Genomic DNA, 72,089 nt, shown 5'->3' on the forward strand with positions numbered 1-72,089 from the left:
CACAATCTCTGCAACCAAACTGCTTCCTTTCTTGCATGAGTGGCTGCCAGGTATTCTGTCTCTGTAGTTGATAGTGCCACTGTAGATTGTTTCTTACTCATCCAACTAACTGCACCTCCAAATAGGTTAAACACATACCCACTTATAGATCTTCTCTGATCCAGATCTCCAGCCCAGTCTGCATCAACAAAGCCACGAATATCCAACACTTTGTCCAATCCTGGTCTTCCTTGGTAGCATAAACCATAATCACTAGTGCCACACAAATACCTGAAAGCTCGCTTCACTATTTTCCAATGCTCCTTTCCTGGTTTTGACATAAACCTGTTCAATACTACTACTACATGTGCAATGTCTGGTCTAGTATAGACCATTTCATACATCAGGCTATTGACCACACTTGCATATGGAACATAGAACATGTCCTCTTCCTCTTCCTGTGTCTTGGGACACTGTTCGACAGATAACTTTACACCTACAGGAATAGGAACCTTCACCGGTTTATTATCCTATATATTAAACCTCTGCAGTATTGCCTCAACATACTTCCTCTGGTTTAACCAGAGCTTCCTCTTTGCCCGATCTCTTTTAATTTCCATGCCCAAAATATAGTTTGCAGCACCAAGATCTTTCATGTCGAATTTGGAGGACAATTGGGTCTTCAAATCATGGATAATTTCTTTGTCATTTCCAACCAGTAACATATCATCCACATACAAGACCAGATAAATAACATGGTCACCAATCAATTTAAAATACACACAGTGATCTACTTTGCTTCTGGTGAAGCCAAGTCCCCGTATAAATGTATCAAATTTCTGATACCACATCCTTGGTGACTGTTTTAACCCATACAGAGACTTGTTTAACTTGCATACTAGTTGTTTCTTTCCCTTCACTGTAAAGCCTCTAGGTTGCTTCATGTACATCTCCTCTTCTATATCCCTGTGAAGAAATGTTGTCTTCACATCTATCTGTTCTACCTCAAAATCAAAAGTAACAACAACTGATAAAAGTAATCTAATAGAAGCTACCTTGGCAACAAGAGAAAAAATATCACCAAAATCAATTCCTGGCACCTAGGATTAACCTTTTGCTACCAACCGAGCTTTGAATTTCTCCACCTTTCCTTCTGCATATGTCTCCTTCTTGAACACCCATTTGTTGACAATGGGTTTCCTTCCATCTAGAAACTCCACCAGATCCCATGCCTCATTTTTGTGCAAAGATGCCATTTCATCAACGATGGCCTCTTTCTAGAGTTTTCGATCCTCTGAATCTACTACTTCCTTCACAGTTTTGGGATGATCATCAGTAATATAGAGGGTTTCTTACCAGTCCATACCTCTTGTGGAGTCTTATCCTCCAACGTTGATGAAGGCAGTTTGTTGACCAGGTAACATGCTGTCTCCATTGCCTCTGCCCAAAATTCCTGTCCTAACACGACACCACTGAGCATGCTTCTTGCCCTTTCCATCAATGTCTTGTTCATTCTTTCTACAACTCCATTTTGCTCAAGTGTGTATGGAGTAGTATTTTGCCGTGCTATATGAAATTTCTTACATAATTTTTCAAATTCCTTACTGCAAAACTCTCCACCGTAATCTGAGCTCAACACCTTTATCTTCTTCTCCTTTAAACCTATCAAAGACTTCAGATTTTTTTCGTAAGGAAATATATCCATGTATTCCTTGAGAAGTCACCTATAAATGATACATAGTACATAGACTTACCCAGTGATGGAACCTTCACAGGTCCAAACACATCACTGTGCACAAGCTCTAATATCTGTTTCACCCTCTTACCACAAAAGGGGAAACTCACCCAATTCTTCTTCCCATATACACAATTTTCATATAAATCAAAATCCAGAGAGCTATTACTCATACCTTCTACCATACCTTTATCATGAAGTATTCGAAGGCCCTTATCTCCAATATTTCCAAGCCTTTGATGCCACAACATGGTCTTCTCTCCACTAGATTTTTCGTTCCACTTTCAGGAACAATAGAACTGTTGCACCCATAAAAAATAGTGCTACCTTGCAACTTGTACAGAGTTCCAATCCAAACTCCCTGCATCAATATTAGTGTTCCCCAAACCATCTTGCAGGTATCCTTCTCGAACACTATTTTTACACCTGCATCATCCAACTTGCTTACAGAAATCATATTTCTTGCCAATGTCGGAATATGCAGAACACATGGAAGTGTTCTAACCCTTTCACCTTGCAGCTTCAAATTTAATTTTCCACGACAAATGATTCTAGCATTCCTATCATCCCTTAAGAAGACATCACCACCATCGTATTTATCATAGTCGCAGAACCACTCTCTATGGGGAGTGAAGTGAAAGGATGCACCTGAGTCAATCAACCATGCCTCATGATCTACATGTGTACTTGAAGAAGCTAAGTACACATCCCCACCTTCATCTGGGGTGGTTTTCACCTCTTAGAAGGAGCATCATCAAATCCCTTTCCTTTGTTGGGAGCTTTAGATTTACAGTCCCTTTTGTAGTTCCATTCCTTTCCGCATTTCTAGCAAACCACCTTTACAGGTTTTCCTGGAGATTTAGATCTCCCACTTGATGAGTTATTTTTGTTTCTGTTCTGGGTCCGTCCTCGTATAGAAAAGGCATCGCCATTATGGCTCTCAATATTTTTCTGTCTCATCTCATCCATCAGCAAGGATGAGACTATTTCATCAAACTGAAAGGCATTTGCATTGCTACCTATTGCAATAACCAGACTATCCACGAATTTGGTAGAGAACACAACAAACTGATGCACTTATCTTCATCTGAAATTTTAAAATCAACAGATAATAACCGACTTACCATAGTATTAAATGAGTTCAGATGCTCTGTCATCGAGTCTCCATCTTTCATCCTTAGGTTATACAACTTTTTCTGTAGGAACAATTTATTCACCAGAGACGTAGATTGGTACAAAATCCCTAATTTGTCCCAAAAAGCCTTAGTCATGGCTTCCCCTAATACATTCAGCAATACTAAATCTGAGACACAATTGTATTGTGCTCTTTGCCTTCCTATTCAACTTCTTTCATTCTTCATCGGACACTCCTGTTGGTTTAGTATCTAGATCTACCGTGATCCAATGATCTTTATCCACCAACAGATCCTCCATCTTGAGTTTCCACAACTCTAAACTTTGACCATTAAATTTCTCGATATCTATCTTTCCACTGCTCGTCATCCTCTTTCACCACCAGAATTGATCCTGCAGATCTCCCACAGAACGGGGTCTACCACAGGCCCGAGCGAAACCCCTCAGCAACAAAGGTGACCCCTTGAAGCCAAAAATAGCTCTGATACCAAATGTAGGTTTTAACCCCACACAGAAATAACATGCATACGAATTATAAAACACAAAATAAACAATGCGAGAGCATAACACATAAAACACATATACACAAAGATTTTCCCCTGGATCACAAAACCAGGACTACCAGCTTGATTTTTCATTATGTTCCTTTCAATGTTACAATACATATTTATACATGCCGAAGCATCCAATACCATGGAACGAAAACCATCGCGTCCAAAACCATGGACCGAAAACCATCGCGTCCAAAACCATGTGCGAAAACCATGCACAAAACCATAGGTAGGTTGACCCAACCTAATATAGGGTCCAAAAAAAATTTCCCCAGGGTGCTGCCCTGGACCCCATAGAGGGGATACCCGCCCCCCTCAAACCCCACAGACAGGGCAGCTGTGACCCCCCCACCACGCAATTAGTTCAACGAAGGGGGGGCTCCACCCCCCCTCTAACTCCCGGTTAGCTACGTGGGCTAGTTGTGGAAAGAATATAAGCCAACTCAACAGGTTTAGTCAAACTATCAATTGTCTTGTCTGTTTTGATGGTTGATGATTATAGTTTGTTGATGCTATTTAGAAGTGCTTTTTGCCCTCATAAGTTGTTGATGCCTTGATGTATAACTGATTGAAGATGATGCCTTGATGATTCTTACTGTTATATGAAATGATCAGATCTGATAGTGAACTATTTTCACATGCTCAAGGGGAGCATAATCAAAGAATTCAACACGTGCTCAAGGGGAGCATGGTCAATATTCATATTCATTAGTTTAGATATGGAAATCTTCATTCAACATTGGTCAGCCCTTTGCCCTTGATTTCAAAGGGGGAGAGTAGCTTGGTTTTTGGAGAGTAGCTTGATGTTTTGAAAATCTTGGTGCTTGGCTTGATGTATTTACAGGTTGTGGTGACCAAACACCAAAGTGTTTGCCATCAATTTCAAAGGGGGAGATTGTTGGCATTATGAATTAGGTATTGTCCATGATGGAAACCTACCTGATGAGTTGTCTCTTGATGAAAATGTACTTATTGAAGGTATAAACAAGATGTGTTTATAAATGTGACAAAGTGTTTTGAAAAATGCATGGCAGTTTAGAGGCAGGGGAATGATAAAGTTGGAATTTCAATAAGTATACGCGAGTTCTATTAAGCCAAGTTGCGTATACACGTGATTTTAAAGAAGTGAAGGTGCGTATGGTTTCTACAACATATATTCTAAATACCAAGGGTCTTTACCATGGTATTGGCCCATAGTAATGAGCGCGACAATGGATATTGATCCCGTCAGAGGTTACCACCGACACTAGTGTAGTTTTGACCCGTGGTATTGAAAAAGACTAAACAATATAAGGTGATGAAGATTAAAGTGTGCAAGTGTACAAGTGATGGAAATATTATGAATAGTTAGATCTAAAGAAAATATGCATGTTATGGGCTTTTGATGCCTTTCTTGATCTAAACTAAGTATGCACCTGAGAGTTTGATGATGGATAAGATCCAATAGATCTGAAATATCTATGCACCGATGAATACAATGATGGATGAGGATCATGATACCTAAAATGAATTTCCATTGTATGATCTGCTCATGGATTGGCTAGATCTACGTATTGAGGCATGTTTTTATCTCTGAATATTATGATCTGGGTATTTCTAAAGTTCTAAAGAGTTGCACAGATTTAGGTCAAAATTTGCAGATCTATACGTAAGTTGGTTTCGGTGAGGTCGTGTATACACGTGATTCACTTCTTCAAAGTCGCGTATATAAAGGAAGGGATTTATGTTTATAAATGATTGATCAACCTAATTAGTGTTGTTTTATCTTTGTTGATTGTCAATGATGTCCTAATGTTGATCTGCATTGAATGTTTGAAGTAGAACTGATTGAATGGTGAAGTTGAATTTGGTTACATGTTGATTGATTGAAAGATTATTCATGCTGCTGACTGTATGAGGGTTCTGCAAACTAATAGAATATTTCAAAAGATCTCTGGTCAACTCTGTGTTTGATTCATAATTACAAGTTTTCTGTTTTAAGTATATTAAGATCTATACACAGGTTTCTCTATAGAATAGTGTGTATACATGCGGGTTTCCTTAAGTGAAGTAGCTTGTTGGGAACGGGATCCCCCAAGGACAGTTTTGGGGCTAAAAGCCCATGCTTTGGATCGAATTTTGTAATAAACTTGTAAAGACTCCACATTTTGTGGTTGCAAAGCGCGAAGGTGTCATGAGTCATAAAGGGTTGTTCGTCCTTATTTTTGTAAAGAAAAGTCGGTTGTAAAAGATCTACCCATGGTCCATGGACCATGGGACTGTATAAAAAGAGCTAAGTAAGTAAGCTCTAGGGAAAAATAGAAAATTATAGAGTCATAGCTCTGAAGTAAGAAGTCTAAGTTTCGGTCATAGTGTAGGTAGAGGCTCTGCAACTGAGTGCGCAGAGGCCTAGGGTGGAAGTCCATAGCTGAGTGTGCAGACCCCTACCGCTGTGTGCGCAGGGCGGATAGAGTCTGTAATCACTTGAAAATATCAATAAAGAGAAGTATTCTACAAATTGTATGTCTTTGTTCTGATTAATTCATCTTGTCATGTTGTGTATGAATTTCATTTATAATGCTTATGTGATGCGTGAATGTATGTAATTACGTTGCATAACTGAACACAAGTAAGGATATCTGTATACGTGGTGCTAATTGTGATTATCTAATAAGATAAGTAAGATTCTTAAGATAACTTGACAATCTGTGCAATATGCTGCCTTAGCAACATGAAAGTATTTGAATCGAAGGTTAGGGCTGTGCGGAGGTCAATCGTACGTTTTCGCGGAGGTACTGAAGGGCGGAATAGAAGGCTAGTCTAGCAAGCTCTAGAACTAAGTGACTTGCACGAAGGCAGGAGCAAAAGGAATAAACTGACATCAAAACCATCTCAGAGTGTGGAAACTTGGTTCCATCATCCCCCCATACTGCTTCGGGTGAGACTTCGGTCCGTGCTCCGTGGGCTGATGCCAAAAGGGCCAGTAGTGTAGGGATTTGTTTGGCTAACTAACGCTGAACCTGGGTCAAGCCCCAACAAGCCAACAAATGGTTCTGTTGTTAGTACCAGAATTTGCATAAGAGATGTGTGATGTCATATCATTGGAATCCAACTAAGAAAGAGATCAGGGACTGGTTGGATAGGAAGATACATGAATTTGTGGCACAGAACAACAGAAGTCTATGACTAACAAAGGAATAGTGACTGGACAGGTACCTATATACAGAAATACACGATATCTTTTTCTGCTCCTTTCCTGTTGAGCTATACAAGTGGATTGTGAAGCTAGAAGATATCCAGGGAAGGTGGAAACTTGATGGTCCTATTGTTTGGACCCTGGAGCTGGCACAAAGATTGGAAGCATCTGAGGATAAGATCACCCGCATTATCGATCATTGGCTTGATTGCATCATAGGAGGATTTCTAATTGAATTCGTGGTCGACACCTCAGTCAGCTACAGAAAGGTGGAGTGGTGCTTTTTCAAAGGTTTGCGAGGTAAGTACTTGAAATATTTGAATACTTGGATTAAAATGTTATTGTGTGAAAAATAGGTTATGTAGCTACCTTGATGTTTGGGGCTATGCGAAGTGGAAAAACTTACAAGAACGAAGGAAGAAAGGGTCCTGAATATAGTCCATTGATTTCACCTAAGTGAGGTGATGAAGAGGGGGATAGCTAGGCTTCTCTATGAAGTGATATTCAATTAATAAGACAAGGATTCCCGCGACTACCACCTCCACCCACACCACCTCCAACTTCACCACCATCGCCTACGACTTCACCCGTACCACCTCCACCTCCACTGCAGTTCAGTATGAGAAATTTTAATGAAGCTACCTTTGTTCAAAGGCTTGGGAAATGAGGACCCGACCCGTTTTTGTTCATGGTGAAAGCTGTATGGGAAGCTCAAGGCATTACAGATGATCACATGAAGAAGGCAACACTGGTTAGTGCTCTGCAGGATCGCGTGCTAACCTGGTACATTAAGTACTCTAATGATAACTCGAATGCCGAAGTAGCAGTCATCTAGACAAAACTAAATAAAGAATTCAGTAGGCATAAATCTAAGGAACAACCAATTGTGGGGTTCAAGGAAATCACGATGCATCCAGGCGAGACACCATGGGAATTAGATCAAAGGTTGAAGTGTAAAATCCGCGAAGCTAACATGAACTTAACGAACGGACAACATCGCGAGTGCTTTGTAGCTTCGCTCCTGCCACACCTAAGGGTTGCACTATCAAAATAGAAGATAACAACTCAGGCTGAGGCCTTGGAGATTGCAATGAGACTGCATGACACCCTGATGCAAGATCCAAATCTAGGGGTTCAATAGATCCATCTACAGTTGAAAAATCTTTGCCTTGAGATACAAAGTTTGAAGCAGGATAGAACAGTTGGACTAGAGGTGTGCGGAGAGGTATGGTGCCTAATGCAAGGGTTAGGGGCATGACAAATACCATTTCCCGGCCTTTGCCAACTACATTGCAGGAGGAGGACCAATGCCTTTAAGGCCGGAAGATCAGGCAGGACCAAGCGCAGGGCCTGCATTGTGGTGCACTATATGTTAGGTAGCAGGAAAACATGCTATGATAACTGTCATTTGCTGCAAAAGTTTGTATAAAAATCACAACAACTATTCTGCAACTTCTGTAGGTCGGTAGGGCATGGTGAGCGTAATTGCAAAAGCTATGAACTAATGATGGATAGAATCGGTTACATGAAGTAACTACACTAAGCTGTAACATGATGATCCGGTCCCTACACTGTGTGTCGTCAGAGTAAGAAATATACCCACTTATGATCGCCTGGATGATGTAGATATTATTTTGGATGCATTTGAGAGGGAGGTGCCAGAAAAGCAGCGCTTCCAGGCGTTAGACTGGACACTGCGCACTACGCCTGCAAGATGGTGGGGTATGCACAAGGGAAGGTTTGATGATTGGCACGAATGTAGGAGGATGATGAGAAAACACTTTGGGAAGCCGAAGGTATGAATAATAGAAAAATATGATGGGTAGAATGATCCGCGTGCACACTTGGCCAAATGGGCTCAAGCTTATGGAGAGAAGCCCCAACCTGAATGGGTGCACTTGTTCTGTCACACCCTGAATGTCGTCTCGATGAACTGGTATGTAGAAATAGAGATCCACCATGGTACAGGTGAATGGGATATTCTATGCGAAGTATTCATAATGACATTCAGCTTCGAAGACGGGTTTGACTGTATCGACAAAGCGCTATAAGAAGTAAAATCAACAATCTTTAGGATACCACATGATCCTTTGGACCTGATTCAGCCTGAGTGGGCTACTCAGTTGAGTCACGCACTAAAATACTATAACATAACCACTAAAGAAGAGGATGAGGATCCGCGAAATATTAACAGAAACAGAAGGTCACCGCGAGGTAGAAGGACTGCAGATTGAGAATCCAAATATAACCGCACCACTGAAAATGAAACAAATAAACATTGGTACAGAGGTAGAGCCCAAATTCACAAATATTGGAGATTATTGGGATGACGTGACAGTGGATAACGTCGCTGAATTTCTCCGCAAATACTAGGATTTATTCCCTACCAATTTTACAGACCCAAAAGGGATAATCAGGGACCTAGGTGTTATGAAAATCACATTGAAGCCCGACGCGAAGCTGGTTAAGCAAATACCTTATTGTCTCAATCCAAAGTATAAGGAGAAGGTCTGCTTAGAGATAGACAAGATGCTCACGTAAGGCATCACTGAGCTTGTGGAAGAATCTGAATGGGTAAGCCCAATGGTGGTACAGGAGAAGAAGCACAAGGATGAAATAAGGATATGCGTGTATCTCAGAAAGTTGAATGACGCTTATGTACATGATCCTTTCCCGACTCCGTTAACTGATGAAGTGTTGGATAATGTAGGTGGCCAGGAAGCATATTCCTTCATTGATGGGTTCTCTGGGTACCATCAGATCAAAATTGCATAGGAGGATAGGAGCAAGACAACCTTTGCGACTGAGTGGGGTTGTTTCCAGTACACTGTAATGTCGTTTAGGTTATAGAATGCGTCTGCGATTTTCTCGCGCGTAGTCATTGCAGTGTTCAAGAAATTTATTTATAAGTTCCCGGAAGTATACTTTGATGATTAGACTGTGTTTGGGTTGGTGAAACCCCATGTAGCAAGCTTGCGCCTGATGCTAGATACCTGTCGAAGATACCAGATCGCACTCAATCTAAAGAAATGCATGTTTTGTGGTCCTTTAGGGACCCTGCTGGGACATGTGGTTTGTAGGCAAGGGCTGATGGTAGATCCTGCGAAGATCACGGTGATACTAAATTTGGAAGCACCGAGGAGTATGAAACAGCTGTGCGCTACCCTAGGACATACGGGATATTACAAAAAGTTTATCAAAGGCTATGCCCAAACCACTGCACCTATGTAGAAGTTGTTGAAGAAGGATGCCACATTCTGCTGGAACGAGGACTGTAAGAAGAGCTTGGATGTATTAAAAGAAAAGATGGTCACCACATTGATTCTAGTCTTCCTGGATTGGAAAATGGAGTTTCATGTACATGTCGACGCGTCATGTATAGCGTTAGGAGAATAAATGACATAGGTTGGTGGAGAAGACTTGGACCATCCTATCGCGTTTGCAAGCAAAAGGCTATCCAAGTGGAGAAGAACTATTCCACCACCGAGCGCAAAGGGTTAGCTATGGTATACGCGCTCCAGAAGTTTAGACACTACTTGCTGGGAGGCCATTTTAAGATGTATACGGACCACTCCGTGCTGAAGTACCTGGTCAATCAACCTATGTTGGGGGGGGGAGAATATTCCAGTGGCTGTTATTGTTCTCAGAATATGATTTTGAAGTTCTTGTGAAGCCTGGACAATTGAACGCAGTACCAGGCCATCTGTCACGCATCGAAATAGGGGAAGAGCCCAGTAATTTGGAAGAAGGATTGCCTTACGCACATCTATTTGTAGTGCACGCCACAGATGGTCATTTTGAGGATATCATACACTTCCTAATGACAAGAGTTGCCTTGGAGGGATACACTGTCCAACAGAAGAAGGAGTTAGCGGTGCACATGGTAGATTTTTCTGTCATTGTTGGACATCTGTACAAAATGGGGTCTGATGAGATATTGCAACAACATGTACCGGAGTTTGAAAGAAGCAGCATCCTCGCTGATGCTCATGGGGGCGCTGCAGGATGACATTATGTAGGCAGAGCGACTGCGTAGAAGATTCTACACACAGGGTTGTGGTGGCCAACCCTCAATCAGGACTCAAAAGCATATTGCAAAGCGTGTGATGTGTGTCAAAGGACTAGTAGGCCATCGTGGAGGGATGAGATTCCTCTGAATCCACAGATGACGTTACAACCCTTTGAGAAATGGGCGATAGATTTTGTGGGACCCATCCAGCCCCAAGGAAAGATGGGAGCAAGGTACATTGTCATCGCGAAGGAGTATTTAACTCATTGGGCGGAGGCACAACCTGTGAAGGATTGCATAGGCGTGATTGCCGCAAAGTTCCTCTTTGAGTATGTACTGATGTGATTTGGTTGTCCAAATATTTTGATGAGTGATCGCAGTACACACTTTTTGAATGAGATAATCAGTGAGCTGATAGAGGAATTTTAGGTATATCACCAGAAGAGCACACCTTCTCACCTACAGGCTAACGAGACAGTGGAAGCATTCAATAAAGTGATAGAGAACGTGCTGACCAAGGTTTGCATTGATCAGCGAAGTGATTGGGACCTACCCATACCCACATTACTATGGGCCTATCAAACAACATGCAAGAAGTTGACTGGAAAAACTCCCTTTAGGCTTATATATGGTGTTGAAGCAGTGATGCCCATGGAATACTTTGTGCCTAGTTTGTGCATAGTGGAACTCACGAGTATGACGGATCACGGAGCCCTGGAGGAGAGCCTCGCACAACTAGATGGTCTTGAGGAAGAGATATTTCTAGCTGGATTTCACCAACAAGTCCAAAAGCAACGCGAAAAATCATGGCATGATCGACACATTAAGTTCCACGCCTTTAAGGTAAACAACCTGGTTTTGTTATATGACAAGAAGTTTGATAAATCTCCAGGGAAGTTTAGGATGCATTGGTTAGGGTCCTATGTCATTAAGGGGATTACCGATGGAGGAGCGGTACAACTGGTCAAATTGAATGGGGAACCCTTCCTAGGAAAGGTGAATGGTAGTTGATTGAAGCCATACATTGGCGGTCTGGCCATGTGACTACATGAAGGTAGCACAGTCTTAGTGCTCCAGGTAGCTGAAAGGAGCGGGACTATAAACTACACTACTCGGGTTAGGGAGTTGCGCAATTGGAGGATTGTGCGAAGCAAGGAAGTGTCACAGGGTTTGGCGTAGCACGAAGGAAGTTGCGCTACACATGGATAAATCACGCAGGTCAGCCAGAAAGTGACCGTTAAAGTCACTGTTCATGATCTAATGGTAGAAATGTGGCCAAATGGAGTAGGAAACCAGCATTTAAGACGAAATTTATGGCTCAGATCTTTGAAAATCTGCCGTGAATCCGGCATTAATGAATCGAATTTGGGGGGAATGATCAGATATGAATTCAAAATTCCATATAAATTACAAGTGGCTGTCAACGAAAAACACTTGGAATTTTGAGAATTGAGTTGTTGAGCTCTGAGGCACACATGAACTAAGAATTCTTCGAGGATTTGAAAGTGACTCCAGCATTTGCAAACTTACCAGAGATGTTGCAAGCATTGTTGGAAAGCATTATGTTGGCACCCACAGAAGCTATAGATACCGAAGCAGAGGAGTCGGTGCCGGAAGTTGAGATGGAGGTAGAAGTAGCTACTCCAGAGGTTGCCGAGGTATTATTCAAAGTCCCTAAATCGTCGAGAACGCTGATACCAAATCACACCCCAACCAAGGAGACCACGAAGGATAAAAAGGGCAAGCAACCTGTAATACCTGTGCGCGCATCACTGAGAAGAAACCCACCAAATCTCACCTCACAGGAGAAGGGAAAAACCATAAATTTGGATCTGGAAGAGGAAGAAATCGAAGACATCCCGATGGATGATGAGGATGTGGGAGTTGAAGTGGAGGAGTTGTAGCCTAGGGTGCTGACCCTATCACTCTATTGCCTGAGTATGTCCCTCCGTGCAAGGGAAAGACTAAGGTGCCGGAAGACATCGATGAGAGCTAGACCCCCTTGAAAACCCCTCTACTATTGGATGATATTGTTTTTTAAGGACTGCACTTGGGGATGGTTCCTCTATTGAAACTTGAAGACTGGGACTTGGCCAACCACGAGAAGTTCCCACACCTGGCGACTGAGCAGCTGACGTGCTGCATCTTCGATACAAACACCGGAATGGCTACATTGGAGTTGTGGAGGTGGCTCAAAGAAGTGGATAAGGCAGGGTTGCTCAACCTTCTTTGGGTGCCACACTACAACCACACCCCGGTGACAGTATTGGTCATCAAGCAGCTGCTGTGCTTGGTGCATGATGGGTGTCTATGGCTAGAGGAGCCAATACCCATCATGGATAGATTGATTCACAGGATAACATAATTTCTGTATACCGGAGAGAATCCAACCATGATATTTTGCAGAAAAGGTGGTGAGCAGGCCCTCACGGAATCTATGAAAGAAAAGTTTAAACTGGTGAAGAAGCCACGCGGATATTCCATATCTAGGATCTACGACCCTACTGTAAAGGAAGCCACACATATTCTAGCAGGGAAAGTGATGAGGAAGTGTTGCGCAATGAGGTGTTGGCGCTTGCAGTCATGCTAGCATCCCATTGTATCGAAGGAGTCCAGTTCAACTAGTTAGACTATCTTCATGGAGAGTTCCTAGAAAAATTCCACGAAGTGCAAGAGCTCAACAAGATGTTCCACTACGCGTAGCTCTTACTGTCAATTGTGCTGGTAGCACGGGAGCTGCCAGAGGACATTCAATTCTCTTCAGTCACGCTAAACCTCTGAAAAGCATCGAAGTACGCTTCGCTATGGGTGACCAAGGACGTGCAACAAGTAAAGGATAACAAGATCGTTTGGATCTTGATGGAGATGAACATCCACATGGCTATCAATCACAAACCGTGGTTGTCACCTACGGTGAACGCCAACTTGCAGGGCTATGCAGAATTTAAAGCAGACATTCACTATGTGTCCATCAGGGTGTGGAAGGACCCTATGCAGAAATGGTACGACTTGCCTTACCTGACAATGAATGATGCCATTGATGTGGTAATTAATCAATGGCCGACAAAGTGGTGTGATACAACAGAATTGGCAGTGGGAGGAAGCAAGTTTGTCGTGTAGAAAAGGAAGGAGGAGGCCAAGCTTAAGATGATATAGTTGGTCGAAAAGAGGAAAAAGGAGGCCGCTGACAAGGCCTAGGGGGAGCGTGAGGCCACGCTGCAGATAGCGAAGCAGGCAGGTGGAATAGAGCGAGGCTCTGACAAGGGCGCGAGGTCGCCTTCACCTGAGATAGAGGAGGAGACAGACTAGCAGGCTGAACAGCATGGCGCGAACCCATAGGTGACATTTAGCTGCATCAAGCGCCCACGGGAGGAGGAGAAAGGAGGGTCCAGGAAGAAATCAAAGGCTACCAATACATCACTGGACCCAATCACCCTCACAAAGGGCGATTTGCATGATATTGGTGACACAGTGAGGGATGTCACCACGAAGGCCCTACAACAGTTTGAGCAGTAACAACAGATAATCTTGGGGGCTATACAGATAGGTTTAAAGGAGATATAGACCCACACATCGCAGTATGGTATAGTATCTACCAGCCTGGCTATTGGCACTTCAGAGGCTGTCAAGATGCTACACGCGAAGGACTCTAGTGCGATAGTGCTGCCTGATGGAGCACTGACCACGAAGAACGAAGCTGACAGGCCCACTGTCAGTGCCCTAAAGGGAGTAGGGTTGAATCTGGCAGCGCTCCCAGGAGAAGCGCTCCACCTCTTGCAGGATGGAGTGATTGCAGAGTTGAGGGCCCGTGAGCACCGCGCCCTCCAGGTGATCAGTGAACAATGGATCAACAATGAGCAGATGGCACTACAATGAGACTCTGCCATCACCACTGTGACTGAGGCGACCAATTAGAAAAAGTGCATTATGCAGGTCATCGAGGAGGCATGCCGAATGGTCCCAGAGTTGGCCATTCCTGAGGAGGAGCCAGTTAAGATGCGCATCTGCAAGCTGGCCACAGGGCTATGCGACACTCATACTGAGATGGCGAGGGTTCAGTTGGAGTTGAACCTGCAAATCACGGAATTACAGTTGAAGGCCCAACCTTCAACTCCGCCAGAAGTGAAGGAATAGCGGGCGATTGCTGTCACAGAAGTAGTAGCGGCGGTGGATAGTGTAGTAGCAAACTACACACAACTTTTTGAGCAGTCGTTTGAGGTCCTGACAAGCTTGCAGGAGGACCCCAATGTACAATGACTAGAGACGGAAGCGCATGAGCTACAACAACGCTATGATGAGGTCAAGGGCACAACGCGAACCATCGTGCTGACACAAAGACTAGCATAGTTGCTGGAGGACAAGCAGCTGAAATAACAAGTGGATGCAACACTACACAAGGAAGCAATGATGAAGGTAAGAATGAATCCATGGCTGGATGAGGCTTACATGGTGACATGATCTATTGAAGAAAATCTTGCGATTCTATAAGACACTTAGCAAAAGCTTTAGGCCAATAGTTCAGGAGAAATTTCCGAGTAGATGGTTGAAGACGCGAAGTAGGTAGCTTCACAGTGCATGACTGACGTTGCGATCATATAAGTTGAGCTGGAAGGGCTTAATGCAAAGATCTCCACGCATGTCGAGTGACTCGAGGGCGAGTCACGATGTTTGTGTTGGGGGCATGTTGGGAACGGGATCCCCCAAGGATAGTTTTGGGGCCAAAAGCCCATGGTTTGGGTCGAATTTTATAATAAACTTGTAAATAATCCACATTTTGTGGTCGTGGAGCATGAAGTTGTCATGAGTCATAAAGGGTTGTCCGCACTTATTTTTGTAAAGAAAATTCAGCTGTAAAATATCTACCCATGGTTCGCGGACCATGTGATTGTATAAAAAGAGCTAAGTAAACTCTAGGGAAAAATAGAAAAGAAGAGAGTCATAGCTCTGAAGTAAGAAGTTGATCCGGATTTAAATGGGAATGCAATAGATTACAGAGATAACCATAAATACAGAGATGCAATAACCATAAACACAGAGATGTAGCGGAAATAATGCTTCATTTCATTAATGGAAAATACTGAAATATGCTTACAACCAGAAATGGGAATAAACCAGCTAGGGCGATGGTAGCCTATCTCCGAGAAGAGATGTGTGGCTACATGCCTCTGAACTGTTCTAAACTGTGTTACAATGAGGCTTGAAGGCCTATTTATTGTTGAGAAACAATGGAAAACCCTTTACATCCCGAAACCTAACCCTAGAAGATGAAACGCCAAATTGTGGGCCCCGTTTGGGTAAATTGGTACATCAATTTCCCGAGGTCGTAACTTTGGCATACGATCTCCGTTTGACTCTTACAATAGCTCGTTAGAAATATCTATCCGAGTACTACCACTTTGGGAGGTAACATTAGTCCATGGACCCATGTTGCCCTAGATTCCCAAAAAAACGTCGTTTAGGGCCTCAAAACGGCTCCGGAAGTTCAGGACCCGAAAAACTGCTAAAAATAGTAAACTGTGCTATAATTTAGGAAACTGAAAAAACTGAAAGAGACAGTTGTGGGGGTCCAAATGGGATAGGTGGGTGGCCACCAACATCCACCTGGATCATTCCTCCCCCCTTAGGAAGCAATGGTCCCCATTGCGTTGAGTTCCTCCATCTGCTGAACTTGTCCTGCAATCTCTGATGTGTCCAGTAATGGTGAGAAGCATGGTCGACGATGGTCCATATTGAACACTTGGTGCAGGCGAAGGAATGGAGGAATGTTGTGCTTCAAAGCATTGTTTCCCGTAGCCTTGGTACTGGTGTAAGGACCATGTCGGAGTGGTCTGAGTTTCTGATGGGTTCTGGTAAGGCGTTCTCTTTGGAGATGCAACCAGACTTTGTTGCCCACTTGAAGCTTGTGTGGTACCCCTGTGGGTGAGGAGAAGTTGTTCATGTGTTCTGTCATGACCGTATTCCTTTGCTGCTGTTGCTGTGTAGAGGAACCCTTTGCAGGGGTCATGGATGTAGCAACGATCTTCCCCTTACTTTGGGAGTGAACCAGACAGATGAATTTCCTGGTCTGTGATATGAGCTTGCTGCCTTTCTTGGTAGTGATCAAAGATGTGGCGGTAGGTGGGGCTACCTCCGGTATCCTGTATAATGGTTTATTCAAAGAAATAATGACAGCGCGAGGCCTTGACTCATACACAACATGTCGCCTCCACAAGTATGGCTGGCCTAATAATACATCACAAACATCCAGAGGTGTAACATCACACAATACCTCATCTGTGAAGGGCTTGATGCTGTAGGGAAGGCGGCATTGCTGGTGAGCTTTGAGATCTTGTCCTTCGTGAAGCCACCCGATACTGTACAGCTGTGGGTGCGTTGAAGTTGGTAGGCCCAACCGCTTCACGACCTCTGCTGAAATGAGGTTCTTTTGGCTGCCACTGTCGAGAATGAATTGCAGTGGCGAACCCTTCACCCACATCTGTGAGTGGAAAAGACGCTCCCCTTCCTCTGGATCTGCAGGGTCATTCTTCTGGATCTTGGCAGTGGCAATAGTGGCGCTGGGATTCGCATCAATGATCTGCTTCCCTTTGCCATTCCCCTTGTCGGGTTCTGGCTCAGGGTCGGAACATGCATCTGATTCGGAAGCCTTCAACTCAGCCACCAGCGACTGCTTGGTCCGACACTCACTTGTGTTATGAGTGGGACTCTTGTGGAACTCACACCACTTTCCTGTGTCCTTCTTCGGCTTCGTGGTGTTGTTCTTTTCTTGCGGCTTCGACGGGTTGTCTTGGGTCACCTCGCCTTGGCTTTGTCCTTTGGGCTTCGGATTTGCAGATCCAAAGTCTCGCTTCTTCTGTTTGAACTTTTGCTCGATTTTGACAGCGTATCGGTATGCTGTGCTGAGTGAGGGGATGTTCAAGAACCCCATCTCTTCCTGGATGTATCTGTGTAGGAAGCCATGATATTTGAGTACCAGATGCAGCTTAGTATCTTTGATACCCAACTGTGTGCGAAGGGTATGAAAAATGTTTGTGAACTCCGGCACACCTTGGTCTCGTCCCTGCCGTAGTGTGGTCCATTTGATGTATTTGTCCCCATAGCTTCCGACAGGGTAGTATTGCTCCTTGATGGCATCCCGGAAGTCATTCCAAGTGGGTGCGGCTGAAAATAGTGAGCCTGTGATTTCATCCTTCTGCTCTCAGTAGGTTTCCCACCAGTCCTTGACGTGGGGGGCTGCTTTGAGAAGAGCGAAAACAATCTTTTCCCGACTTGAAAATTCATGAACAGAAAAATACCCATCTAGCAGATTTAACCATTTATCTACAACATCTATGTCTATTTGACCCTCGAAGATGGGGATTTCAAAATTAACTTGTACCTTGAAGGGTGTGGCATTTCCAGAGTCGCTGTTGGAAGCCGATGCGTCGCCTCTGGGTAGCCGCTGAAGAATCTGCGCAAAGCTATCCATCATCGCGTTCCTTTGTCGCTCGAGTGCTTCTTCGAGCAAGATTTTGATAGGATCTCCTGCCCCCTCGTCTTTCTTGTCATCCGCCATGGGAGGCCGTTGGGATTTGCGAGGCTGGTCTTGCAAAGGTTAGACCAGTTCAAGCCCTAACTCCTTATATCTCGACCTCGTTGGGGACATGCAAAGAAAAACAGAGAAAAAGCAGACCGCTTTGATACCACTGATCCGGATTTAAATGGGAACGCAATAGATTACAGTGATAACCATAAATACAGAGATGCAATAACCGTAAACACAGAGATGCAGCTGAAATAATGATTCATTTCATTAATGGAAAATACTGAAATATGCTTACAACCAGAAATGGAAATAAACCAGCTAGGGCGATGGTAGCTTATCTCTGAGAAGAGATGTGTGGCTACATGCCTCTGAACTGTTCTAAACTGTGTTACAATGAGGCTCGAAGGCCTATTTATTGTTGAGAAACAATGGAAAACCCTTCACATCCCGAAACCTAACCCTAGAAGATGAAACGCCAAATTGTGGGCCCCGTTTGGGTAAATTGGTACATCAATTTCCCGGGGTCGTAACTTTGGCATACGATCTCCGTTTGACGCGTACGATAGCTCGTTAGAAAGATCTATCTGAGTACTACCACTTTGGGAGGCAACATCGGTCCATAAACCCATGTTGCCCCAGATTCCCAAAAAAACGTCGTTTAGGGCCTCAAAACGGCTCCGGAAGTTCAGGACCTGAAAAACTGCTAAAAATAGTAAATTGTGCTACAATTTAGGAAACTGAAAAAACTGAAAGAGACAGTTGTGGGGGTCCAAATGGGATAGGTGGGTGGCCACCAACATCCACCTGGATCAGAAGTCTAAGTTTCGGGTCGTAGCATAGGTAGAGGCTCTGCAGCTGAGTGCACAGAGGCCTAGGGTGGAAGTCTGCAACTGAGTGCGCAGACCCCTGCAGCTGTGTGCGTAGGGCGGATAGAGTCTGTAATCACTTGAAAATATCAATAAAGAGAAGTATTCTGCAAATTATGTGTCTTTGTTCCGATTAATGCATCTTATCATGTTCTGTATGAATTTCATTTATAATGCTTATGTGATGCATGAATGTTACGTTGGATAACTAAACGCAAGTAAGGATATCTATTTACGCGGTGCTAACTGTGATTATCTAATAAGATAAGTAAGATTCTTAAGATGACTTGACAATTTGTGTAAGACGCAAAATTCGCAGTGAAAAAGTATCTGAATCGAAGGTTAGGGCTACGCGAAGGTCAATCGTACCTTTTCGTGGAGGTATTGAAGGGCGGAATAGAGGGCTAGTCTGGCAAGCCATAGAACTAAGTGACCTATGCGAGGGTAGGAGTAGAAGAAATAAATCGACATCACGACCATCTCAGGGTGCAGAAACTTGGTTCTAGCATCCCCCCATACTGCTTTGGGTGAGACTTTCATCCCCGCTTCGCGGGCTGATGCCGAAATGACTAGTAGTGTAGGGATTTGTTTGGCTAACTAATGTTGAACATGGGTCAAGACCCAACAAGCCAAAATAGCGTATACATTTTTGCATTTGAATGTAAGGGTTGCAGTTTATTCTGTGCGTTGATGAGGTATTTTGAGTTCAGTTCTATGTTCTGGTTAGAGTGATCGAACTGTTCCATTTGATTGGTTGAGTTTTGATTAAGTGTCAGCTGATTGCATTTGAGTGATTGGTTGATTCAGTTGTGTCAGAGATTGATGATTGTATTACAGTGATGAGTTACAGTTTGATTATTGATATTGAGATGAAGCGTTGATAATGGGTTCAATCTGAAAATTTGACGAAACGTGGCCTAGAATTTATGATGTGTTGTAGCAAGTGGATCCGGTGTGAGAATGTATGAAACGTAGTCAACACATGTTGTTGAGGGTTGGAGCCTTCACGGAGGAAGTTAAAGCTTCCTCCCAGTGGTAGTTGGTAACTAGATCAGGGGGTTGGATCTCCCTTCCAGTAGAAGTTGGAGAACGAGTGAAGGTTGTAGCCTTCTACAAGTTGGTGCATGCGTACTAGTACAAGTTTTCGCCAATACAAGACCTAGGTGGTTGGAGCTCCCTTCCAGTAGGAGCTAGAGAATGAACAAAGGTTGTAGCCTTATTCAGGTGGGTGCCTACGTACTGGTATGAGTCTGAACCAGTACAAGATTGTAAAAATATTTTTGTTTATATTAAAAAGAAGACAGAGACAACAACAACAGGTGGTTTTTTCCCGCATTGGGTTTCCACCTTAAATCCTGTTGTTCATGTGTGTTTCATATGTGTGATGTTTTATTTTTTTCTTACAATACATGGTTATTGTCTATCTAATTTTTAATAAAGTATTGGTGCACTGGATGAATACAAATAAATGATGAATTAACTGAAACATAAGTTTATTGGATGTATGTTGGTTGTATTAAGAATAGTTGCGTACACACACGAGTTTCTTTTAGTAAATTCATGTATATAAATTAGAATATGAATGAAAAAGTTATTTATTTGAAAATACCGATTCACCCCCCTCTCAATATTTTTCCCAAAAATTGGTATTAGATTATGTCCTTTGGAATAATCTTGATCGCTTTAAGGGGATCCATCGAGACAATGGGAAAGAAGCAAAAGAAGAAAGCACCTCAAAAGAAGAAGACATCTCAAAGAGACAATGACAGTGTTAGAGATGATCGGCTATCAGATGGAAGAAAATATTCAGATTCATGATCACCTCAGAATGAAGATGATCAAAAAAATGAATTATCGGGTACTGTGTTTTGGTCATCTATTGATACCTTTCCCTATTCATGCAATATTGAAGATAATGAATATGATAATAAAACAAAATAAGGAAGTAGTACAAGGAAAATGAAGATCAATGTCAAAGGTTGTAGGATGAAGTAACATCATTAAGAAATCAAGTGAATGAAAATGATACAACAACCAAGGAACTTAAAGAAAGAACCAATGACTGTAAAAGTCTTGAAGCTGAGGTCGTCCCTCTAAAATAAGATCTTGAAAAATCAAGTAAGCAGAATGAAGAACTACTTCAAGCATTTGAAGAGCAAGAAAATGAGATTCTCAAATTAAAACAACAATTGGTGTCAGTATCCCACTTCATGTATGCAGATCTTATGAAGACAATTTGCGTGTGTATGTGAGTTCTAAAATTCACAGTTGCGTATACTTTGGTTTGATGAAGAAACAGTGGGACAAACTCAAGAAAAGGGTCTGATATGGTTTAGTCAATTATCAATTGTATTTTTTGTTTTGGTGGTTGATAATTACAGTTTGTTGATGCTATTTAGAAGTGTTTTTGGTCCTCATAAGTTGTTGATGTCTTGATGTATAACTAGTTGATGATGATGCCTTGATGGTTCTTACTGTTATATGAAATGATCAGATTTGACAGTGAACAGTTGGCACATGCTTAGGGGAAGCATGATAAGAGAATTAGGCATGTGCTCAGGGGGATCATGGTTAGTATTCATATTCAGCAATTCAGATATGGAAGTTTGCATTCAAAATTGGTCAACCCTTTTCCCTTGATGTCAAAGGGGAAGAGTAGATTGGTGTTTGGAGAGTAGCTTGATGTTTTGAAAATCTTAGTGCTTGGATTGATGTATTTGTAGGTTGTGGTGACCAAACACCAAAGTGGTTGCTATCAAGTCCAAAAGGGGAGATTGTTGGAATTATGAATTAGGTGTTGTCCTTGATGGAAACCTACCTGATGAGTTATCCTTGATGACAACCTATTTGATGAATGGAAACCTACTTGATGGGATGTCTCTTGATGAAAATCTACTTGTTGAAGGCATAAAAAGGATGTGTTTACAAATGTGACAGTGTTTTGAAAAATGCATGGAAGTTCATATGCAAAGGAATGATAAAGTTGGAAGTTCAAGAGTATACATGGGTTTTGTTGAGCCAAGTCGCGTATACATGTGAGTTTAAAGAATAAAAGGTGGTCATGGTTTTTGCACCATGGTATTCTAAATACCAGGGGTATTTACCATGGTATTGGGCCATAGTAATGAGCGCGACATTGGATTATAATCCCATCAAAGGTTACCACCGACACTAGTTTAGTTTTGACCCGTGGTATTGAAAAAGGCTAAAATGTAAAAGGTGGTGAAGATCAAAGCGTGGAAGTGTGCAAGTGATGGAAATCTTATGAATAGTTAGATCTAAAGAAAATATGCATGTTATGGGTTTTTTATGCTTTGCTTGATCTAAACTAAGTATGCACTTGAGAATTTGATGATGGATAGGATCCAATAGATCTGAAATAAATATGCATTGATGAATACAATGATGGATCAGGATCAAGAGACCTGAAATGACTTTCCATTATATGATCTGCTCATGGATTGACTAGATATACGTATTGAGGCATGTTTTTATCTCTAAATATTATGATTTGGGTATTTCTAAAGTTCTGAAGAGCTGAGCAATTTTAAGTCAAAATTTGTAGATCTATACGCAGGTTGGTTTCGGTGAAGTCACACATTACACGCAGGTTCAATTATTCAAATTTGTGTATATAAAGGAAGGGTTTTTTCTTCATAAATGACTGATCAACCTGATCAGTGCTGCTATATCTCTATTGTCTGTTAATGATGTCCTCATTTTGATCTTTGTTGAATGTTTGAAGTAGAACTGATTGAATGATGAAGTTGAAATTGGTTACATGTTGATTGATTGAAAATATTATTGATGCTGTTGATTGTATGAGGGTTCTGCAAACTAACAGAATATTTTAGAATATCTCTGGTCAACCCTATGGCTGATTCAGAATTACAATTTTTTATTTTCCAATATATTAATTTCTATACGCAAGTTTCTCTATAGAAAAGCACGTATACACACAGATCTCCTTACGTGAAGTAGTGTATACATTTTGACATTTGAATGATCAAGGTTGTAGTTGATTCTATGTGTTGATGTAGTATTATGAGTTTAATTATGTGTTATGGCTACAGTGATATGACTATTCCAGTTGATTGGTTGAGTTATGATTAAGTGTCAGTTGATTGGGTTTCAGTGATTGGTTGATTCAGTTGTGTCAGAGATTGATGATTATATTGCAATGATGAGTTACAATTTGATTATTGATATTGAGCTTAATTGTTGATAATGGGTACTTTCTGAAAATTTGATGAAACGTGGCCTACAAGCTATGATGTGTTGTAGAAGGTGGATCCATTGTGAAAATTTATGAAACGTGCTCTACAGATGTTGCTGAGGGTTGGAGCCTTCAGTGAGGAAGTCAAAGCTTCATGCCAATAGTAGTTGGTAATCATATTAGGGGGTTGGAGCTCCCTTCCAATAGCAATGGGAGAACGAGTGAAGGTTGTAGCTTTTTGCAGGTTGTTGTGTGCGTACTAGTACAATTTTATGTCAGTACAAGACTTAGGGGGTTGGAGCTCCCTTCCAGTAGTAGCTGGGGAAAGAGTAAAGGTTTTAGCCTTCTGTAGGTGGGTGTCTGCTTACTGCTATGAGTCTGCGCCAATACAAGATTGTAAAAATATTTTTATTTATATTAAAAAGAAGATAGAGGCGACAACAACAGGTGGTTTTTTCCCTCATTGGGTTTCCACCTTAAATCTCGGTGTTAATGTGCGTTGCTTATGTGATATAGTTTATTTTGTTCTCATAGCACATGGTTAATTTCTATGTAATGTTTAATAAATCGCTAATGCATTGGCTGAAGACAATCAAATGATGAATTAACTAAAACATAAGTTTAGTAGATGTACGTTGGTTGTATTAAGAATAGTCGCGTACACACATGGGTTCCTTTTAGTAAAGTCTCGTATAGAAATCAGAATATGAAATGAAAAATTTATTGATTTGAAAACACTGACTCACCCCCCTACAATATTTTTCCCAACAATAAACTGATTGTGCTAGCCAGACACACAAGCCCAACAATATTTTCATTGGTGGAAGGAGGGATGTTTGGTCAATTTAGTGTCCTAAATTTCTCTACATAAATTATCAACCGGGGTATCGTAAACCGATGAACTGTAGTGCACTATATGTGCTAGATGACCATTCTTACTTCAATGTTTTTGAGTTTTATGTTGTTTTGGGGTTTTTGATCCTTTAATCCCTAATGATTCCAATGTACTTAACAAAATCTTAAATCTACTTTTGCTAAGAATCTAGAAAAATGAAATGAGGACTAAAAGTGCTTTTAAGCAAGATTTGGAAGTAAAGTTTAATCAAGAAATGAAAACAGAGTTTCTATTTCTACACTTATCATTGTTTCCAAATCATGAACTAAAAAGAACTTAAAAGTGATTGCAACTACTTGTCAATTATAGAAACAAGACTAAATGAAATATTAAAACTAAAAAATGAAATTGCAACTATGTATTATGGAAACAAAACTAAAATTAAATACTGAAACTGAAAGTGAGATTACAACTACTGTTAGTCTATTGCAGAAACAAAACTTAATAAAAACTGAGAGTGGAATTGCAACAAAACTAAATGAAATACTTAGTTACTTTGCCTCTCAATTTTGGAAGACAAACTCCCTTGGGATGAAATTTTGAGGAATTCTATACTTCATTATTCTAAGAGAAAATAAATGCAAAAACACATAAAAGACTCATTGCACAAATGAAGTATTCAACCACTTAGTTTAAGATGAATCATCAACTAGAAGGGATTTTTAGAAACATTCACCTACACCATGAGTCACTAAACTAGTAATAAAATGGCAAGAACAGTAATGGCATTGATCTGTTTAATTGAAAACCTAAAGACTAATGAAACAACAAATGAAACAAACTGCTCTACACTACTAAATTCAACTTCTAACTACTGATAAGAAACTAGAAATAAATTAAGCAAAAAGAACTATTATGCACTGAAAGAAGCTATTATGCGTTAGTAAGAAAATGATAAAAATTGCATTATAAACAAGGTTAGTAAATGGTTATAAACACTAAGGAAGAAACGATGAATTTACAGTTTAACTATAAAAGACAAAACAAAATGAAATGAAACCTTAGTTAGCGCAGGGGCCCTCTGCAGCTGCTCAGGTTATGTGTACTTAATCAAAACTCCAAAAAACGCTTTCAGATATCCATGAAACTTGTGGTCTTCATATTAAAAAAACACAGTAAATGAGTTTTCAAAATTATAGAGCAGTAGTCTGAGCTTAATACATCAGCGAAAATTAGAACTGGTTCTGCATTCTTTACACAGGTATTTATAAGGAAATTATACAACTGTTTATGGAGAAAAATAAGCTGCAGCCAAAAAACGTAGCAGACAGGAACACGAAATTCTCTTCCTCGATTTCTAGAGACATAAATCTAAGGTGATGGCTGTTGGATTCGGTCACATAGATGGCTATTGAAGTCTGTGGGTTCAGGAAGTTGTTTCGGATCCCATCACTGTGAAACGTGTACAAAATAGAGTCCTGTTTTCCTCATGTATCTACGTTTGACTTCTCCTTTGACCAGAGTCTTGTACCATCTTCCTTGTCAACCTGGGCTAGGTGAATAGGACATGATCCATGTCATGATGTTTTCCAAGATGCCCATGTAGTTATTTCCTCCTTTTGACACCTGGAACCTATAAAAGCATGGAAGTAGCTGCGGAACAGTTGATTAGCTGCAGAATAGGCTGCGTACCGTAGCTAAAAGATAAAAACTTATTCAAACAACAAACATAAAAGTATAACATGTAAATCACTAAAATGTTCTCCTTAAGGCAATATAGACTGGTTATTGATGATAGGGATGCATTTTCTTCATGGAAAAACAAAGAAAATGGAGGAGAAAAGTTGCTAAGGAAAGGGTAGTTTTGAGGCTCAACAAGGGCCCATGACCAGGTCAGTCTGATGCTCTAAACCCAAATAAATAAAGAGGTTTAGTAAAAGGAGCACCAAGATGGAAATAGGGGGATGAAACAACATTGGGTGGACCCGAGGGGACACGTGTTGGAAATCTAGCAGTGGTTCCATTGGAATTGGAAACCACCCTTAGGGAAGTCTGAGGAGATTTGTAAAAGGGGCTTGTGTCCGTGAGATTAGTGTGAGTCATTTATTTTATGATGAGAGGTATTCCTTTACCGCCATCTCGAGGGGAGGCTACACTATAACACATTGGAATGTTGAGACTCATGTTCGTTGGCTTCACCATTGAAGCAAGCGGGGATCCCCCCAAGACTTGCATGACGATTAAGTTGTCATTTTCTATTGGCTAAAGAGATGGAGCGAGAATGAGAGATGACAGTAGGTTTCATTAGGTGCGAAAATGTTACCCCATTCCTCTAACAGGACTTGAGATGTTGGGTATGAAAGTTCGGCCAATGATAGAACTTCTTAATTGTTTTCAGAGTCTTTTGATATCCTAGATGACTTGAATATGAATTGACATGAAACTCCTTCAAGATACACTTCTTGAGCTCACTATTGTTTGAAACATAAATACAGTTCCTAATCTTACCAAGCCATTTTTTGTGAGGTGATACACCTCATCCCTATCACCTTCACCCTGCTATCACAATCTTTGCTTAAGCTTCTGGTACTTGTCATCATGCTACCCTGCATGAAAGATCAACCCCTGTAAATATGTCCCATATGAACTCACATTTGAAATGTGATTCACCTACACTCTCCTACTGAGAGCATCTGCAACCCTGCTCTCCTTTCCCTTAATGTACCTGATCTAAAAGTCAAACTCACTGAGGGTAGCCAAACATCTAGCTTGCCTAGAATTCAGATTGGATTGGCCAAATAAGTACCTCAACCCATTGTGATCACTCATCAGAATAAACCTCATGCTAAGAAGATAATGTATCCACATCTTCAGTGCATGAATGATAACTACCAACTCAAGATCATGAGTCACATAGTTATGATCGTGCTCATTCAAATTCCTTGACTCGTAGAATACCACCTTTCCTTCATGCATCAAGACCCCACCAATTCCTTCCTTGAAAACATCTGTACATACCACAAACTCTTTATTAGGATCTGCAATCTTCAAGACTATAGCATTGTAAGCAAATGCTTCAACTGCTAAAAAATAGTTGCACACTCTTCGGTTCATTCAAACTTCTTCCCTTTCCTTTGCAAAGATGTAATAGGATAATCAATATTTGAGAAGTTCTTGATGAACCACCTGTAATAACCTGTTAGTCCGATGAAAGATCTGAACTCATCCACATTCCTAAGAGTTGGTCACTCCATGATAGCTTTAATATTTTTTGGGTCCACTATTACCCCTTCCTTGGAAACAACATGTCCCAAATAATGAAATTTAGTCTAAAAGAAACTGTAGTTGTTGAGCTTGGCATACAACTGATGTTCTCTCAACAATCTCAACATTGTTGTCAGGTGGTCTGCATGCACCTCGTCATTCTTAGAATATATCAATATATCGTCAATAAATACTATCAAAAACTTGTACAGATAATGACGCAACACACTAATCATCAAAAAAATGAAAGTAGCTGGAGAATTAGTAAGACCAAATGGAACCACCACAAACTAATAATTCCCATACCTAGTATGGAATATGGTACTGTAAATGTCTTTTTCTTTGATGCGCACCTGATGATATACTAATCTCAAATAAATCTTTGAGAATACTGCTGCCCCCTTCAATTGATCAAACAAATCATCAATCTGTGGAAATGGATACATGTTCTTGATAGCCACCTTGTTCAACTTCCTGTAGTCAATGCACAACCTGAGAATCTCATCCTTCTTCTTTAAAAACGATACTAGTGCACCCCAAGGTAATACACTTGGCCAAATGTATCGCTTATCAATCATTTTCTCAAGCTGCAACTTCAATTCCACTAACTCTAGAGTTCTCATCATGTAAGGTGTCTTTGATCTTGGTGTTACTCATGGTACCAACTCAATAGAGAAATCAACTTCCCTATGAGGTAGCAACTCTGAAATATCTGTCGGAAACACATCCTGAAACTATTGAAAAACATGATACCTCTTCAAGACTTCATCATCCTCAACATGATTCCCCTTTTCATTGGAAATATGAGCTACAAATAATATACATCCTTCCCAACAATTGTGCTTTGTTTATATAGTTGTAACAATTCTCACTGATGTAGGCTTCATCTTTCCGTGCAAGATTCTTTTTCTCCATCATCATCTAGACACTCAATAGCCTTATCACAACATTCTACTTTATTCCAGTGAATGAACAACCAATCCATTCCCAAAATCATATTGTATCAACCCAAAGGAAGCACATTTAAATGTGTTGATGTAGGCACATACCTCATCAGCTCCAGAAACTTAGTCATATACTCTTCATCTATCATAGAAGTCATCTTAATCTCATAAAAATCCTTAGCCTTTCCTTCTTAATATCTCTCGGACAAGTACTTCTTTTTGAAGAGTCTTTTAAACTCATGCCAACTCAACTCCTTTGTCTTGGTGCCTCTAACACGCTTCACATCTTCCCACCATATCTATTCTTTTCTCTTGAGATTAAAAATAGCTATCCTATATTTCATATTCTCCGTATAGTCATGCAATTCGAAAAACTTCTTCATCCCAAGCTGCTATGCTTCTGCATCTTCTGGATTCTTCATCTCTCCATCAAATGTAGGAGTTTTGGCTTTCTTGAACTCATATGGAAAGTATTGCTTCTCACTCCTCTAACAAGGATGATGGTAGTGATGGCCACGATGTCTCTCTAGACCAAAACTATAATAGAACCCATAAGCACTACCTCTCTTGTTAGGTGTATCCAACCACCTTCCACCTTTGACTGTGTCATCCATGTCCAACATGTATCCTGATCGAGACCTACTACCATATGCCCCATTAGTCCTTTCCTCCTATCCATGATTGATTCTTAGTCATTCCCATCTTTGAAACTCTGATAAGTTAAGAAGGATCATTGCATTAAATTTTTCTTGCTTTTCTTGAGCTTTGCGAAGCCTTTCCTGTGACTCAATTAATCTATCATTATTTTTCTTGCAAATTCTGATTTCTTGTTGGGTGTGGAGCCTTATTATCTTCTTTATTTAGAGGTATCACTACATTGGACCCCAGTTTGTAATGGGGCAACAACACCACCAGTTTATTTTCCGCTAGGGGGATCTGGGGGGTGACAAAATGTTTTGTGAGCCCTCCCTAGTGGGGGTTCGGGGGCAGCACCCCTGAAGCTAGAAATATATGTAAAATTGCCTTGTAAAATATTGTAGTTTCATAGTCAATATGATTCGTTCATTAGGTGGATGACCTAACAGTAGAAGCTATGTTTAGTTTAGGGTTTTTTACCCTAGAAGGCAACCCCTCGCTATATATGAGGGAATTGTATTGTAGCTATGTAGATGTGTATTCTGAGTGAGAAAGAGAGAGAATATTGTGTGAGAGAAAAGAGAAAATTAAAGTGGATTTGTTGTAGGTTGTATCTCTTCATTTTGTTGGATAATATAAAGGAAGGATTGGATGTTCTTCGTGTACGTAGCCCAAATTAGGTGAACCACGTATATTTGTGTCTCTCTTGTTTTATGTGTTTTCTGTGTTTATATTTTTGCAAATATTTTATGTGTTCCATTTCTCTATAATATATAATTTTTTAACAACTGGTATCAGAGTTGAAGGTCTATTTGGATGATAAACTCGCAAGAGAGAAGGGTTCCTAGTTCGAGTGGGAGCAATTGCGAAATACGTTAGGTTTAGGGTTGAAAAATTTAACAACCAAAACTACCAGTTGTGGAAGATGCAGATGGAAGATTATCTGTATAAGAAATATTTGTACCTACCATTGAATGGAAAGAAAAAGAAGTCGACGAGTATGACAAACACATAATGGGATATTCTCGACAGAAAGGAACTTGGAACAATACGGCTGTGCCTAACGACATTGACAACCTTTAATATTTCAAAGGAATCGACAATAGAGGGTTTAATGTTGGCATTGGCCAAACTATATGAAAATCCCTCAGCCTCTAATAAGGTATTTATTATGAAACGTTTATTTAATATGAAGATGTCAAAAGGTGGATTTTTTGTTGATCATTTAAATGAATTTAATACGGTTACCAGTCAGTTAAGTTTTGTAGGGGTAAATTTTGATGATGAAGTTAGGGCTCCATTATTTCTCTGCTCATTGCCAAAAATTTGGAATGGTTTAGTTATGGTCATTAGTAACTTTCTCTTTGGATCTAGTACTTTAAAGTTTTATGATGTTGTTGGTGCCATTCTAAGTGAGGAAATGCGATGGAAAAGCTCTGGTGAGACATCAAGTAACGGTTTGACTGTAGAGACTAGGGGAAGAAAAATGGAAAGAGGAAAGAGCACGGATATCATAGTAAGTCAAGGAAAGGAAGATCCAAGTCCAAATCGGAGATAGTGTGCTGGAAATGTAGGAATAAAGGACACCTAAAGAAAGACTATAAGTATTGGAAAGGAAAAGAAGGAGACACGCATGTTACACAGTATTTTGTCACACCTCCCACACTTCCCTGTGACATACCCCAAATTGTTTGAAACTTGGCAATCACGCAATGTACTCATCCTGATATGTAGCTCAGATCCTCCCTAAAACACTGATTGAAAAATGCCTTGAGCTTCTCCTAAAGAAAAGGGCTCTACCCTAATTTGAGTATCATTGCTCCCCTAACATTGGCAACCCATGTTGGTCACTAGCTACACTTCACTAGCCTCACGTTGCCAGCGTGCTTTTAGCTTGGATACCCACAATGATCCCTTAAAGGTAATTTTTCCCAAAGAGGACAAGAAGCTTCCTAATCTAGAGGCTTCAAGAACGACGAGATGGAGGTTGTTTGGCATGGATGAGGTCGAGTTCTCTCAACTTAGCCCTTTAGTTTTATCCCTATGAGCTACCTCCTTGAGATGAGGGCTTTCTGCTATCTTTGGAGAAATCCTAACCCCTTTTCCCTACCTATATATTCATCTTTTCCCATTCCAAAATTGTTGGTCTTTGGCTATTTGCACCCTTATGCTGAGATTGTGCCTACATGCTACTCATTTGGCTTGGAGGAATTCTTTGAGAGCTTGAGCATGGACTTGGACATTCACTCAAGGATATCTTATTGACATCAAGGCTTGGTTGTATGCTTACTCCTTTATTCTATTAATATATACAACTACAGGTCCACTTTCCATAAATGTGTGTGTTAATGCATCATTTATCTTAATGCTCATTGATCTATTAAGTGGATTACTTTCGATTATGCTATTTGTATTCGTATGATTTTTTGTGTCTTTGATTTCTTATGTAGGCATTCAAACGTTGTGAGCAGTAGGAATGAGCCTGAGGCATAGGTGATTCAAGGTCTTCAACAAAGGAGGGCATTATAGCATCATAACGAGGTAGGCCATTTTCCTCTTCTCCCATTTCAATTGTAATTTAGGAAAGTGTATTATAGATTGTCATGTAGGCTTCTAGTCCCACTAATTGGGATATAGGGATCATCTTTGTCCACAGAGAGGATTTGCCTAGACAACAAAATGGTGACTCCGTTGTGGAAGCTATAACCCTTGCCATCCATTCCTTCAATCAGATTCTTTGATGAGTTTGACCAACCGTCTATTTCTTGGCTTGTTTTCTTCACTGCAATTATTTTCATTCACTGTTTATTGCTTGATGACATTCAATTTGTTCTGGTCTTGATGATTTTTTTTTTCCTTATTTTTCTCAACCATCGCGTGTTTTTCTTCCACAGTCATGTTGTCATCACTTATTTTTTAATTACAGTCACACTGATTACCCTTGCATCACCCTTTTTCCTATAACAGGCACACTGATCCCAAAGGATAGGAGAAAAATTAGGGTTTCTTCTTGTTTTCAATGTTTTTGGCCTCTGTCAACAATTTTCCTGTGTGTCTAAAATGTATTTGTATTGGCTTATTTTTCTTGTATGACTCCAATTGCCTCTTGACTTTGTTAATGTGTGTTTGGGGCTTCATTGCTTTCTAGTGTTTCTAGGGATTTTAGGTCACCCTCCACTCATTGTTTGGATTGCTTTCTTGAGATTAATTGCTTCCATTCAGGATTCTTCCTACAATCAGAACATATTTTTCAAGTTGCTTTTGGTTCATTGATGTGAATTTGTTTTCATTAGTGTCGAGTCATATTGATGCCTTGAGGATTACTTTAGTTCCATTGGCGAGCAAAGATGAAAACTTGTTTTCATTCTTATGTTTTAGAAAGAAAAAGTGAAAGATCTCTTCATTTAAGTATTGTTGAGATATTTTTTTCATTTGAAACCATAAAGTGTAAGAAATTTTCATTGTCATTGACTTAGATTGCATTTTTCCTTTGCTCATTTTGTTGAATCAAAGTGAAAGAAAGTATTTTTTACTTTTTGCATTGCATTTGGAAGACAAAAGTGAAAGTTAGTGGAAGGCATGTTGTTTGCTGCATTTTGTTTGATGCATTATTGATTGAGTTTCTTCCCTTGGTTAGTCTAGCTTTCACTGAAGTGGAACATTTTCCTTTTCTCATTTAGTTACATCATAGGTGTTCAGGTGACATCGTTTTGAGCCTTAAATCCAAAACTTAATTGAAGATAAACTTAAAATTTACCTCAATTAACCTAAGGAGCATTTGTCACCTAACACAAATATCTAGAGGTCTAGGCTAGAGACGTGTTTCGACGTCTTTAAACATAATAGTTGTTGTTAACTTCATGTAGTGTATCCCGGGGGTGAAATCCCATCCCAATACGAAAGTATATCGGATGTTTTCCAGTACTCTTGGGTATATAGGAGGAACTCTTGTATGACAAGTATATGGGAATGCTATCACCGAACGATTATGCATTAGAAAACACTAACACGAACTTGTGCTCCTTGTACCATCAAGTATATATTAGGAGACCCCATTAGGTTTCTATCCTTTATCCATAGGTAACTGAGTCAGCCGCCTTGTAAACATGATACACCGAACACAACATTCAGGGAGATTGGCCACCGTACATTAAGTCCTTGGTTTCGTCTAAGGTGTATATAGCGGTTCAGGGATACATGGTAAACACTTTTTCCTAGATTACCCATTTTTATTTTATTTTTGTTAAAGTTCTAAAATCAATTAATTGACCACGGAAAAAACATCCTTCCAGTGGAAATACTCCTTAGTAGATCTTAGGTTTATACCAATGGAGACATTTCCTGAGTTCATTAGTCAAGGAAACCCCTCTGATGAGAACCCTACTCCTTTTCCTTCTCTTGGAAGTATTGGTTCTCCTTATATGGCAACATTGTCCCTTATTGGATTGACCATTGGTCTGCCAGTTTCGTTATTTTTCACCTCGGTGTTTCCGAGTGTCCAAACTACTTTTCAACCAAGTTCTCCTCCGCTTGAACAACATCAATATCATGTTGATACTAAAGTTGACCCCTCGCCTTCTTCGTCTATTTCTTCACCTCGCTCTTCCTCTTTGCCTAGTGAAAGTATGGATTCAAGTAACTAGGAATCTAAGAAGAAGAAGAAGAGGACAAAGAAGAAGAAGCAAACTAAGCAAGGGGGAAACCATGTAGCCATTGCTACAGAGGCAACTTGTTAGGGTCGGTCTTTACATCCCTCCATCAGAGATCATTTCTCTTTTTTCATTTCATCTTTAGGTGTCTCGCTCGATTCACTCAGTTGCATTCCGCTAGGAGCATGCCATAAATCTGACGGAAGGGTCTTGTCATTCATTACCCCTCATGCCTTATCCATGCTGGCTCAGGTCTGTTCATCAAAATCAAGTTTTCGTGTCTTTTGATCAGCAAGAGTTATTTTCAGTCACTAGGTCTAGGGTTTCACAAATTGTGTCTTCACAATGTCCAATAAAGCCAGCAGGCCAGAGGGAGGTTCTTAAAAAGTTGTCATTCAAATATTTTCATCATGATATGGATGGATTATGACTTTTCTTCAAAACTCTGTTTTAAAGATTTTGTTTTTGTAATAATTTTCAAAAGTTTTCAGTCGTTGGATTCTTCAGGTGCAACCTTGGTTTCCTTTGCCAAATTCCATGTCAGCTATCCTTGCAAAAAATTTCCAAGAATTTCATCATTTCAGTCAAAAAATCAAAAAAGAAATCTAAAACAGAGTTGTATTAAAATGGAAAAATTGCCAATGCCAAAACATTACAAAGATGGGTCTTGGAGAGTCAAAAATAAAATCCATGTCTTTATAAATATATTTTCATGAAGATCAATGTCATTTGCATGCCAAGACCAAAGAGAAGCCACTCAAAGAAAATTGGTTGAGTTAGTGTGCGATTTGGGTGAAGTTGGAGGAAACTTGGCCGGTACGGTGCATAGAGCAGGTGGCGCGGTGCATCGGGGCGACGCGACGCACTGGGAGAAGTTGCCTAGTGTAATTTTGGATGGGCGCGATGCACTAGGATGATGCGGCGCATTGGGTAAGCTGCGCGGCGCACTCAGCTGTTTGGCCCAAAAATTTCCAGAACGGCCTCCAAACGCCCAAAACATGCAATTTTTTCTTGAATTCAAGTAAGTTGAGTTCTTCCTTCACTATTCATCATTCAAGTTTATGGTGTATGTTATGGTTGATGTGTTGAGCTTCCAAATAAACGATCAAACCATATCATTTTGAATTCCTCACATATAAGCTGTTGCCTAGGGTTTCAAAAATTGTTCTCCACCAAGGTTACTCTTTCTCCATCATTTTCATTTACTCCATTTTTTCCCTTATTATCGTTATTCCCTATTCCCTAAAGTTACTAAACCCCTATCCTAATTTCCCTTTCCCAAAACTTTCAATGTAAAACCCTAAACCTTATTCCCACACATAAATCCCTCAAACCCTCTCTCATATTTCCCTAACAAATCTGTCCCAATAGTCCCTAATCCCTTAATATTATTTCCCTTTCCTAATAGTCCCTGTTGCATTTTTTCCCCTTGGTGGCAAAATTTGAACATATCACTAAAAGAGCAGTTCAACACAGTTTTCCTACACCAACATCTTTTTTCCAAGGCAGTTTGAAAAACAGTAGTCATGGCATCTGAGCATTCATCGGATTATGAAATGGAAACCCAAAGTGACTCCCCCATGGAGGAACATGCACCCCGGAGGCCTCATAGAGGAGGTAAACATATCAGAGAAGAACCAGTCACCCTCAATGAATTACAGACCTGCCCTCTTGCCATGTTTTGTTTCCAGCATCAATCATGCTATGAGTTTTGTCAAAAGGTGGCTAGTGTTCAATATCATCATGAGTTGGCTCGTTTATTTGTGTTGCATTTACATGGAGATCAGGCTACCTTAGCCGGAGTCACCTTCACACTTACACCAAAATATGTCTCACTAGCAACTGGCATACCAAACATTGGGGAACCATGGATCAAGCGGAAGAAGATTGACCGGCAGCATTATGAACCATACATTAAAACTGGTTTCTTGAGGCAACTCAAGAGAGTGTTTCCATTGCGATATCTGAAAGATTAATATGCTCCACTAATGAAATTGATCACGAAATATTTTAGCTGAGGGATGGTTCTCTCGTCTATATGCTTATCACATCAGGTTGCTCATGCATTTCACCAGGGTGCGGATGATGAACATTCCGTATTTCATTTGCCGAAACATTGAGAGGATGACCACACTTGTGCAGCACAAAACCCCTCAACAACAACTTAACAGTGTTTATCATTTTGCTCTTATTAAGATTTTGGTGGTTCACTAACTTGGATTACAGGGCATCAATTGGGATGATTTCATCTCTCGTGACTTCTTCAGAGCTTCATATCGATTATAAGAGGTCAAGCATGAGACAGGTGGACCTTCTCATCAGTATGAGCGCCATGAAACCGCTAGTGTGCCGGTATTCATCACATATCAGAGGGGCACTAGACATTTGTTTGCAGCAGCAAAGCGAGTGTTATCTCCACTCGGTGTGGAAGGGGCCTCATTTTTGAAATCAGCACCATAGGTACAGGACAAAGGCAAGAGGCCGATGCAGGATGAGGGGCCTTCAGATGAGCAAGAGACCGACTTCATTCTCGTTCATGATGATGATACAGATATGGGTCCACAAAGTGCCAAACTTAGGGAGATCATCCTGGAGAAGCAAACAGAGATCCAAGCCTTATCCTTTGACTTGGAAAGAGCTAAGTGGACTATGAAATACCTGGAGTAGAGGAAAAAACAACTTGAAGATCAACAAGCAATCATGGAGTTACAAAACATCCGCGAGAATCGCCAAGCTACACAAAGGAGAAGAATTGAGCTCACGTCATTGGAGCAAGAGATTAATGAGGATCAGGAGTCTAATCTTGAGAGAATCAACATCCACTTGGAGAGACTGCTGGACAAGGCCGATAAGGATCATGCATTGCTGAGACACATGGATTTCCACTACATGGCACGGAACAAGGTCTGCAAGGCACGAATTAGGAATTTAAAGGCAAAACTAAAGAAGACAATAAGGAAGAAAAAGAGACAAAGGGAGCTTGATCGTCTTCAGATATTGGCCGAAGCTTCTTTAGCTCAGCATGACACTTAATGAAGAAGATCCAGCCCAAATTTCAAGAAATTTGGGGCATTTTTGGCATTTTCACAAATTTTGGCACAAAAAACAGGGTTTTTCTCCCTATGCGCCATGCCACATGGCGCGCGCTTTTGCTAGGTAGCTCCAAATTGAAAAAAGTTTACATCATTGGATTTGGCATGAAAAATCATGGTTTCTGGTGCATGACCAAGAAATTTGGGCAATTTTTGAGTCCCCAGGAGGTCAAAAACTCTCAAAAAATGACCTCACTGCCCCTATTTTGACACACAGGAAGCAGTCTTGGGAGATTGAAGTTTTGGAGGGGAAAATGACATCCAAATTGAAAAATTCCACTTGGCTTGGAAAGTAGACAGGTAGGGCTTTCCAATGAGCTATCTTGGGATCAATTTGGATTTCATGAAGTGCCTCAAATTCGGCCTCAAAGTGGCGCGACACAAAGAGAAATTGGTGCGGCGCATAGAGGATTTTTGCTCAATTTTTCACCTTCCAGCTCAGAAATTTGGCCAATTTGACTAGTTTTGCTTTTTTATGTAATTTTTGATCTATCTTGATGTAATTGGATAAACATGATGTAATTTTTGCACTTATTTACTTGTTTTAGAGGATTCATTCACTAAAAAGTGAAAATTTAATGAATGAATCAGTTTCCTACCTTATAGAGGCAAGTTGTTTTGATTGCCTAGATTTTAGTGCTTTGTTTAGAATTGGTTGAAAGAGCTCCTAGAATGATGAGCTCGACCCCTAGAGGCAAGGGAATGGGTTGGGCTAGTATATATCATGTAATTCCTAAGTCATTTTCAGGGTTGGACACTTGGGATTGCTTTGGCATATCATTGTACATTCTATCTCTGCATTTTTGGTTAAGGAAAGACCAGGTTTTTTCAGCACTGTTTGGGATCCATGTGGCTTTATGTTTTGATGGTGTTCTTCTCTAAGTAATTGTAAGTTCATTAGTGTTATGTGTATCATTTTCCTGTCTCTTCTTCTAAATTTGAAACAATGAGTGATTAAGGTAGAATCCATTAACTGCTATGCTCTGCCTTTGAATTTGTTTAAATTTCCATGTTTTCATTTGTTTAAGGAGAATTCTTGAGACTCTCTTACTCTCCTTAGCTCCTCACCAGTCTGATCTTTCCATGCACTCACTTTAAAACATCAAAACTATTGCCTTCCTTTCCCTAATCAGAACTCTGCAGAGACTGTGCCTCATCCTCGGACCCAAATTTGCCTTTCCCCTTTTTCCAACAAAACCCTAAAAAACTCAAAACAAATCCTTGAACTTCATACCTAGTGTAAGATCAGTTGTTAAATCAGTCATCTCAAGCCCATCGATTATCTTTCGCTGAGATTAACCCGGAGAGAGCCCTCTCTTATCCTCGTAGGGCTAGCTATGAGGCTGAGCGTGGTTTGATGTGGACCTAGAAGCTTACCTTTTCAGCCTGAGGTAAATCTAGGCTCTAACATAGTGGTGACCGTACTGGGGATAGAAAATGGTTTGCTTGTTGATGTCATTTGTTTTATAAGCTACAGACGGAGCCTGAAGTTATGCCAGGTAGCCTTCGAAATGCTTTTGCTTTGCATTAGCGCAAGTAGATAAATGCTTCTTCAGTCAATCTCTGGTCTAGCTTGTAATCGTGACACTTGACCTGAAAATCGCCCCAGTACATTTGAGAATTCTAAGCTTTCGGATGATAAGTTTAGAATTTGAAAGGCTGAACAAGTTGTTTACATTCCTTTGATTTCTTGAAAATAACACGCTGGCTTCAAAGAGATATACCAGAGCTAATCCAGATCCAAATCCTCCCCCTTTTAACGAAAATCCCAATCTAATTTCAAGAATTGTTTGTCAAGAGAGCTCTGTGACTCCCATGTTTAAATCTTGTTCATGTCTTGCAATTTTTAAGTACCTTGAAGAGCTTGATTTTGATGAAAAGTTTGAATTGTCATTGTTTGAAACCAAATCCGAAAGTGCTCTTGGTTCTATAGTTCCAAATCCTGACTTTGCTGCAGCTCTTGAAGCCGAAAGAAATAATAAATCAATTGAGAATTTTACCTTGAAGCACCTCCAAAGTGAAATTCACGCTTCAAATATTGCTGATTTCCTAGAAGCTGCATCTGCATCCCTCGGATCTTCCGTAACGGCATCCACCTCAAAAATTCCTACTGAACCTCCCTTCATTCCCACCCTTCCCCCACAACCTACTATTGCTGATCAAAAGTCTGCTGTAAATTCACCTCCATCTACTCCTTCTACATCCAAAATTGCTTCACCTCCGCATACACCTCCTCATACACCTCACACATCAGCTGCACCTTCTCCCCCAACATCTCCAAGGTCGATTGCAAATCCACCAAGAGCAATGGCTGCTCGGTTTTCACCTCTCGCACTACCTCAAGTTTTGGGTGACATGCCCGCAGATTATCAGAGTAAAATTCTTTTGTTTGATGGCACTCCTCAAAGTACCACGACTCAACAACATGTGGACAAGATGACGGATTTCTTTGAGCTTCATGAGATTGATGCAGAAAACGTGACTATGAGATTATTCGTGCAGACTTTCACAAGTGAGGTGAGAAAATGGTTCAGAGCTTTGACAGCTAGAAGTGTTCCCACATTAGAAGAGCTTCAAAGACAATTCTTGGATCGCTGGGAAGTCAAGAAAGATCCTCTTCAGATCACTTCTGAATATACCAAGATCAAGCGGAATGCTGGTGAGTCTGTGCAAGACTATTGTATTAGATTTAATGCGGTTTATAATGCAATTCCTGATGATTTAAGGCCAACTAGAAAGTCAACTTTTCTTAAGTTCCCAGATGGTTTTGATCTGGACATGGCTTATCAATTAAGAGAGAGAGATCCAGCTACCTTAGAAGAAATGCAGAAAATCGCCGTTAGTGTTGAGGCAAATTTGAATGACAAGAGAGCTAGATTGAAAACCAAAAAGAGAGTTTCAATAAAGGAAGAAGCTTCTACCTCAGATCAGGTGCTCCGCAAGGTAGAAAAGATGATTGAAAGGTTAACACTTGATAAGCTTGAACCGCAAATATGGATCCTAATTTCCGTGGACAGTAGCAACCTTAATTCAGGATCAAACAACGTGAGCAGCGAGCACACGAAACGTCATCACAATAGCAGCAAGTAAAGACACCTCTTTAGCATAATTTTGTTGGTCCCGAATATGATGATGAAGACCATGTAATAGGAGAAGAAAATCACTTCTTTAATCCTGATGATATTCCCACCTTTATCACTGAAGATGATGAGTATGCAGAAAGTTCAGCTGTACAGCAGGATGCAGATGTTATCTTGGCGAATGAAACAGCTCTTGAAGAGGATTCAGATGAGTATCAGAGAGGGTATATGCATGCCTTGTCTGCCCAACAGTGTCAGTATTCATTAAGAAACAGAAATGTCCCCATCAATCCAATCTAGAAAAGAAGGGAAGGTCTAGCATCTAAGAATGAGCTATCTGTTGCACCAAATAAAGGAAAAGAAGTTGCTGATCCTATGCCTAAGAAAACTCCACCAGCAAATGAACGAGTCAATCAGCCAATTGTATCAAAAGATAAAGCCGAGAACAAAGAGGTCTAGCCAAAGAGGTAGAGAAGACTTCTGCTTTTAGTTTAGAAAATGAAATTTCTAAATTAAAGGTATCCATTCCCTTGACTGTGCGGATGAGGAACAACAGTTATAGAGGTCAGGTTTCCAAAATTTTGAATTTTGATCCAATGTATGATATGGTGAGTGTAGAAGATGATCAACCTAAACTAATTTTTGGAGCAACATTGAATGGTGAGTCTCCAGACAGCGATGTGCCTCATTTTTATATCAGTTTGAGAGTGCATGAGTTTGTGTTGCATAATGCTATGTTTGATTCCGGCGCCTCCCACAATCTTATGCCAGAGGCTATCATGGAGAAGTTGGGTTTGGACATTACCAGGAAATACCACGATCTCTATTCGTTTGATTCCAACATGGTGAGATGTATTGGGCTCATTAAAGACTTGGTGGTAAGTTTGGATCAGATTCCGGCAAAAAACGTTTTGATGGGTGTGGTGGTGGCAGATATACCTCCTAGGTTTGGAATTCTTCTTTCCAGATCTTGGGGAGCAAAGATTAAAGGAACTATGCAGCTTGATTTTTCTCCTATGCAACGATTCCTGTGTTTGGCCAAATGAGAAAACTTTATTGGGAGCAGAAAATGAAATACATGATTACAAGCAAGGAGAAACCAATTAATCATCCGATTAATTATGTACATACAGATTTAGAGTCTTTTGTTTTGTATTCTGATAGTTTCAATGAGAATGATAGTCAATTAGTTGCAGCAGATGATATTCCAGAAATAACAGAGAATTTCAGAGAAGTTTTGAAGAAAGAAAGTCAAGAACAGGACAACACCATTCAGCAATCAGAAAAGGATAATGGACAGCAAGCAGAAAAAATACAGCAAGCAGAGTTTCAGCACTTAGAAGAAGAGGAAGATGGCTTGTGGACCATGGATTTCGATGGAGTAGTGGGAAATGACGGTGCTGGAATTGGAATTTGGGTACGCAGTCCTTTTTTTGTTCCGAACAAAGTGCCTAGTAATGTGCGGGTATGTTCTTATAAACTTGCTTTTGATTGCTCAAACAATGAGGCTGAGTATGAGGCTTTGATAACTGGCCTAAAGATCGTAAGAAAGCTGAATTCTAAGAGGATTGTTGTATATGGCGACTCCAAATTGGTGATTAAGCAAGTTAAAGGCGAATATCAAGCAAAACATCCTCGGATGCGGGCATACCGGAACGTTGTTCTAGACATCTTGAAGCTGTTTTCTGATTATACCTTGACGTGTGTGCCTCGCATTCAAAATAGTATTGCTGATGCACTTGCTAAGGCAACGAGTAATTTGAAGATTACTATGAATTCAAGTAATAAATTCGAAATCCATGTGAAACATCATTCGACTGTCCCGAACAATCAGAGATATTGGCAAGTTTTTCAAGATGATGAGGAGATTGATGATTTTCCGCAAAGTAAAGGTAAGTTCAAAGATACCTCAATTGATGTAGAATATGATGACGAAAAAGATGATGTGTAGATCAATCAAATGGAAGTGTTGCAGCTCAAGGATAACGTGATTCCTAAAGGCTTGATACCTTTAGAAGAACTCTTTGATCATGATGATGTAGCCCGCAAACCAACTTTACAGCCAACAGAGAAGGGAGTCGAAGAAGTGAATATTGGAACAGCTGAGCATCCGAAGATGGTAAAGCTTTCCAAAGAATTTCCACAAAAGGTAAAGGCCAAATATATCAGTTTGTTTTCATCTTTTGCCAATGTGTTTGCTTGGGACTGTTCTGACTTGAAGACATATGATACCAATATAATTCAACACACAATTCCTATTAAGCCTAATCAAAAACCTTTCATACAGAAGTTAAGAAGGCTTAATCCAAAATTGCTGCCATCAATTGAGAAGGAGGTAAACAGGTTGTACAAATCAGGAATCATTGTTCCCATCCAATTTTCATATTGGATATCTAATTTGGTGTCCATGCGAAAGAAGATAGGTGAGATCCGTTTGTGCATTGGTTTTCAGAATCTCAACAAAGCTTCATTGAAGGATAATTATCCACTGCCAAAAATGGATCACATACTTTAGCGAGTAGTTGGAGCATCTCGCATGTCGCTACTCAATGGTTATTCTGGATATAACCAAATTTTAGTCCATGAAGATGACCGAGACAAAACAACGTTCACCACTCCGTGGGGGACTTTTCATTACGCTAAAATGCCTTTCGGTTTGAAGAACACGGGTGCCACTTTTCAGCGGGCAATGGACTTGGCTTTCGCCAATGAGATGTCTTCTTGGTGGTGTACCTTGATGATTTGACGGTGTTTTCAAAATCAGATGAAGAACACTTGTATCATTTAAAATTTGTCTTTCAAAAATGCAGAAAATATGGTGTGTCGTTGAATCCGAAGAAGAGCTTGTTCGCCATGGATGAGGGCAAACTTCTTGGACACATCATATCAAAAGATGGCATTCGTATTGATCCAGCACGTGTGGAAGCGATTCAGAAAATTGACCTACCCCGGAATAAGAAGGAGATTCAATCGTTTAATGGTAAGATGAATTTTCTGCGTCGCTTTGTTCCTAATCTTGCTGAACATCTAAGAGATATTACAATCATGCTTAAGAAGGACAACCAAGTGACATGGACGGAAGAGGCTGTAAAGTCTTTCAACTTAGTCAAATTAGCTCTTTCTTCAGCCCCAGTTCTAATCAACCTTGATTATACTCAGGATTTTATATTGTTTTCATTTGCTTCAGAGCATACTATGGCAGCTGTATTAATGCAGAAAAAAGATGAGCATGAAAGACACATTGCATTCTTCAGCCAAACTATAAGAGATGTTGCTTTGAAATACAACATTATTGAGAAGCAAGCCCTTGCACTTGTAAAAGCACTGAAAGATTTCTGTGTGTATATTTTGCATTTGCATATTTTAGCTTATGTTCCTAACGCAGCTGTCAAAGATATTTTGGTCCAAATAGATCCAGAAGGTAGACGAGGCAAGTGGATTGTAGCTTTGCTGGATTATGATGTGGAGATAAGGCCCACAAAGCTTGTTAAAGGACAGGGATTGGAAAAGTTAATGGCTGAACCAAATCTGCACGTCTTAGACATAAATCTGATTGCTACTATGTCCGATGAAAATGATTAAGGTCCGAAAATTCAGGTAGCTGAAATCTTTGTTCTTTCTCCATGGTATTCAGATATCATATATGTACTTAAGAATTTGTCCTCGCCACTTGGTATGGCTAGAAACAAAGCTAGAACTCTTAAGTTAAAGGCTGCTAAGTTTTGTATTTTGAATTCTGCACTTTATTAGAAAGATCCCGGTGGTGTTTTGTTAAATTGTTTGGTGGAAGAAGAAGCGAAGCAGGTCATGGAGGATTTCCATAAAGGAGATTGTGGTGGTCACCTTTTTTGGAAAACAATGGCAAATAAAATTCTAAGAGCCAGATACTATTGGCCGACATTGTTTGTTGATGTGTTCAAGACTGTCAAGAGCTGTCATAACTGTCAGATTTTTGAAGGAAAGAAAAAATTATAGCCTTTTCTGCTTAAGCCCATTGAGGTGAGTGCCCCATTTCAACAGTGGGGGTTGGATTTCATTGGTGAAATTCATCTGGCTTCTTCGGGTCATCATAGATGGATCCTCACGACGACAGATTATTTCACGAAGTGGATCGAAGCAATTCCCACTAGGCAAGCTACGGATGCGGTAATAATTTCATTCCTTGAGAATAATATTTTGTCTCGTTTTGGTTGCCCAAATAAGCTAATCACTGATAACGCAGCAGCTTTCAAGTCAAAAAGGATGGTTGAGTTTTGTAGTAAATATCACATTACTTTGGGGCACTCAACTGCCTATCATCCACAAGGCAATGGATTGGCGGAGTCTTCCAACAAATATTTGGTTAATATCATTAAGAAAATGCTGGAAATAAACAAGAAAAGTTGGCATAAGAAGTTGGTCCATGCACTTTGGGTAGATCGAGTGAGTCAGAAGAAATCCATTGGTATGTCCCCCTTTGAGCTAGTTTATGGAGTTGATACAATGTTCCCTACCTCTCTTGTAGCTCTAGTAGTCAAAATTCTTCAGGAGGCTGGTAGTGAAGATGACCCAATGCAGAGAAGATTAAATCAAATGATCCATTTGCAGCAGACACAGGAAGATGTTTTTCAAAACACATTCAAGTTGCAGGAGAGAATTAAAAAGATTTATGACAGAAAAGCAAAGGTAGACACATTTCAGTTGGATGATGTGGTGTTAAAGTGGGATGCAAGGAATGAGGAAAAGGGCAAGCACGGTAAGTTTGAAAATCTCTGGAAAGGTCCTTTTAAGATTGCAGCGTATCGGGGTCAGAATTCCTTTCTTCTAAAGGAGATAAACGGGAATTGTCCCAGAGGGCCGGTCAATGGTCGGATGCTCAAGCGGTTCCTTTCTGAGTTATTTCTGCTGTTTACATTGTCATTGTAAATATCATTTTATTTTAGTTTCATTGCTAGTGTGTGCTGTGATCTTTTCTTCAGTCTAGGGCCCGAAGTGAAGGCTATAATTCCGAAGAAAGATTTCCGTTTTTCGAGTCAGTTTTTCAGTCATTTCAATTTCATCATCGAGTCATTTTGAGTCAAGTTTCAGTAAAATAAATTGAGTGAGAGTCTAGTGTTGTTTGTCGAAATAATGACTCCATAGCCCAATGGATGAAGGCACTGTCTAGCTATCCCAGAGATCTGCCGTTCTTGGCACCTCCAAGGAGCTACCATCCCCATTGGAGCCAATGTTAGAGTCAGTCTTTACATCCCTCCGTCATAGATCATTTCTCTTTTTGCATTTCATTTTTAGGTGTCTCGCTCGATTCACTCAGTTGCATTCCACTAGGAGCATGCCATAAATCTGACGGAAGGGTCTTGTCATTCATTACTATTGTGGAGGTAAATCCCCTCTGCGGACAGAGGTGATCCCTACTAGCCCAAATGGGGTCTAGCAACAATCAAACAACGCTAACACGCAGGTTCCTAATTGCAAATAAAAGACCGATGATGAGGGCCTACCTGGATTCCAACGCTAATATTTGTAGAAGAGTCGTCGCTCCCGTTTGTTTGCTTTGGCCGGTCACAATCCCCACGATCCTCGTGAATGGACACCTGCACATGCAAAGAACGACACAAATACAAGGATAAAATCCAATAGATGCAACTATATATCAGTCAGAAAAGATATAACTCAATCATCATTACAAAGACAATAAGAGTGGAACCATAATGATAGTTGTCTATTATTGATAAACAACAAAGAAGAATACAACCATAGTTCTGACGTCAAATCCTCCTTTGGCTGGGTGATCAGCAGCACATGCCTTGCAAAGCTTGTTGGGAATGGGGAACAAGCCTCTCTCTCCTTGGTCACTTGGATAAGAATCTCCTCACTTAAGATTTAGCCTCATGGGAATGAATAAGGCTGCTTGTAGCATGAGCTTGGCAATTCTCAGACTTTGAGACTTAGAATTTAGAACTTGGAGACTCTAACTAGTCAAAAGCAAAAGGACAAGATTTTATAGATAGAGGAGAAGGAGTTAGGGTCATCCACAAGATTCATGGGATTGGCTTTATCACTAAGAAGATTCCATGAGAGGCGGAGAACTACTTCCCTTCTATGGATATTCGAAGCCAAACTGGCCCAAATCAATATAGATTCAGTTCATGAGTGGGTTAGGAAGAACCTTCGTAAGTTGGTTTGTTAAAAAATTTACTTAATTGGGCTGGTGCGAGTGTGACTCTGAGACAGAGCGCCAGCTGGCGTGCCCTCTTTGGAGGATTTCCCCCATTGGCGCGAGTGATACACAATGGAACCGCGCCAATGGAAAAAGGGCTATTTTTATGGGTATTTTGCAGAAGGTGTCTTCAGGGCATATGAAGTACATACTCAAGGGGATATAATGCAAGTGTTTTCAGGTTATGTCACTTCTCACAGGTCCCGGAATAAGTCCTCCAATGTGCGGGAGAAGGGGTAACAGGGACGGTGACAAATTAATGTGTAACAGATTCCCCCTAAAGCATGAAGCTCGAGAGAGAGAGAGGGGTGAAATTCTTTACAAGAACATGGCCAACTGAAAACACTGCCGCCGGAGAACCTGCATGAAGAAGTACAACTGATATCTCAAGTACATGATATATGCAGTATGGGCGCAGCCATCCATAGCAGAGTACATAAAAATCTGGATCCAAGGTATGGACGCAGCCATCCAGGAAGGATCAATAAGTAGACTCAGGCATGGTCGTAGCCATCCAGTGGATGAGTCATGTAATGATCATAATAATCCACAAAATCGCAACCTGGATCTCAACAGACAAAATCGAGGGTCTTGCGCTCCATCTTGACCCGAACAAAGTACAAGTTCAAGCATGCAAATATGGGAGTCGAAGTTGAACATGCAAGAACATCGTCTGATTACCAGTCAATGATGAAACTGTTAACAAATGCGAGAGGTACCACCAATAATGACAATGGTCCTCAAGGTACTATAGGTACAATCTACGGCGTGTGAATCAGTGAGCCGGCGTCGAACACCTGTAGAATCATTCGATCGGAGGCCAATGATGAAAACCTCGCGTCGAACACAAAGAACCTGCCGTTGAGGCATGCAGGCTCCAAGGCACTTGAAGGGAGTCTCTAGGTCAACTACTTGGATAATGAGCTGAAGTCGATAGGAAGCGACCTTGATTGAAGGTGGGCCATAATGTTTCCCACATCATCGACACGAGACAGAGAAGGATAAGATGTTTTGTGTGAGGTATCAGAGGGAGGTTGAGTATTCTGCAGAGGTCAACTTCTCTTGGACATATTGGCGGCACGACAGTGGACTTGGTAGTATTTGACATCAAATGATCAAGGTTCATGGTGACGAGGTAATGAGCAGATGAGAGGTCAAACATGATAACTCAAACCCACGGAGGCAAGTGTAAAAACAAGATGAGATGTCCCCACCCAGACATGAATGCAGACAAGTGCCATGTTCAAGAGCGACATACTGCCGACACGACAATAATTGTGGTTCCATTTTCCCCAATATTGCTGGCGAGTACCCCAGTTATTTTGTGATGACAAGCTTGACAGGGATAGCATATGCTTGTGAGTGTCATTTCGACGGAATCCAATGTCATCAAGTTTTAATGAGTTTGACAGAGGAAAAACTCGGCGTCTTTTCATGTTTAGAGAGTTTGAAAAGACAGCAGAAAAGTAAAATCCAGGGGGGTCCTTTTTCATAAAGTTATGTCTCTCGAGCCCGAAAAAGTATAAAACAATGCTCGAAACAACCACCCGATCATTACGATCGAGGAGTACTTTTCATGAGTAGTGATTTCGACCTGAAAAAGTAAAAAAGTGATTGAAACCACGTCGCTTCGTAACCGTTAACGAACCTAAAACGACAAGGGTCCAACGATCTTTTCGTCTTTACACGGTCGGAAAAGAGTTTAAAGACGACCACCTCTCATTCACGTTTAACGAGTCAAGAGGAATAACTCGGCGATCTTTTCATCTTTAAACGGTCAGAAAAGAGCTGAAAGCAAACCTCCATTTTTATTCTCTTTAACGTGTCAAAAAGGGAAAATACTCGGCAATATTTTCATATTTTATGAGTCAGAAAAGAGCTTAAAGGTGACTCGTCCTAGAGGAACGAGTGGTATAAAGGGTAGCAACTGGTTCCAGCAATGGTGGAACTACTCAAAACATGTAATGGTCAAGAGGCTGGCTAATAAAACCACTCATTGTTGTGGTCCCTCAGGAAAGGTAAAACAACCAAGTGAAAGCATATGATCGGCCAAAGAGATGGTGGCGATGGAATGAAAACAACCAAGGCTCATCTAGCAGAATTTAGCAGATAAAGACAGCAATCATGAGATGTAAAATGGGTATGGGTTCATTTTTACACAAGCTTGAACTATGGAGAACTCTGCTTGGATTCAGTTTCATGTTTACACAAGCTTGAAATGAAAAACTATACTTGTTATGAGTTCGCATGCCCCCAGCATAATGACGCAAAACGAGGTACATGCCCCCCAAGCTTCATTGCATTCAATAAAGTGGAGGGAATGAAGGTTCACTCTTGAGATCTATGAAAGACTCTACTTGTATTTTACGAGATCTTAACCAAAAGACTCGATTTGGAAAGGGAGTTGTTTCATTTTTTAATGAGGTTGATACAGTAAAAGAACTATCCTCATAGCCCTTGTTTCATTTTTTTAACGAGCTTGACACAGGATCAGGAACTATGCTCGACTAGGCCTAGTTTCATTTTTTAAAGAGCTTGACACAAGAAAGGAACTATGCTTCGACCAGACCTAGTTTCATTTTTTAAGGAGCTTGACATAGGAAAGAGAACTATGCTCCGACCAAACCTAGTTTCATTTTTTAAGGAGCTTGACATAGGAAAAGAACTGTGCTCCGCACGAACTTCATCATAATGAACAGGAAGTCGGGGCTTCCAAGAGTTCCACTCCCGGTGGAAGGACAACATCTTGGAAGTCAGGGCCCAATGCCCTCAGGACACTATGAACGACGGCATCATCACTGGATATAGGCACGGGATAAGTAGCCACATAGTTGAACTGCGGTGGGGCAGATACAACTAGTGGATAAAATCCAGGAGGGGGTGGTAGCTGCGCAGGAGGCACCGAGGGACTAAAGAACGATAATTGATCGATAGTCACTGTTGGGCGATTTAGTTGTCTGCTAAATCCCTGTCATTTAATTTATCAATCCGGGGAATCGTACACTTAGAAGCAAATCAATATATATGGGACCTTAGATGAAATAGGTGTAAGAAGTTTGTTTAGAATTGAAATGCATATTACAAATCTAAACTATCAGATCTATTCTATGAAAGCATAAAAAATAATGTTTGATCAATGGAATTATTTTACTTTAGAAGATAGAGAAGAGTCTCTTGTTCAAGAGTCCTGGTTGTCCTTCTACCATCTTTCTATAATAACATTGCCAAACACCTAAGAAAGCAGGAAAGAAAGCATGTAAATGAAAGAAAGTAAATATTGTTTCCAATTCAATTCTTAGCTTATGGAGAAGAGTCTCCTAACTTAGGAGGACTTGATCTCTAGATATTGAAAGGGAATCAATATTCACATAAATGTAATCTAGGAAAGCATATGAGAAAGTAAATCTTATTTCAATTTAATCTAGCTCATGAAGAAGGGACTCCTAACTTAGGAGTTCCTGGTTTTCCTTCTCACATCAAAACTAGCTATTGAAAGGAGATCAACCTTCACACAACAAAACATGGTCACAACATGAATTCATACTAAAATTATCTACAAGTATTTACAAGGAAGAAATAAGATGAACATCATAATTAAGATTAGTATATTCACAACATTACTTTACAACAAAGTGCACTTATCTCAGTATGGGGATCCTTCCATTCCTTAATCAGCACACATGAGCAACTATCACACCTTAAGAATCAAACAACACTCATAACTCATGATTTGGAGAAAATGATATTATTCATGTTGAATGAACAATCATAAATTTGGTGCTAATGAATAACTGATAATTGTTTTCTCTCCCTCCTCCTCCTTCATTACATGATTTGGAGGATGCTCCTCTTATTTATACATGAATTAGGGATATCTACTCAATAAATGTAGATCCCTTAAATATCTACTAGACCCACACTTGTCTCATCTTATCCCTAAATACTAGATACAAATCCCATGACACATCAAAATCTCCATGATCTTTCTCCTTGGAATATGGTCCACCTCTTGAGTTGAAATTCGAATTTGATTTTGGGAGGCCACATAAGGGTGCCTTGGAAGCTTCCAAATGATCTACACATGTCATCAAACTCAAGCCACTTTTAGGTATAAGCAAATACATGTTATTTCTCTAACTTTTAATCATAAATTCACTCTAAATACATGAAATTAATAACTTTGGAAAATGAAAATATAAACTCATATGGTAATGGAAATATAGGGTTATGTAATGATAATATGGTGAAATGAGATGACAAAATGAGGATAAAAGGTGAAAATGGAGTGAAAATTGAGGTCAATTTGGCGGCCCAACATACCCCCCAACTTAAGTTATTGCATGTCCTCATGCAATCTATTGCATTGATCATGATTTGATCTTTTGAATTGTCTTGCTTTTACATGAACTTTGGCTGATTATCGATTTTTTTAACTTCACATAATTTTCTTTTTGACAACCTTGTTCCTTTTTGCAAAGTCTTCTCTCTTAAAAACATTTGCTTGCAACATATTATTTTGGTTGGTTCTTGTGTGACAACCAAAATTTGTTTAGTATTGGTTCTTGTGTAACAATAATTTCATTGTTTTTGTGTTGCATCAAAAGAATTTGAAAACTTTTAATTGATTGCAACATATTATTTTGGTTTGTTCTTGTGTAACAACCAAAATTTGCTTAGTATTGGTTCTTGTGTAACAATACTTTCATTGTTTTTGTGTTGCATCAAAAGACTTTGAAAACATTTAATCAACCATTCTTTCTTTGATCATTATTTTGCAAAACATGTAACATTTGAATCATAATGCAATAGTAGTTGGTTGGAAAAAGTATGTTGGTTAGGATGATATGTGTAGAAAGGACATATATGACATATGGAAGGTGATAATGGAGTATGGATGTGAATATGAACATGGTGAAACATTTTCCAAAAAGTATAATTTTAGTATTAAAGGAATTGTATGATAAAAAGCTAGAAAAGAACATACCTTTACTTACCTGAGTGGCAAAACTGTGTATATGTAGAAAAGTGTAGCTTCTGCTGTTGAATCATGGAATGAAGAATACAAGAATGTGATCTGTGCCTTGGTTGCATATATGAGGGATGAAGTCGCGAATGTGGATCTTTTATTACTATTACTGAACCTATTGAATCTTCTCTTGAATCATATAGTCTTCATCTCGTCCCATATCGTGGCACAATTCTTTCCATGTGAATGAATGTGTCGATGTCGAACATGGAAAGAAGTCATTGGATTACCGACCATTGATGAATGTCGTTAACCAATGTGAGGCAAACTCACCATTAATGTCAATGAGTGCCGAGGTACCCAAGTACATCTTACGAAGTTTGAATGAATGAGCTAATGTCGAGCCACTTGCAAGATCCAACAAACAAGAGACATTAATGTATTCCCATTGTTCGTTGGCGAGAAGACTTGCCATTAGGGCATGCAAGCCTCAAGGTACTAATAATGACTCTAGTCTTTGTCCCAGATAAGGTGTTGAGGTCGATGGGTCAAGACTTGTTGAAAGGTGGGCCTTAAGGAATCCCACATCAGTCAACGCGAGTTCGTACAAATGATTGGTAGGACTATAGATACAAGATGTTATGGTCAAACAGTTTTTATGGCAAGGAAAGCAAGGCAATGTAGAGAGATGGATGGTTTATTCATGAGGCAAAAATATGAACTGAATGGTAGGCAAAAATGCATGCGACTCAGAAAAGTAGACATGTATGAAGTCATGATGGATAAGGCAATGAATCAATGGACTTTAACATGGATGATTGATGAAGCTTTCAAGGAGAAGTGTGGGTAAATATATCATGATGCAAAAGATTTCTCTGTAGTGACAAATGTCATGACATTTGTAATTAACTCCTTCAAGCTTCAATAATGAATGTGATTTCGAGAGATCACATCTTCATGGACTTGGATCATCGCGCACCTGTCAAACCTCGGTACAAATCTTGCATGAAAATTGTGAGAGCTTTTGTAGAATACAAGTATAAATGCTAGCAACAAAATAAAATGAAATGAATTTTTTTACTTGTTGCCTTTGTGCGCTAGTTCCTAACTCCAACAAGACAAGTAGCATAAAATGTTTCCAGCTGTTAAGAAATTTCCATTTGCAATTTTTTTTTTTTTTTTAATTATTTTGAATTTTTTTTTTAATTGGTTTTTTTATATTTTTTTTTTGGTTGTTCTAATATTTTTTAATGGCTTTGATTTTTTGTTTTTTTAATTATTTTGAATTTTTTTTTTTTTGAATTGTTTTGATTTTATTTATTTTTAATTAAAAATTGTTTTGGAAAAATAAAAACAAATGTTTTGCATTGTTTTTTTTTTTGTTTTTTAGAAAAAAACTTTAAAACTGATTTTTTTTTTTTTTTTTTTTTTTTTTTTTTTTTTTTTTTTTTTTTTTTTATTGTTTTGATTTTTTTACACAGCTAAGCAAATTTTTTGGTTAAGCAAAATCAGCATGCTTTGTTTACAAGACTATGCTATGAGAGAATAAACTAGAACGCCAGATTGTTAAATTGGCATCCTACTAGAGTCATTGGCGCACACTTAAAAAATGTATTTTGAGAAGTTAAAGTTCGCAGAGAGGATTCGAACTCTCGCTTCTACCACGCTAAATCTGATATGTAAAAGACTCCAACAACTTCAGAAGTCTTCACGTGAGGTTCAAACCTTCGCTTTTGTCTCCGTTATTCCATGGCTATGTCGATCAGAGGGATCCATGGAATTTGTTTGAAATGTTGCCCCTTTAAAAATATTCTTTGGAGAAGTGGCTCAATGCTAGTCTGTTTAAATGCCTACTTCCTCCACACTGGTTCATCGATACATCCATGTTGCAGAGGTCCAGGCAGTAGCAAAAACATCCGGCATGGTATTATCTTTGAGGCAGGTCCTGTCCATGCATAGTAAGTACTTTAATGCTGAATGGTTCACACTATTCTCTTCAATGTTCTTGGCTCCCCTAGGAGTTGAACTCGTTCAGCCCTTAGTGAGGTAATACTCAGTCCAACAAAGGAAAAGAGGCACCACGACCTTCACACCAGCTCTCGACTAACTTGGCTCCTTCCAAAATAAGCTTTTGTATGGCTTCATAAAAGACATCACTACAGTCATATAAACACAACCTCAGTGAGAGAAATGTTGCTACAAGCATATGATCACAGCCTCTAGAGAAGTTTCTACACGCATGTATAAATTCGACCTCAAAAGAGAAGTTCTGATCTGAAATATGAGCTTGACAGCGATCTGATATCATAATAAATTACTAGAAAATAGTACAAGAAAATCTCCACCAGCGCAGATAATGCACCCTTTCCTAATAATGCACAGATAAATCAAATGCAGCGTTTGTACCATTTACCATACCTGCAAATACTCCTGTCCAAGGGGCAGAATGGTTCTTACTTGATATAGAAGATTCTTTCTGTGCAGGAAGATTGGAAACTTTTTCAGCAGGTAAATTATTCATTTGTCCTGAGAGTGAATCTCTGTGCATGTGAACATTTGTACCAGGAATCCCCACAAAGAAGTCAAAGCAGTATTTTTTTTCCAATGAATCGTCAAGAGGGTAGTGCAACCACGAATCCATTACATCTTCATGGATGGAACTGGCATTGGCTGATGACATGGCATGCACAACCGATTCTAGAGTGTTATCCTTTCCCACAGGGGAAGGCTTCCCAGGTAACACAACATCATCATTTTGTAATGTTTTTGACAGTTGAGTTGGAAAAGGACGCTTGACCACTTTGTTCACAACTTGACCATTTTCCCATAGAAGTTCTTCGATATCATGCTCTAGCATTGTGGATCTCTTCTGTGGTTGCACATAATCCCAATTCACCTTTGCCACGGGCGGGAAATCAGATCCACAACTTCCTCTTCCAGCGAAGCACTCAACAATGAAGTGCTCACCTAATTTTAGGATCTCAGCCAGTGAAGTGCTCAACTAATCTTCCAATTTCAAAAATTTAGCTCAAAGGATATCTTCTACAATTTACATGAGGAATTGGCGCGATCTCTTCCATATTTTATGAACTAAAACCTGATTTTCCTTGTCCATTATTTTTGGGATTCGTTGCCATCTTGCCACTTTTTCCAACGCAACAACTCTTTTAGGTTAGGAAAATGGTCGTTTCTGCAACTGGATCTCTTGTTGCCTCCCCCACCATGACGAGAACAACGATCCTATGCCAGTAGCGGCGTGAGGTCGAGAGATCGAGTGCCGACATTGCAAGAAGGGCCTGGCTAGTACCGCCACTAGTGAGATCGAAGACGATGGCCTTGATTGTTCGTTGGGTCGGGTGGCCGAAATGTTGTAAGCCTGGATTCCGACTGTGGACGACGCTGCAAGCGCCGCTGAAGCCATTGCTGCCGATGAGACCCAGTACCTCCTGCAATGCCGATGAAAACCTTGAGCTGCTAAATACACATTTAGGTGAGTGACCAGGCGTGACCCACCCCTACAGAAATGAACTGCATTAATAAACTCAGCTACAACGATTGACTAGATGCCCTCTGTCTCACTGTCTAGAGACTGCTTGCAAAGGGATCCTTCGAACCCAAATAGTCCCGATACTCCACGTCTTCCCAATGACAGAGTCACCATTTTGGTTTTCATGATTGCTAAAATCCCTACTAAAGCCTCTACTTGTGGACATTTTGTAATTGAAATGATTTGTGTCACCAATCTCTCTGTTCCAGTGCAAAATGGAAAAACTTATAGATGGATCATCATTTGCGCAACTCTCTTCACAACAATCTGCAGATAATAATTGGAATGTATCTTGCTGAAATACATCTTTGCAAGCTTCATACTGAAGTTGAAAGGCATCAACTTGGACAACACCACACAAGAAGCTCTGTAGGTCTTCGAGCACAGTGCTAGTCCCTAGGGCATCGGTCCAGCTATCGCATTCTGCTCAAGAGTCGGCTAATGGTGATAGTAATTAGAATTCAAAATGTTAGAACTGTCATTCCATGTGATGAATTCCATTGCACTATGCTATGCGCTGAAGGAATGGGTGGCTGTGCAGGAGGTGCAGCAGAGAAAGGAGGATCAACAGATCCTTGCCCATGGTTTGACTGAACAGCTTGCCCTCCTTGCTCAAAAGTCCGAACATGTTGCCGATCGTCTGTTGCTCCACTTGCGGTCACTGAAGCGGTCCTCATTTCAGAGCATCCTGCAATTAATACTACAAGTACCAGAACCCTCTGCGTAAGGCACACATTCTGTCAATAGACGGAAAGAAGAAAATAAATCTCAGATAACGGCAGCTCTCTATAAAATGTCCGCTGAGTAAGGCAGGGGGTTCATGTAACAAATTACAGAGGAGGCTATTGACGGGATGGCATGCCTTTGGATCTCTCTCAGATCACCAAAATGATGAGGGCGAGAGGCCGGGAACTTTAGCTGCATTGTCATCCCAGAATAAACTAGCGAGATCCGCACCTGCAGGTTTGCAGATGGGTACTATGCTGCTCCATCCAGAAAGAAATTAAGGTCCAAGGTTGAGGTTGAGAAATTCTTGGAAGACGATCCTCAGTACGCCAAGGAACGGGTCAATCATTTCACAGTTTTTTTTTTTTTTTTTTTAATTAAAATCTCTAAAAAGAAATTTAATTTGATTTATTATTAAGAAAAATGATTTATTTTATTTTATTTATTTCCTAAAGTTTTTTTCTAACTTAAAAAAAAATAAAATTGATTTATTTGTTTTTTTTTAAATTAGTAAACCAATTTTTATTTTTTATTTTTTCTAATTTTTTTTTTAAACTAAAAAGAAATAAAATAAATCCTATATTACCAAAATAAATTTAAATAAAAAGGAATTTATTCCTAAGAATTTTTATGTTAAAATCAAATTTTATATTATTATTATTATTTTAAATTGATTGTTGTTTTGGTTTTTTTTTTGTTTTGTTTAAATTAAAAATGAAAACTAAATTTTTTTCTAAATTTATTTTTATAAAAAAAAAATTAACTTTATTTCTAAAGAATTTTATTCTATTCTATTTTTATTCTATTTTTTCATTAAAAACAATTCTTTTTTAAATAAAAGAAATTGAATTTTTTTTAAAATCAAAATCTTTTTTAAAAAAAATTAAAATTTTATTCTAACCCTAAAAAAGCTTAGGATTTTTTTATTGATTTAAGATGATTTTTAGCAAATGGAGACAAGTATATTGCTACCCTGAAAACATTTATAAACATGCTACTTTCTGATCCTCGAGTTCGTACAAAGACGCAGGAGGAGAGCATACTTATTCAAACTGAAAATATGATCCTACCTACTCTATGCTAATTGAAAATTACAAACTATTACGTGTAATTAAATTTCCAATGTAACCATTCACGCAATAGTAGTAAAAATGTATTCATTTTCAATTTCGCAAATTTAAAATGAAAATATACAAGGATGATCGAATCCAGTTTTTGTGAGTATGATCTAATGAAATAAAAACAAAATCGATCTAACCTCGTACTTGTTTGAAACCATAGAAACCACTTGTCGATAAGGCTTTCATAGGCGTGATTTCCACTCTGATTCAGATCATGCTGTAACTTCTCTTCGTTCTCCTCAATTTCCTGTTCAAACAATTGTTCATCGTTAGATATACAGGATGATTCTTCAAATGTTAATTCCTTGTTTTCTTCTAGAGGAGTAGTTAAGCTTTTGGCTGCTGTCAAGATCTCTTCTTCGCAAGAAGAGGAGATCCTAACATTTGCTAGGATCTGAGCGAGTTGTTCCAAACTTATACTCCTCGTTTTTCCATATATACATATGGATCTTTATTGTGTTTTTGTTTTTTTTTTTTTTTGAATGGGGAGTTTTTGATTTGCGTTCTATTTCTATGTTTTCTATATGATAATAAACTTAAATGAAAATTCCTAAATGCAATTAACCCTAAATGATCCTAAATACAAATTCTTCCTAAACAATCTTCCTAACTAGCTTACATCTAAGTTTGCTTCCTCGACAACAGCGCCAAAATGTTGGGCGATTTAGTTGTCTGCTAAATCCTTATCATTTAATTTATCAATCCAGGGAATCGTACACTTAGAAGCAAACCAATATATATGGGACCTTAGATGAAATAGGTGTAAGAAGTTTGTTTAGAATGGAAATGCATATTACAAATCTAAACTATCAGATCTATTCTATGAAAGCATAAAAAATAATGTTTGATCAATGGAATTATTTTACTTTAGAAGATAGAGAAGAGTCTCCTGTTTAAGAGTCCTGGTTGTCCTTCTACCATCTTTCTATAATAACATTGCCAAACACCTAAGAAAGCAGGAAAGAAAGCATGTAAATGAAAGCAAGTAAATATTGTTTCCAATTCAATTCCTAGCTTATGGAGAAGAGTCTCCTAACTTAGGAGGACTTGATCTCTAGATACTGAAAGGGAATCAATATTCACATAAATGTAATCTAGGAAAGCATATGAGAAAGTAAATCTTATTTCAATTTAATCTAGCTCATGAAGAAGGGACTCCTAACTTAGGAGTTCCTGGTTTTCCTTCTCACATCAAAACTAGCTATTGAAAGGAGATCAACCTTCACACAACAAAACATGGTCACAACATGAATTCATACTAAAATTATCTACAAGTATTTACAAGAAAGAAATAAGATGAACATCATAATTAAGATTAGTATATTCACAACATTACTTTACAACAAAGTGCACTTATCTCAGTATGGGGATCCTTCCATTCCTCAATGAGCACACATGAGCAACTATCACACCTTAAGAATCAAACAACACTCATAACTCATGATTTGGAGAAAATGATATTATTCATGTTGAATGAACAATCATAAATTTGGTGCTAATGAATAACTGATAATTGTTTTCTCTCCCTCCTCCTCCTTCATTACATGATTTGGAGGATGCTCCTCTTATTTATACATGAATTAGGGATATTCTCTCAATAAATGTAGATCCCTTAAATATCTACTAGACCCACACTTGTCTCATCTTATCCCTAAATACTAGATACAAATCCCATGACACATCAAAATCTCCATGATCTTTCTCCTTGGAATATAGTCCACCTCTTGAGTTGAAATTCGAATTTGATTTTGGGAGGCCACATAAAGGTGCCTTGGAAGCTTCCAAATGATCTACACATGTCATCAAACTCAAGCCACTTTTAGGTATAAGCAAATACATGTTATTTCTCTAACTTTTAATCATAAATTCACTCTTAATACATGAAATTAATAACTTTGGAAAATGAAAATATAAACTCATATGGTAATGGAAATATAGGGTTATGTAATGATAATATGGTGAAATGAGATGACAAAATGAGGATAAAAGGTGAAAATGGAGTGAAAATTGAGGTCAATTTGGCGGCCCAACAGTCACTATTCTTCCATCGTGTGGAAAGAAAACCACATGGAAAAGCGAAGAGATAAGGGCCCCCATGGCATAAACATAGTCACGACCAAGGAGAAGACTGAAATCTAAAGCACCTTGGACAACCAGCACGTCCATATAGACGGTTTTGCCTCCCAAAGTAATAGGAAATTTTTGGAGGGCCCCTAGAGGTTGACTGGTTCCCCTGTCAAATTCTAAGAGATTCTGTGCGACTGGCCCAAGCTACGGGGAACCTAAAGCTTGCCAAGTAGTGGACGGCATAAGACTAACAGACGCACCTTCATCCAAAACGGTGCCAGGTACTGCCTTATCATAGGCAAGTACTGTAATCTGGAAAGGCACGTGGGATGGAAGGCGGAAAGTAGTCAGATGACTCCAGTCGAAGGAGATGGCCAAACTACTTGGTGGGGGAATCATATGATTGCCCCCATGCTCTATAGGAACCGAAGAAGGACTTTCGGGAGCAGCTGGGATAGGAGAGTCATTTCTGGACTCAGGGGAATCTGAGGAGATGAGAAGAACATGGGCATGATGCTCTTCCGAAACAGAGTGTTCGACGGGTGGTGAGCTCGAGTTGACACTCTTTTTGACCAATGGTTGGTCTGGAATAGGCTTGGCACAACTTGGTTCGGGAAGAGGAGATTGGACAAGAGAAGAATCTAAGTCAATCTCTTGGTCAACAGGGAGAGGGTCTGAAGAGAGCCTTTGATAACCAACAGGAAGTTGGGGTGGAGAAGCTGTAAGACTTTCCAAAATAGCGCAAGCTTTATCCATGAGCGGACAAAGGTGAAGTGGATGATTGCCTTCACATAGTCTACAGGGGATTCGAATCTTCCCTTTCTTCTGAATGTTGTCAGTTGATAGGATGGCATCGCCATGAGCTTCAGAGGACGATGAGGGACGAGCCGGATCGCGAGACCATACTTCAAGGATCCTGTTATCACTCAGAACTAAAAAATTTGATGTATATAACCGTATGCCCGAGTCCAATAGCAAAAGTCTGTGTTAGGTTGATTTCATTTTTTCTTACTTAGGATTTGAGTGTTAAAGTTCTTAACTTAAACCATACTCGACTCCCAATGGTTCTAATCCATCCATCATTGTTCCATAGTCATGTCTTATCCATGTCCGAGTCATTGTGTCTTTTAGTGATTTCGCAGCATAAATCCCATTGGCCAGTTTCGCAGTGCAATTATGGTTTAGCAATTTCGCAGCGCGTCATGATTAGGCCGTTTCGCAGCGCATTATTAGAATTTCAAACTAACAGTGCTGCAAAATCATGGATTCGTGCTTTTTGCAGCGAATCTTTCCTGAAAGGTCAAGTCTGTTATCCGAGTCATCAGTTGTGTCCACTCATGTCAGTTTTTGTACCTCTCGTATCACGTTTGAACACTCATTTGCCACTATCCCACTACTAGCTCTGTCAACATGCACAGAAATATCATTCCTAAGGGATTTTACCGTGCATGTACTTAATGATAGTCGTAAGTGCTGCATGAGTGACAAAGAATTTGAATTTCAAGCGAGCCTGATTACAAGCGAGGCTGAATTAATAAGAACTGAATTACCATTGAAACTGAAGCTGTTAGACTCTGTGTGTGTGAAGATTTTGAAAGGAAAATGGAGAGAAAAGAACACAGATCCGGTAAATGCCAGAGGACTGAACCTAAGGGCTTGGATATAGCGTTGAGGGATGAAGGCGTGAAGAAAGCGTTCAAAGATGCCGGCTGCTGGAACTTTTGCAAGAAGCTACAAGGAGGACATGCACAGGTAACCAAAGAATTTGCGCTAAACTTCACTGGTTTAAATTCAAAGATTGCTATGCTAGAAGTCCAAGTTTCTCCAGAGGCCATAGCTGCTGTGACAGAGATCCCAAGAGGACGGGAAGAATGGTTTAAAAATTTTAAATTTGATATGAACCCTTGTAAAGAGTTTTTAAAGGAGGCATATGTAAATGAAGACTTAACAAAAGCAGTGCCCAGAAATTATTTCAAGGAACATTATGCTCTTCTTCTCACCTGCATTAAAAAATACTTGACCTGTGAAGGAAGGTACAATAAGGTCTATTCTTACCATTTCAAATTGCTTTTACATTTCACTGGGAAAGTTTCTATAGACATTCCTTTTTACCTATTTCGCAGTTTGTGTAAGATGTGTGACAAGGTGCAGTTAAGGAAAGAGGACTGTGAAACCTCTTTATTTCATCATGGTTTGATTAAGTTGTTAGTTTTAGATGGCCTCCAAAAGATAGGCAGAGACTGGAATTCGTTTATTTTCATGGCTGGATTTCAAAGCAAGACTGGCCTTACACCACAACCAGCCAGAGAATTAACAATAGCTGAGCTCCAAAAGGAAGCAAGAGCTAAAAAGCAAACCAAGACACAGCTAAGCAAACCAGTGAAGCCACTAATCATTCAGGATCAACCTCAGCAATCAACAAAGGAAAAAACTCATGATAAGAAGACTGTTCCTGAAACAAGTAGAGCTGAAGCAGTTTCAAGAGTAAGGACAAGAAGCCAGATAAACAAAGAAAAGGGTAAAGCCATAGCTGTTGAAGAGAGCCCAACATCCAAGGCAAGCTTGAATGATTTATTACAGGCCATTGAATTCGAGCAGTTTGAACCAGTTCATATTGATTTGACACAGTCATCACCAGAAACTGCCAAGAAGTCTAAAGCCTCAAAAAAGCTCAAGTTCGATGAGCCAGGTGAAGAATTCATTTTAAAACCCAGAAGACCTATTACAAGGAAGCAAGTAAAAGAAGCACTGTCAAAGATAGAGGCAATCGAGAAAGTCAGGCAAAATAATGCAAGCAAAACAATCATCACATCTCAAGAAGATAATATAGCAGTCATGAAGAGCCAATTAGAAGCAGCCCAATATGAGATTGCCAAGTTAAAGCAAGCAGTTAGAAAACATGCAGATGTGTATACAAAATATCGTAAAGCTCTGTGGGGTGAGACTAAAATCTTTCAAAACCAGTTGAATTCAGTAGTTGATGGCCATGCACAATTTCACACATGGACAGTACCAGCCATCAAAGAGGCCCAGTTCGTTAGAAAAATAAATATGCAATTAAGAGCTGAGAATAAAGCTCTGAAGAAGAAGATTGAAGACCTGAAGGTACAGCTGTACCAATTATCTGCTAAATGAATTTTCTCTTCAAGAGAGGTTTTGTTCCAAATTTTTGTCAAATCTGCTTAGTCTTATTGTTTTTGAAGACATATAAATCCCTGCTATACATATGAAAACTCAGAGGAAGTTTTTGGCAATCAAATGTTTTGGTGATAAAGGTCTCGGGCCAAAGGCAAGCTGCTTAAATAATTAAGCAGTTTCGTAGCGCGCTACGAAACTGCTGAAGGTGATGATTTTAACACATAACAGGTAGTTTTGTATTTTGAGCGGAAATTTTGAAAAGGAAACGCCAAAAGGGTATACAAGATATCAGCGGGAACGACAATAGCCAATCAAAACAAGACAGGTGGAGGATTTAAAAAGGTGGAATATTTCAACCCATTTTTAAAGTTCTGTGATATCCCCGTTGTCACCGTTCAAGAGGTAGCAAATCTTTGCATACAAGGACCTTTTGCTTGCACACATGTCAATCGATGCAGCTCACAACACATCCAGAACGTGGCAGTGTTCCATATTATGGGTTATTAAAGGCTAGAAACATGCTTGGTACATTCGAGCATTTTGAGGAAAACTGGAGCCGAGAAGTAAGGGAAATCTCCTAATACTTCTGAGCAGTTGAAAGGTTCAGCGTTCAAGATCACTATGGAGTATTAAACATCCAGCTCAGCCAAAGTCGAAAGAGGACCAGGTGTCAGAGAATAAGAAGAAGTCATTATGCATGCAAAATGGAGTTAGAGTCATAGTTAATTTAGAACTCTTAAACACTACAGTCAGTTCCTTATTGTATTTATTAGTTAGTTCAATAGCTAATAGGTGTCATTAGAGGCAGTTATCGAGTTTCCCTCATGCTGGAGGAGGAAGCTCGAAGCAGTTAGAATAAGGATTCTATATATAGCTGGAACATCTATGTAATGAGGGTTGGAGATTTTATAAAACAGAGTACTGTTTTGGCTTATGTAGAAAGACAGAGTTTAGTAATATAATAGAACTGCTTTTCTTCTCAGGATTCATAAAGTGTTTCTATGTTCAAGATGTGTGGTTTTACTTTATCCTTGATTTATTTTACAGTTGCATAGATGTGTAATCACTCAGAATTCACTTATGCTGCTCTGATTTCCTGTACACATTCATGAACTGTGGTTTTATAAGAGTTGTGTTTTGAACATTTAAATGCCACATGCCCTGACTTCTATGTAAAGGCTGTATCATTATTTGCTGAGGTTTTATTGACTCCATAGGCCCAATGGAAACTTATGTAATGTTTGTCCAACCTTCATATTTGTCACTGTTATTTCACAAGAGTTAGCCCTCTTATTTTTTAATCAAAATCAATAACCTTTTGAGAGAGCCCTCTCAGGCTAAGGAGGCTAAACCTTAGTCAAAAGATTGGTTTGAAACAGTTACTTGAAGTCTTCCTAGTCAGCAGCCTTCCAGGGTCTGATTTTGAGATAACAGATCCTAGGAATGCCAGGACAATCACGAAGAAGATGGTCATCCTTGCACAATCTATAAGGAAATTTGACCTTCCGCGGAGGAGCAGAAGGTGGCTCGACTTGAGTTGTACTTTTAACCTCTCGCTTAGAAGACTTCTTCTTCTTCATCATCTTCTTCTTCTTCTTAGCCACTAGTTTACTCGAATCCAAACTTTCACCAGGCGAAGTAGAAGATGAGGACACAGAAACAAGCGAAGAAGGGGAGAGGTCCACCTTAGAATCAACACGACGTTGTTCGGGTGGAGGAACTGATTGACCAGTAGTTGAGACAGTAGGGACCAGAGAGGTTGAGAACAACCAAACAGGCAACCCAACAGTTAACCCAAGAAGGGACAACGTTGCCATGTACGGAGCAACAACATTTCCAAAAGGAGGGAAATGACCAGGATTCCCATAAGAGGGGATGCCTGGGTTGGTAAACTCCGGAAAAGTTGCCATCACAAACGAGAAAAAACCCTACTCAAACTAACGTAAACAAGATCTAATCGGGTAAATGTGAATCGTGGCCGAATAAATTTTAAGACGCAAGGACATAACTTGACCTTTTCATTTTTTAAGAGTCGAGAAAAGGACAAAAAGATGACTCTAGTCGCCTTCGAATGTTTAATGAGCTTGAAGTGACAAGTGCTCAGATGGACCTTTTCTTTTAGGGAGTCCGAAAAGGAACGAAAGTGACTACTCTGGAGAACTAGGCAAAAGGTTTACTAAACAAATCCGTAAAACTGCATATACACCTTGGCAGTCATATGAAAACCAAGGACTTTCCGTACGGCAGTCAATCTTCCCGAATGCTGTGTTCGGTGTGTTACGGCTTGTAAGGCGGCAGACACGGCTTCCTATGGATAAAGGATGATAACCTAGTGGGGTCTCCCCATATACTCGACGGTACGTGGGAGTTCAAATCCGTGCTAGACCACTATTGCGTCACGGAAGGAGGAATCACCCAACCTTGAGTGAAACAAGAGTGACTAGGTTTCACGACACCGGAGCATGTCTCTAGCCTAGACCTCTAAATGTGTGCATTATGTTCCAATGCGTTTTTAGGTTTATTCAGTTCATTTTAAAGTTGAACTTGCATTAGGTTTCAGTTTTCAGGCCTTACTGTATGTAATCTCTCAAAAATTCCCTAAATGCAAAATATATGCCAAAATATGTCATTTCATTCAATGAATGCTAGTTACGAGAGGGTTTGAGAGCTTTCACGCAAACGAAATGATTACAAAACAACAAAGAACTTCCCTAATGCAGCTAATGGAAATTAACAAACTTTTCTTTAAGATCACTAATCACTAATCAAAATGAAAAGTTCTAATTCTCATTAACTAATACAAAGCAAAAGAGATTTTTTCTTTTGTTGATGGCAAAACGCACTAAACAACTTTGAGAAATGATAATAAAAGAGTAAAAACACAAATTTCACTCAATGTAAACACAATCAGTTCCCTAAATCACAAAGAAAACCTCCAAAGACGAAAAAAGTCCCAAAGACACCAATGAGCCGTGTAATCTAGGTTCAAAGTGAGACAAAGCAGAATTCAAGTGAAAATGAAGCAAGTCACCCAAATAACGCAATGAAATGACTTACAACCACCAAACAGGTGCAAGGGAGCAATCAAAGAGTCGACTGGACCACTAGAAGATCAAAACATCTGAGGAAGGCTCGACACACAAAGCCACTAGATGCCCTAGGGCTAGAAATGTGAAATCGATGGAAAAAAGAAAACAGCCAAAGGGTAACGATCAAAGCCAGTCAAATCACACTCCAACACACTCAAGTAGTCTAAAAAAGGTACCTAGAACAAAAACCAAGCTCAGGAGGCTCAAAACCAAGCAAACTTCAAAAGTTCCCAGGCCTGGCGCGACTGTCAGGCCAAAAAGAGCGCCTTTTAGGGATTGGCGCGGGTTGTCAATGAGCAACTGGCGCCAACTGGTACGACTGTAACACTATAAAAGAGCGCCAACCGAGTTTGCTATGGAAAAATAAAAAACAAATGAGCCAAAGCTAAGTCAACAGTGCCCAGGTACACCAAGGGGCAAGAAGCAACACAGGGACTCAACCCAGAAAGCTAATCAAGTAGGAGAAACCAAGAAACAACCAAGAAACAAGGCAAAAAGCCAACTCCCCAGCGGAGTCACCAAATTGTTGTGGAGGTAAATCCCCTATGCGGACAGAGGCGATCCCTACTAGCCCAAATGGGGTCTAGCAACAATCAAACAACGCTAACACGCAGGTTCCTAATTGAAAATAAAAGACCGATGATGAGGGCCTACCTGGATTCCAACGCTAATATTTGTAGAAGAGTCGTCGCTCCCGTTCCTTTGCTCTGTCCAGTCACAATCCCCACAATCCTCGTGAACGGACACCTGCACATGCAAAGAACAACACAAATACAAGCATAAAATCCAATAGATGCAACTATATATCAGTCAGAAAGGATATAACTCAATCATCATTACATAGACAATAAGAGTGGAACCATAATGATAGTCGTCTATTATTGATAAACAACAAAGAATAATACAACCATAGTTCTGACGTCAAATCCTCCTTTGGTTGGGTGATCAGCAGCACATGCCTTGCAAAGCTTGTTGGGAATGGGGAACAAGCCTCTCTCTCCTTGGTCACTTGGATAAGAATCTCCTCACTTAAGATTTAGCCTCATGGGAATGAATAAGGCTGCTTGTAGCATGAGCTTGGCAATTCTCAGACTTTGAGACTTATAATTTGGAACTTGGAGACTCTAACTTGACAAAAGCAAAAGGACAAGCTTTTGTAGATAGAGGAGAAGGAGTTAGGGTCATCCACAAGATTCATGGGATTGGCTTTATCACTAAGAAGCTTCCATGAGAGGTGGAGAACTACTTCCCTTCTATGGAGATTCAAAGCCAAACTGGCCCAACTCAATATAGATTCAGTTCATGAGTGGGTTAGGAAGAACCTTCGTAAGTTGGTTTGTTAAAAACTTTACCCAATTGGGCTGGCGCGAGTGCGACTCTGAGACAAAGCGCCAGCTGGCGCGCCCTCTTTGGAGGATTTCCCCCATTGGCACGAGTGATACACAATGGAACCGCGCCAATGGAAAAGGGGCTATTTTTATGGGTATTTTGCAGAAGGTGTCTTCAGGGCATATGAAGTACATACTCAAGGGGATATAATGCAAGTGTTTTCAGGTTATGTCACTTCTCACAGGTCCCAGAATAAGTCCTCCAATGTGCGGGAGAAGGGGTAACAGGGACGGTGACAAATTACTGTGTAACAATTACCCCTCATGCCTTATCCATGCTGGCTTAGGTCTGTTCATCAAAATCAAGTTTTCGTGTCTTTTGATCAGCAAGAGTTATTTTCAGTCACTAGGTCTAGGGTTTCACAAATTGTGTCTTCACAATGTCCAATAAAGCCAACTAGCCAGAGGGAGGTTCTTAAAAAGTTGTCATTCAAAGATTTTCATCATGATATGGATGGATTATGACTTTTCTTCAAAACTCCGTTTTGAAGAAAATTCAACATTTCGTTTTTGTAATAATTTTCAAAAGTTTTCAGTTGTTGAATTCTTCAGGCGTAGCAACCGTATCCTTTGCCAAATTCCATGTCAGCTATCCCTGCAAAAAATTGCCAAGAATTTCATCATTTCAGTCAAAAAATCAAAAAGGAAATTTAAAATAGAGTTGTATTAAAATGGAAAAAGTGCCAATGCCAAAACATTACAAAGATGGGTCTTGGAGAGTCAAAAATCAAATCCATGTCTTTATAAAGATATTTTCATGAAGATCAGTGTCATTTGCATGCCAAGACAAAAAAGAAGCCACTCAAAGCAAATTGGTTGAGTTAGTGTGTGATTTGGGTGAAGTTGGAGGAAACTTGGCTGACGCGGCGCATAGAGCAGGTGGCGTGGCGCACCGGGGCGGCGCGGCACACTGGGAGAAGTTGCCCAGTGTAATTTTGAACGGGCGTGGCGCATTGGGACGACGCGGTGCGTTGGGTAAGCTGCACAACGCACTCAGCTGTTTGGCCCAAAAATTTCCAGAACGGCCTCCAAATGCCCAAAACATGCAAATTTTTCTTGAATTCAAGTAGGTTGAGTTCTTCCTTCACTATTCATCATTCAATTTTATGGCGTATGTTATGGTTGATGTGTTGAGCTTCCAAATAAACGATCAAACCATATCATTTTTAATTCTTCACATATAAGCTGCTGCCTAGGGTTTCAAAAACTGTTCTCCACCAAGGTTACTCTTGTCCATCATTTTCCTTGACTCCATTTTTTCCCTTGTTATCATTGTTACCTATTCCCTAAAGTTACTAAACCCCTATCCTAATTTCCCTTTCCCAAAAACTTTCAAATTTAAAACCCTAAACCTTATTCCCACACATAAATCCCTCAAACCCTCTCCCATATTTCCCTAACAAATCTGTCCCAATAGTCCCTAATCCCTTAATATTATTTCCCTTTCCTAATAGTCCTTGTTGCATTTGTTTCCCCATGGTGGCAGAATTTGAACACATCACTAAAAGATAAGTTCAGCATAGTTTTCCTACACCAGCATCTTTTTCTCCAAGGCAGTTTGAAAAACAACAGCCATGGCATCTGAGCATTCATCGGATTATTAAATGGAAACCCAAAGTTACTCCCCCATGGAGGAACATGCACTCCGAAGGCCTCATAGAGGAGGTAGACATATCAGAGAAGAACCAGTCGCCCTCAATGAATTACAGGCCTGCCCTCTTGCCATGTTTTGTTTCCAGCATTAGTCATGTTATGAGTTTTGTCAAAAGGTGGCTAGTGTTCAATTTAATCATGATTTGGCTCGTCTATTTGTGCTGCATTTACATGGAGATCAGGCTACCTTAGCCGGAGTCACCTTCACACTTACACCAGAATCTTTCTCACTAGAAATCGGCATACCAAACATTGCAGAACCATGGACCAAGAGGAAGAAGATTGACCGGCAGCATTATGAGCCATACATTAAAACCGGTTTCTTGAGGCAGCTCAAGAGAGTGTTTCCATTCCGATATCTGAAAGATGAATATGCTCCACTAATGAAATTGATCATGAAATATTTCAGCTGTGAGGGACGGTTCTCTCATCTATATGCTTATCACATCAGGTTTCTCATGCATTTCACCAGGGTACGGATGATGAACATTCCGTATTTCATTTGCCGGAACATTGAGAGGATGACCACACTTGTGCAACACAAAACCCCTCAGCAACAACTTAACAGTGTTTATCATTTTGCTCTTATTAAGATTTTGGTGGTTCATCAGCTTGGATTACAGGGCATCACTTGGGATGATTTCATCTCTCGTGACTTCTTCAGAGCTTCACAGGGATTATCAGAGGTCAAGCATGAGACAGGTGGACCTTCTCATCAGTATGAGCGCCATGAGACTACTAGTTTGCCGGTATTCATCACATATCAGAGGGGCACCAGACATTTTTTTGCAGCAACAAAGCGAGTGTTATCTCCACCCGGTGTGGAAGGGGCCTCATTTTCGACATCAGCACCACAGGTATAGGACAAAGGCAAGAGGCCGATGCAGGATGAGGGGCCTTCAAGTGAGCAATAGACCAACTTCATTCTCGTTCATGATGATGATACAGATGCGGGTCCACAAAGTGCCAAACTTAGGGAGATCATCCAGGAGCAGAAAACAGAGATCCAAGCCTTATCCCTTGAATTGGAGAGAGCTAAGTGGACTATGAAATACTTGGAGTAGAGGAACAAACAGCTTGAAGATTAGCAAGCAATCATGGAGTTACAAAACATCTGCGAAAATCGCTAAGCTGCACAAAGGAGAAGAATTAAGCTCATGTCAGTGGAGCAAGAGATTAATGAGGATCGGAAGTCTAATCTCAAGAGAATCAACATGCACTTGGAGAGATTGCTGGACAAGGCCGATAAGGATCATGCATTTTTGAGACACATGGCTTTCCACTACATGGCACGGAATAAGGTCTGCAAGGCACGAATCAGGAATTTAAAGGCAAAACTAAAGAAGGCAATAAGGAAGCAAAAGAGGCAAAGGGATTTTGATCGTCTTCAGATATTGGCCGAAGCCTATTTATAACATGACACTTAATGAAGAAGCTCCAGCCCAAATTTCAAGAAATTTGGGGCGTTTTTGGCATTTTGACAAATTTTGGCACAAAAGACAGGGTTTTTCTCCCTATGCGCCGCACCACGTGGCGCGCGCTTTTGCTTGGGAGCTCCAAATTGCAAAAAGTTTACATCATTGGGTTTGGCATGAAAAATCATGGTTGTTGGTGCATGGCCAAGAAATTTGGGCAAGTTTTGAGTCCCCAGGAGGTCAAAAACTCTCAAAAAATGACCTCACTACCCCTATTTTGACACACAGGAAGCAGTCTTGGGAGATTGAAGTTTTGGAGGGGAAAATGACATCAAAATTGAAAAATTCCACTTGGGTTGGAAATTAGACAGGTAGGGATTTCCAATGAGCTATCTTGGGCTCAATTTGGACTTCAGGAAGTGCCTCAAACTCAGCCTCAAAGTGGCGCGACACATAGAGAAATTGGCGCGACGCATAGAGGATTTTTGCTCAATTTTTCACCTTCCAGCTCAAAAATTCGGCCAGTTTAACTAGTTTTGCTTTTTGATGTAATTTTTGATCTATCTTGATGTAATTGGATAAACATGATTTAATTTTGACACTTATTTACTTGTTCTAGAGGATTCATTCACTAAAAAGTGAAAATTTAATGAATGAATCAGTTTGCTACCTTATAGAGGCAAGTTTGCCTAGATTTTAGTGCTTTCTTTAGAATTGGTTGAAACAACTCCTAGAATGATGAGCTCGACCCCTAGAGGCAAGGGAATGGGTTGGGATACTCTATATCATGTAATTCGTAAGTCATTTTTAGGGTTGGACACTTGGGATTGCTTTGGCATATCATTGTACATTCTATCTCTGCATTTTTGGCTAAGGAAAGACCAGGGTTTTGTAGCACTGTTTGGGATCCATGTGGCTTTATGTTTTGATGGTGTTCTTCTCTAATTAATTGTAAGTTCATTAGTGTTATGTGTATCATTTTCCTGTCTCTTCTTCTGAATTTGAACAAATGAGTGATTAAGGTAGAATCCATTAACTGCTATGCTCTGCCTTTGAATTTGTTTAATTTCCATGTTTTCATCTGTTTAAGGAGAATTCTTGAGACTCTCTTGCTCTCCTTAGCTCCTCACGAGTCTGATCTATCCATGCACTCACTTTAAAGCATCAAAATTATTTCCTTCCTTGCCCCAATTAGAACTCTGCAGAAATTGTGCCTAATCCCCGAACCCAAATTTGCCTTTCACTTTTTTCCAACAAAACCCTAAAAAACTCAAAAAAAATCCTTGAACTTTATACCTAGCCTAAGATCAGTTGTTAAATCAGTCATCTCAATCCCCATTGATTATCTTTCGCTGAGATTGACCTGGAGAGAGCCCTCTCCTGTCCTCGTAGGGCTAGCTACGAGGCTGAGCGTGGTTTGATGTGGACCTAGAAGCTTACCTTTTCAACCTGAGGTAAATCTAGGCTCAACTGATGTAGAAAAATCTTCCAACCAACCCCGGAAAGTAAAATTACCTTGAATGTTATGTAAGGGTGACCACCTTCTTAGAAATTGTCCAGGTATTCATAAATTCTTAGAAGTGTGGTCCACAGGTTCACATCAAAATTTTTCATCAGCATCTGGAGATCATGTTGGTGATAAACCTTCAACCAGTGACAGTAAATCCCATGGGAAAAAGGGAAAAGTCAAATTTCCTTGTAAGTTGTGTCAAGGTAATCATCCCATTCACTTTTGTCCTCTTACGGATGAAGCTTCCAAAGAGTTGGAAAACCTTACTACTTCCCAGCCTCGTCTTCTGGCTGGTTATCGAAAACTTTCCCCTGATCCTCTGCTAGTTGATCAAAATTCATCTTTGGTCAAACATGCTCTCTCTGAAAGTGAGTCATGCAAGTCCATTCTTGACCAACCATTGGTTGAGAAAATGGTAGACTTAACTCCACCTTCGGTTAACCGTACCTTTCTAGTAGAGAGTGAATATCATACTACTCAAGTTCTTTTGGTTTCTTCAGTTTCAACTAAACTGGAGGAAAATACTCTCATTCCCGAGGTGCATGAGATTAGTTCTCCTATTGCCATAGAACAAAGGGGAAGCTCTCCTATTCCTACGACACCCCCTCCCAGTAGTTTGGTTACTCCTTTTGATTGGAGTCAATTGGCAAGATATCAACTTCTATCTTATGTGACTTTCCATATTATAGTACATGCTTACCATATGGCCATACCTCACACAGTCATAGACGAAGGCTCATATGTGATAATTTTATGCTGAACTTATCGGAAAGATTTAGGTTCTCCGCAACTTCTTCCCGTCACCCAAAATCTGTTAGCTTTTAACAGAGGAACCAGTCAACCATTAGGGATCCTTCTTAATTTACCTATTACTTTGGGAGGAAAGAATATCTATATAGACGTGATGGTTGTCTAAGGCCCTTTAGAATTTAATCTACTCCTTGGCCGTGACTATGTTTATGTCATGGGAACTCTTGTCTCTTCCCTCTTTAGAGTGATGTGTTTCCCACATGAAAGAAGCATTGTTATCATTGATCAGCTTACATTAATTGGTCTTGAATAAAATTCCAGTAAACCATCATCCCTAAGTGGTTCTTATGTGCAATCGGTATCACCCCTACCACAGGTTAATTATGTGGCTACTTGTTCCATGCCCACATCTATTGATGATCTAGTAGGTGATGTAGTAGATCATGTACTGGGGGCATTGGAGCATGATTTTTCATTTGGATCCCTGGACATGTATCCCTTCCAAAGTGTTGTTCTCCCATATTATGAGAACCTCTTGGAATCCATGGCCTCTTTTGGTCTGTGATCAAGGGTTCAGAGCAGAGTTCCTTGTCTTGTGTCAAACTCATTAAAAAATGAAACAAGGGCCATGAGGATAGTTATTTTACTATGTCAACCTCGTTAAAAAATGAAATAGGTATAGTTATTTTACTTGTTTCAAGCTCTATAAAAATGAAACAAGTTGTCATGAGCATGTTTCTTTTCCCATGTCAAGCGCATTAAAAAATGAAACAAATTCCCTTCCAATTTGAGTCTTTGATTAGATCTCATAAAATCCCAGTTGAGTCTTTCAC

Source organism: Pinus tabuliformis, chromosome 4_1 (assembly GCF_031772625.1).
Source record: "Pinus tabuliformis cultivar Carrire ecotype Pingquan chromosome 4_1, CPIR1, whole genome shotgun sequence".
Taxonomy (NCBI): domain Eukaryota; kingdom Viridiplantae; phylum Streptophyta; class Pinopsida; order Pinales; family Pinaceae; genus Pinus; species Pinus tabuliformis.